Source organism: Lepisma saccharinum, chromosome 10 (genome assembly GCF_977018435.1).
Source record: "Lepisma saccharinum chromosome 10, izLepSacc3.1, whole genome shotgun sequence".
NCBI lineage: Eukaryota > Metazoa > Arthropoda > Insecta > Zygentoma > Lepismatidae > Lepisma > Lepisma saccharinum.
Genome location: NC_139238.1, coordinates 26,972,724 through 27,044,812, shown reverse-complemented (window position 1 = coordinate 27,044,812; position 72,089 = coordinate 26,972,724). Strand labels below are relative to the sequence as shown.

The window sequence follows — 72,089 nt, the reverse complement described above, 5'->3', positions numbered from 1 at the left end:
CAGAACCCAAATATAAATTAAGGTCTAATATCTATGAGTTGGATATATCTCTCCCCCTTCATTCGATAATACCCTTAAACACTTTCCTTTGTTCATCTAATGGACTAAATATGATGAATTTCAGGTGTAAAATATTTGCATATATTTTGGGAAAAGATAGATGTTGAATTTTATATTATTTCAAGGGGGAAAATTTACTCCCCACCAAAATCTCGATGGCGCAACCTGCGCTATAATCCCACCTCGTGAAGACTAACGAGGCTCTGGCGTCTGGACCTACGGCCAGTGTAATCCTCGTAGGACTGTGTGTGTGTTGTCCTATGTTTTGCCCTTATGTGAGCTGAGATCCCCTTTACAGCCTCGGCTGTTAACCCAGGTAAGAATATTTTAGTCCTCAGACACGTGTTTAATTTAGTTATGGTAAGGGGCGTGTAATATGAGGGTGCCTCAGTACTGACGACCTCATAATTTTCAATTGTATCAATGAACCACAATTTGTAAGTAAACGAAACAGAATCAATACACTTATCAAACTCTTCTGAACCAGCATGACGGACTCGCAGTCTTTGTTGGTTTCCAACCAGGTTACGCTACTCTACTCATTCCTAGCGTTCCAATTTCCTCACAACCTCTCGCTTACGCAGGCCGAAATCTGAGGAGAAAAGTTCTTACTCTTTTGCTAGGAGACTCGAACCTGCGCGCGTCCAGCGGCCCGACCCAAAGCCTGACGCCTTAGACCGCTCGGCCACAGTGCAGAACAACTTTAGTAATGACCTGCAGGTATATTCTACGAGATTGTCGAGGTTACAATTTATAGATGATTACAATGAAAATGGTGTAAGTAAAAGTTGTACATGATCTCAAATGGCTTGTGCAACGTGAGAACCGGAAACACCCCTATTTTCGATCGGCGATCAAAAAATCCTTTCCCGTGGCTTGCACTCGTGGAAGTCGAGGATTACGAAACTGGGGATCTGGGTTCGTGCAGCGTGTTGCACCAGAAGAGACAAAAACGGAAGCAAAAAGTGGGCAGAAACAAGTTTGGGAGGAGGAAGTGGCACGCGACTCCGTCTGCCGCTGTGGAAACTGGTCTTGCTACCAGCACAGTGATTTGAACGGAAATCGATTTTGTTTGGACACGTGTGGAAGCTTGTTTGCCTATGTTCGACAGATTTGATTCATTGATTGAGTTGGTGTTTTAAGTCCAATTTATGCACAGTAAGGCTAATTGGTGCTGGACCTACAGTTTAAAGTGGAATCCGAACCACTATGTGCTTCCACCGGGTATCGAACTCCTTGATTACAAGGCGACGGCGCTACCACTGCGCCCTCGGGGAGGCCTACGTTCGACAGATGTAATACCAATTAGGCTACATTTAGGGAAAGAGCCTCCTTACGTTGCGGAGTGGTTAGCACAGCGCGCTACGACTTCAGGGGTCCAGTGTTCGAGACCATGGAGTGGGTGTTCTTTGCGAGTGTCCCTTCATCAATATCATCGTATCATCACTCATCCTCATCGCCGCTATTAGCCAAAAGTGGATGAAAAGCGACGCTAAATAACAATAATGAAAGCAAGTTAAATTTATGGAAGAAGAGATGTGCGGGTGTCGCATTGGCATCGTTTTGTCCCGCAACAAGCGTCTGACTATTGCTGGTTGTCAAAACAGTTTTTATAAAAAACGGTATTTTTTAGTGACATCTATTAGAACCATTTTCTATTTGAGTTTTTAAAATCTTTTTTTTTTCTAATTTCTGTTCCTGGGGATTCGTTTTTCATACTATTCTTCGGTTTTCCATTTTCAATTTTTTTTCGGTTATTGAAAATCTACTCTCATAAATGTATTTAAGTTTAGAGATTTTTTAACCCAATTTTCTGTTACCGTTTTAAGAGTGGTATTTGGGTTTCGATTTTCAAGTACCGTTTTTCGATTTTGCTTTTTATACACTGTTTATAACTCTTGGTTTTTCAGTACCATTTTCAGTTTATGTTCAAACACAGTTATTTTAGTTTGTTTTCAAAAACGTTTTGTGATTTCAAGACGTGCTATTAATTTTGGTTTAAACACTATTTTCTTGGAAACAGAAAACCGGAAGTGTATCCAAGATAAATGTTTATAAGTACTTCTTTACTGAAATGGTCATAGATTCCTCGTTTGAATAACAATTTTCAACAAGATACGATAAATATTCAACACATCAATACTACTGATTAATTTTGAAGGATCTCTGACAGTTTGTGTGCTTCGCTATTACCAGCCTTAACAAAGACTCCCCAGTTGATTGAAATTTACTAGCGACATCTGCTGTTTGCGAGTTTGACCAGAAGTGAAAGCGGGCGCCTCCAAGCGGTGGATCCTCTGAACTTCTTGTAGAAACCGCAAGAGGTTTGCTGCCTGAACTCAAAGTCTGCCTAGGCATGGAAGCTAGGCTTTTGTACGCTAAATTTAGAACATCCACGTTTTGTTGCAAGTCTTTTCTAATTGCGCTTGTAAGTGTTAATGATATAAATACAGGGTAATTCAAATTGAATGGTGCAAAAGGAAACCATACCTGTGACTGCTGTAATGAAACAATTATCGATATAACATGAAAAGTCAACTCATCACTTACTTGGTACACAAACTACACGTTTCTACGGACATTCACAAGGGTCCTTCGTCAGGAAATGTTTATGAAGAACGGTTACCGATTAAGTTTGTTCTGTATTCTACACAAGCCTTTTATTTCGCTGATGCCGCCATTTTGAATGACGAGCTTCTTGTGTTTCAGTGTTGCCAGATGAAACCTGGAAAGGTAAAATTAGTTCCAATTCTCGCTTCCAGGGTAAGAAATGGCACTGTAAGCAGTCAAAACGTGGTATAGTTACAGGAAAAAAGCAGGAAAGATCAAACACATGAGAACAATGGCTCTGGCATGTTTATTAGGAACTATGGTTACAAGAACTGTGCAATATGGCCTCCCAATTCAGCAACATGCTGCATTCGTAACACGGCATGGTCGACGGTTGCTCGCAGCATGTCTGGTGAAATCTGAGCGACATGTCGTTGTATGCTAGCTTTCAGATCAGGCAGAGACCGGACATGTCCCTGATAGACACGATCTTTTAAATATCCCCACAACTAGAAGTCACATGGATTAAGGTCGGGGGATCTGGAAGGCCATGCATCTGGAAACTGCCTAGAGATGATGGGGTCATTAGTGAAGGTTTCTCGCAGCAAATCTTTCACGTGGCGAGCGACATGTGGTGTTGCCCCATCTTGCATGAAAATGGTGGTGTGTTCACAGTTCCGTTCTTGCAAGGCTGGAATCACGTGTTGCACGTGCATATGTCACTGTGCACCTAAGAGGCCCTCGAGGTGTCATCTCCTCAAAGAAAAAAGGACCAAGAATGAAGGAGCTAGTGAACCCACACCAAGCAGTCACGCAAAATGAGTGCAATGGTTCTTCCTGCACAACATGTGGACAAGTGGAACCCCATATGCGACAGTTCTGAGTATTCACTGCACCGTCCAGAGTAAAATTCGCCCCTTCAGTTGACAGAATATTCCCCGGCCACATATCTTGGGGTTTCAATTGGTGCACAGTTTAAATCTTGTAGGGATACCAGTGTAAAATACACTGCAAAACCTTGCGAACTGTTGACCAGGGGACAATTCACGTGCCACAGCTCTAGCACTGGTTGCAGAAGTTGATCCATGTGCTGCACGGTCAGCTACAGCTATAGCAACTTCATCCACAATTTCCACGGGGATGGGCTGCCTTCCTCTCCCTGGTGAAACACCCAATTCACCTGTTTCCTCGAATTTCTTCATTATCTTCTTCAGCCCATTAATTGACATGGGCCCTCTTCTCAGCCCTTTCTGTTGGCGATATTTCCGCAGTGCAGCGTTGCTATTGCTCCTTCTGGTAAAACAACTTCATTAGCAGTGCACGGTCTTTCTTCGCAATAGCCATTGGTTTTTATACGGAAAAATTCAAACTTTTAATGTTCGGCGAACATTCACATCACTAAAGGAGAAAAAGCAACAAGCGTCACCAACAACAACTAGGGAGCTCACACAATAATTAGACAATGTCACAGACTTTGACGTCAGAGTTACGGAAAATTCCACGTTTTGACTGCTTACAGTGCCATTTTTTACCCTGGTGACGAGAATTGGAACTATTTTTTTCATAATTCGTGAGCGTATTGCTTCATTAGCATATCTACGAAGTTTCAGACTGCTACTCTCATTACAGCCCGTGCTGTACCACTCTGAACACCGTCACTTATAACCACCTGGTATATATACAAGTGATGAAGGTGACAGTAAACAGTTACCACACGAAAAGAAATAGTTTGATATTTCGCGACATATGCCGCATTATCATCGATGATATGTCGCGAAATATCAAACTATTTATTTTCGTGTGGTAAGTGTTTACTGTCACCTCCATCACTTGTATTTATCCGCCCTTCTGGCACCTCTTCTCATCCTATTCTTGTATATATATATATATATATATATATATATATATATATATATATATATATCTATATATATATATATATATATATATATATATATACGAGAAGCATACATGAAACATAGTAACTCTTCATATATTTATTTATTAGAATTAATGATCATTGTGTGCAATTTGCTTGTAAGCAAATTTCGGGCAGAAAGTAACAGTAAAGTGAACTTATAGTTACTTTTAAGTACCAATACTGAAACTCGGTTACTTCTCAAAAGTACTTTTCGAACGCTCGTTATTTCCACATAAAATTACTGTAAGATCCAAAATAGAAAATCTTGAAATTTTACTATAATGTCTTATGTGAACAAACTTTAAGCAGGTGTTAATAAAATAAAAGCTTAATTCACAACATGACACAATTTAACTGGCCACACGGCTTAAAGAATCAAGGGGGTCCCGGGTTCGATACCCGGTGGAGGCACGTAATGGTTAAGATCCCACTTTAAACTGTAGGTCCAGTCCCGATTAGCCTTTCTGTGCATAAAGTGAACTTAAAACAACAACCCAACCAACCAACCAACGGTTCAAAGACTCGAACACGAGACCCTTTGATTACCGTACGATAAAAGTGATTGAACCAGTTTCACTTCACTCTTGTTGTTGTTGGGTGGAAATATTCTTTAATTCATTAATTACATTGGAAGTGGACCAGCGAGTGCATGGCAGAACAGCTGGTCGGAGAGTCTTTACTGCTCCATATGGACTCGTTTCAGAGCTGTTCAACTCCTTACATAATTGCCCTTAAGAGATTAACCGAAGGCGTTACAAATTGCATTTTTCTTTTCTTATTTTTCATTCTCCTTTCACTTCTGTGTTTGTTTGAATCGGATCTTATCATTCCGTTGCAGAATACTTAACACAACAAAGGGAGTACTTGTATTGGTGGCCTGTCTGTCCATCCGTGTCTGTACGTGTCTGGAAGCTTAGAAATGTATGTATAAAGACCATATGAAAGAGGGACAAAAAGTTTGTGCACATCGGAACCATACCTGTAGTTTAAAGTAAGATTCGAATATTGAACAATGTACAGTCGCCAGCAAGAAAAGTGGGACACCTAGATCCTGAAACACTCGCTTCCCAGCAAGGCGCTGTGTGTCTTGCCTAACTTTACGGCGGTAGTAGAAGCTGCCATGAAAAATTTTGCTATTAAAATCCACTTTTCGCCGTAGAGTTAGGCAACACACATAACACCTTGCAGGGGAGCGAGAATTTCAGGATCTAGGTGTACCATTTTTATTGACGGTGACTGTACCTTCAGCGAGTGACTATACTCTTGAGCTTCTGGATTATAAGGCGGTAGTGTTAGCCACTGAACTGCACCATCGAGGAGGTCCAGTATGAGGTAGGAGGAGAGATGGAGAATGGAAAGCACGGAGAAAAGAAAGAGAAAGAGAATGAAAGTGGATGGAGATAAAAATAAAATGAGAAATAGAGGCAAATGAACGAAGCGAAATTAAAGTAGAGAGAGAGAGAGAGAGACAAAGGAAAAGTTGAAGGGATAGAGAGGAAAAGGAAGAGAGAATCAAAGGCGAATGAACAGAGCGAAACTGGAAGGAGAAGAGAGAGAGATACAGAGGAATAGTGGAAAATATAGAGAAAAGAGAGTCAAAGAGAAAGGACAGAAAAATAAAAGTAGAAAGAGAGGCGAATGAACTGAGCGAAATGAAGAGAGGTAGAGAGAGAGAGAGAGAGAGAGAGAGAGAGAGAGAGAGAGAAATACAAATGAAAAGTGGAAAGATTAGAGAGAAGAAAGGACTGAAAGGAAAAGTGATAGAGAGAAAAAGGAAAGGAGGAACAAAGGCGAATGAACAGATAAAAACTGAAAGGAGTGAAATAAAAAGGAGAGAGAGAAAAAGAACAACAGCGAATTAATGCAACGAAAGATAAAACGAAAAGAGAAAGAGAACGGAAAGTGGAAAAGATAAGGGTGAAGAAAGTAGAGGGAAATGAAGGGGAAATACTACGTACAAGGCAAAAAAAACAGTCCAGAGAAAGGAACGAAATACGAAATAATGAAGAGAGAAATAGACGAAAGGAAGGATCAAAGGAGATAGATAGAAAGGGAAGATTGGGAAAAAGAGACACAGAGAGAGGGTGGGAACGGAAAAGACAGAAATAAAGAGACAGGAGCAAGAAAATAAGCAAGAAAAGAACTAAGAGAAAGGAAAAGAAAGAAGCCTACAATTTGAGTTGATTTATTTTATTTAACGTCGCCTTCCTTTCACTTTCCGACGCCAGGGGACCCGGATTCGATTTCAAGGCAATGGCATGGATGTTTGCGAGTGTCTATTCATCAATTTCATCATGTTATCTTCGCAAGTTGACCAAAAGTGGCACAAAAAGCAATGTAAAAGAAAGCAAATCAATCAATCAAATCCTTCCACTTTTGGCTAATCGCGATGATGAGGATGATTGATGAAACTAATGAAGGGGCAGTCACAAAGAACGCCGATACCGGGATTCGAGCTTGAAACCTTTGCCGTCGTAGCGCGCTATGCTAACCACTCCGCCACGAATGTCGGTAGTTACCTCAGGGGAATACTGGTTGGTTCTTAGAGTCCTGCATGGGACCACTTTCACTCGTTCGAATCTTTCACGCTCGAGCGTTTACAATGGAATATCATTTTAATGTGACAATAATCGTTGATATGTAAAATATCCGTCCTGGCAGTTTTAGCTCACAATCCTCTATTTCATTTTCATATTTCACTGTTTTGGTAAGATAGAATAAGTTACATCTTAGCATCGAAATGATGACTATATTCTTTAAGTTTCAATTTCACTGCATCTTTCACGTGTACTGCTGGGCTTCGAGCGTGTACCGCTCGTTTTGCCTGTTCCGTACGCTATCTAGCGTCGTCCGTGAGAACTATTGGGCTCTCGATCGAAACCCTCTCGATGCAGCACTGCAGTTGGTACTTTTAACGAGCCCTTACTCACACGTCAGTGCCCTATTCTCTTTCGTCACGATTAACCCAATGATACCCAACGACGGTAACTAAATAAACCAAGCACGAAATATTATACAAAAAATACTGAGAGCCTCGAATCATTTCATCCTCTTCTGAGAAGTGCTGCGTCAACACGAATCGAGAAAGTTGCAATGCAAATATTTATTATCAGTCTCGTAACAGTGAGTTCAATCACGGTTACGTACCAAATCTGCAGTTTTTATTTCTTCTTCACCGAAAGCTCGAGCGAAAGATAAATGGCCTGGAGAGCAAGAAGTGGCTCAGGGGGTTACGTGAGCGTTCATCAGAGGTGGCTGACGCATGGGAACCCGTGACGCCAAGGAAAGAAAATTGAATAAAACATGAGAGACGTGACATTTTCGTTTCTTTTATGAGTACGTTTCTCTGTAGTTTGTCTTGTCACGGTTTTTTCAGTCGGACTTGTCTGCATAAAGTCTTATTTGTTAAACACAGGAAACAGGAAACTAATTTTGCATGATAGTACACTATATTAGAGCGAGCACGTGCTGCTAGGGTGTACTGAACCTGTTGTCATTGTTACCAACTGACTTATCTTAGAGCTAAATTCTCAATTGACGCGAGTAGGCACCTTAAGCACATTAGCCTAGGGGCAGGGTTTGAAAAATTTCGGTCTCCAAAGCCAGAAAACAGCAGCGATGGGAGTCCATAAGCTGACCAGACCTCAATCAATGGAAGAGCCGCTCTGAGGCCAAGATTGTTGGTTGGAAAATTCCCCCTTGACTCCCCCCCAGGATTGCGCACTCTGCTTCATATACCTGCACGGCATGTTCCAATGTGCAGGGTTGAAACTTTACACTTTGCTTGAAAAATATGCCTACAGAAATATATTTCTATGATACGCGCCTGGTAACTAGTGCGAGTTGAGTTTGTGTGTGTGTGTCTATTATCTGTACCAGCTAACTGTAGACCAGGCGAACGAAAGCAAGTCTCTGCGCAAGTAGTGACGCTAGACGGCTCCACCAATGAACAGTGAGAGAAACGGGATTGCGTAATGGGCGACGGGAGTTTCCCGATTTCCTTCTTCGCTATGCAGTGTTGCAAACTTTTGAAAAAGATAATACCGAACGCACATGGCAAGCGGACCGTATTTTTGTCTCCAGGTCCGTACGATTGGTTTAAGAATTTCTTAGGGAAATATTAGGGATAGAACTGCAAGAGGAAATTTCAACAAGCCGTGCATTTAGCGTACGGACTAAGGTATGGACCGTAAGGTTGGCAACGCTGCTTTCACCACTCGATTTTACTCCTCCTCCTCTGCCATATGCTCAGCCCTGCTCTACAGTTAGCTGGGACAGAGTATACACGAAGGCGGTCGCTGTGTATTCCGAAGTTACTTCCTATTACGAACACAGAAACCGTTGTGAAAGAGACACTTACATTCTGAAAACTATGGTACTGTGTCCCCTCAGCCTCCAGATTTGTTTGAAGCGCAGGCGGCGCTTGACGTGACGTCACAGCTGGCCCGTGGCAAAGGTGACGCGAGGCACCCTCCCTGCACTGCAGTTGAAATCTCCGAGAACCGAGTTCCCAACCGGGAAACGACAAACTTGCAGGAACTTTCTCTCGGGGCAGAAACCAGGAAGGCGAAGGTAGCGACACTCTGCGGAAAAACTGAAATGGAATTCCTGCTGCTGCATATGCTCACCCAATCTTTCAGTGCGGGTTGTAGGCGAAGAAATTATTGGCTTTGTGAATAGGAAGTAATCACTTTACTCACACATGTAGAGTTACATAACAATAAGTCATTTCAGAGGATGAGCCCATGTGACTTCCAATATGGGCAAATATGGTTCCTCAAAATGGCGATCTGAAAACTAACTGATACAGGAGGCGTTGACTATTCACCTCTTGGATTTTGGCCACTTTGGTGAGCGGCTGTTGTGGATTCTCGTACTTTCATGAGTTTTTTTAGTTTGAAATTTGATGTCCACTTTATGCGCATTTATGCACAGATAAACAAATAGTCACTGTGCATACAGTTTAAATTGGGATCCAAACCACTATGTGCCTCTACTGGTTATCGAACCCGGGGCCCCTTGATTATAGCGTGACGACATTACCACTACGCCATCGAGGAGGCCAATCTACTATTACATGAAGAACCCTGCGACGCTTTGAATACAAATCTAAATTGTTAGAATTTTATTAATTTTAAAGAAATCACTATTATTTACAAAACACTGTATTTTACAATGAATATATCTCAGGAACAAATAGAGTTTGGAGGATGAAACTTGCCTTATTGTGAAAATAAAGATTCATTATTGCTATTATTTAATCAAAAGGGTATTTCTGGCACAAAATATAATTTGTTAATTTCGATACCAAATTTAGCTTACCACCTCCTATATTGGAATTCTGAATAAAGAAATGCCCCTTTCTAACTATCTCTTGAACAGAGGGGAACAGTTTGGTTCAACCCATTGCCCTTTCCTTCCAGTTTGAGTTTTTACTTTAAATCAACTTTTTGCACAAATAAGCTAATCGGGACTGGACCTATGGTTTAAAGTACGATCCGTATCACTATGTGCCTCCACTGGGTATCGAACTCGGAGCTCCTTTATTGCAAGGCCACGACGTTACCGCTACACTACCGAGGAGGCCCAAAATGTATACGTATATACAATCACACAAATATACATACATACAGCGCTTGAAGTGGATATTGTTATTTAGGGGAATGTTTGGAAGAGCCTTGGGGTTAGATAGTGGGATGCTGCTGTGGTTTAACAAAATGACAATGTGCTAGCTGGGAGAATGCTTTGCGAAAATTTTGTAAGCAGGAGGGGTATGGTACAAGCCCTGATTCGAACACCATTTTACTTCAAAGAAAGTTCCGAAACATCATTTTCCCTCTGAAAACCTAAGTCCACGTGGAGCCCAGTACATCCTCAACTCAAGCCTTTCCAACCAATAGCGTCCGTTTTAGGAACTGACTGTACTTGTTAAGTCCACGTGGAGTATGTGAGATGTTGCCAAATCAGTTTCGTTAGAGATTTCTTAACTTGAGGTTGCGGTTATCTTTTCTATGTTATATTAATGTGTTGTGCTATTATTCTTATGTACAATGTGGAGACCTTGGGAGTGTAACGACGCCGCGGTTCGTCGACTTCCTCTCGAAATTATTATTATGGATATTATTATTATTAGTAGTATTTATTATCTCCATAGGGTTACAATTAAGACATACTACATTTCATTTAGAACAATATTAATACAAATAATGACTTGATGCCCCATGAGGTAAAAAAATATACAAAAGCTACATCTAACGAAAAATTAGATGAATTTACATGAGTATACAGTATAAAGTGTTTTATAGTAGCAATGAGAGTTATACACATTTAGAAGAAAAGAAAATGTAAGGGTGTATGGGTTCCGGAATGAGTGTGTATGAAATTAATGTTCGAAGCACATGGATGAAAATTATAAAACATATGTGTGTGGTGGGAATGGTGGTGGTGGTGGGGGATAAGCATTGAAAATAATACAGGGTGTCCGGAATGGGACTGACGGTTTTTAAAAGTGTGTGGTTTTAATATGGTTAGAGATAGGGAAGAAACAAAACATGCATTTTGAAGGAAAACTCAAAAGGTTTTATTGGTATTACTTACAAGTCATTGTAACTCAGAATAACTCCACGTGAGCTCCATCTGTGACTCAGAGAATGTCCAGCCTGAATTCAATCTCTCTCCACGTCTTCTGTAACATCTGAGGTGTGACAGAAGCAACTGCATTCCGAATACGGGTCATCAGTTCATCAAAGTTACGAACCTTTTCACCGGAATACACAATGTCTTTCACATACCCCCACAGGAAAAAAGTCCAGAGGGGTTACATCAGGGGAGCGTGGTGCCCACCTAATTGGCCCATCACGGCCTATCCAATGTTCCGGAAATTTCGTATCAAGATACTCCCTCACTTGTAGGCTCCAATGTGGCGGTGCACCATCCAATGGGAAAATCACTTGAGGTTGCAAATGTTGTAATTGGGGAACTGCAAAGTTTTGAAGCATGTCTAGGAACACATTTCCTGTTATGGTTTGCTCAATGAAAAAGAAGGTGCCTATAATTTCATTAAGTGTTAAAGCGCACCAAACATTCAATTTTAGACTGTCTCGGGAATGTTCCACATACTCATGTGCATTCTCAGATCCCCATATCCTAACATTGTGTCTGTTAACACAGCCAGACAAGTGAAAAGTTGCTTCATCTGAGAGAAAAAAAATGTTCGATAGAAAATTATGGTCTTTATCAATCTTGTGTAGAATTTAATTGGCAAATTCTAATCTTTTTGGCTTGTCATTAGGCTTAATTTCTTGCAACAATTGCAACTTATACGCGCGCAAACGTAATCGTTTATGTACCACATCGCGTACAGTTGACCTTGGAATTCCCAGCTGCCTGCTCGCTGCGCGAATTGACTTCCTCGGGCTACGTGTGACACAATCTTTTTGACTCCACCCTTTCGTCTGACAGACGCAATTTACCACTACTGTGAGGTTTCACTACACTCCCTGTCGATAAAAATTGTTCCTTCCACGCCTGGATACTGCTGCGTGATAGAGGATCCTTGTGGTAAACACGTCGGAAGTTTCGTTGCACTTGAACAACACTTTTTATCTCTGCAAACCACCACACGCATTGCGCCTTTTCGAGTACCGTCGCAATTTTTCGTTTCGGCGACACTAGCGCCGTCACCGGTAGTCGTACAACTATGAAAATTTGCTCAACAAAAATTTTTGAGTTTTCCTTCAAAATGTATGTTTTCTTTCTTCCCTACCTCTGCCCATATTAAAACCACACACTTTTAAAAACCGTCAGTCCCATTCCTGACACCCTGTATTACTGGAGTTAGAATTTATAGGCACGTGATCGTAGAAGACGACAGAACTGCGCTTTGCTGGTACTGAGTTTGACCTTCGTCGGGAGTGAATTCCAGGTTACCGCTGCTAGGTACGAGAAGTACTTCTGGTCAAATCTGGTTTTGTTAGATTTGGGGATTACTAGGTCTCTATGTAAGGACGATCTGGTGTTTCGGGTACTGAACTCAGAGCGGAGCTTAATCCTATGAAGCAATGGAGATGATTTGTTATATATACTATGGAATACCTTATTCAGGTAGAAGTGACTGTGGGTATGTTGTAAATCTTGCGCAATTGTTCGGAATTATTTTCTTGGGGGTGCATGTGAATAGTTCTTAAGCAATTGTTTTGTATTGTTTCAAGTTTTTCAGATGAGTTAAGTTACCGCCAAAAATAAGACTAGCACCATACTCGAATACGGGACGAAAAAGGAAAAATAGAAATGTCTACTAAGATTTCTGTTGAGCAAACTGGCTTTCGAATCAGGACTTGAACTTTACCTTCCCTAGTTCACTTCTACTGACTGATAGATTTAGTTTATTTTACTTCGCTGTTCTGCCATTTTTGGCGAAGATGAGGATGAGTGATGACGGGACAGTCACAAAGAACACCCATGCTCAGGCCGGAATTCGAATCCGAACCCCTAGAGTTGTAGCCTTTGACAGTCGGTTTAAGAAGAGGGAGAACAAAGAAGGAATAAAGAAGAGAAGCATAAAACATGAGAGAAATAAAAAGCTCAAAGAGTTGCACATAAAACATAGAAAGAAAAATTATAGGCTTGCTCTCATCTAAACGTTTATAGGCTATGTGCACACGTAACCTTGAACATTTGATAACGATGCTATAAACATGCCATTTCGTATTAAGATGAACAAAACCACTCCATTAACTCTGTGCATAGAACAGTCTAAAGAACGGGAGGGAAACAATTGCAGCTGGCGAGAGGAGAAAGTGCTGTGACGCAAGCCCAATTCATTCGGCATCTCTTACGTCTCGTGTGTCCCAATATTCCATTTAGTGTTGGTAGCCTTTTCCCGTGGACGCTTGGTCAGTTGGGGTCTTGTCGGCGGTCGATATGGGGAAGATCATCTTTGCTGCTCACCTCTTGGTACTTCTTGGGGAACTCTGTCTACTATCGGCGCAGGAGGATATACGTGAGTACCCTGTATCTCTTCTCCACGAGTAGTTCTTGCTTATTCATCCTTTCCTGCTCGTGCATACTGTGTGAGAGCATGTGCTTGCTCTTACTAGGCTGATTGACTGATTGATTTTTGCTTTATTTTACTTCGCTTTTTGTGCCATTTTTGGCTAATTTGCGAAAATGGGGGATGAGTGATGACATGATGAAATTGATGAATGGACACTCACAAACATCCATGTCCTGGCCGGGATTCGAACCCGGGACCTCTGGCGTCGTAACAACTCCGGAATGGGAACCGGCTCGTTTTACTAGGGATGGGCAACATCGGAAATTTTATATCGCGATATATCGTCAAGAAAATATCGCCAAAGACGATACGATATTTTCCCGTATCGTGATATCGGCGATATATTGTCTCCACGATATATATCGCCAAAATATTGTGACGATATATCATCAACACGATATAGCTAAATATCGTGACGATATATCGTCTAGGGGTGTAAGGGGTGCTCCTTCCACGTAGTGCACCCAATAGTCAACCTCACTTCCACGTAGTACACCCTGGACTGCAGACTAACGAGGCTCTGGCGACTGGCCCCATGGCCAGTATAATTTTGTTTGTGTTGTCCTTATTTGTGCTGAGTGCTCCTTTACAGCCTCAGTTTTTAACGAAAGTCAGAAGATTTAAAAAAAATTATGATTTTAGTTATGCAACGTTAGAGTTGTTCTGTGTAACGATAAGGGGCTGGACCCCGTTTAATGTGATGGGTGTAAAATAGCCTTAGTGCTGACGCACCCAAAATTTTAAATTAAAAAATATATATATCGTCTAATTGATATCGCCTGGAATATATTTTTTTCAATATTGCGATAAGCCCAACATTAGGTTTTACTATAAGAATGCAGTAAGATTAGTAACGTGTCAAGGTTTGTTATATACGGGAAATACAAGTATATTTATTTATTTGGTTTATTTTACTTCGCTTTTCTGCCACTTTTCACTAATCACGAAGATGAGGATGAGTGATGAAATTGATGAAGGGACACTCACAAAGAACATCCATGTCCAGGCTGAGATTCGAACACGGAACCCCTAGCGGCATAGCGCGGTGTGCTAACCACTCCGCCACGGGAAGTACAGCTTTGCTTCACGGGATGTGAGGATCCCAACCAAAGAGAAATCTACAAGGTCTTACGGAAGCTATAATTTTTCATGAACGCTTAATTATATATTTTTATTATTGTATAGGGTGGAAGTGAAGTGCGGAGACTTCCTTGAAGTGCAGAACCTTTGGTCAGTTCCCCAGTTGATCCTCCCCAGGGCCGCCAGCTCTATGTTGTGTTTTTGTTTTCCTAATACTCTCGCTCATTTTGACAGAATCGAAACAAATGTAACCCCTATGTGAAATGTACAGTCACGAACATTTCTGGGTTGTAACAATTCTATTAACTTTCAATGCAATCGCTACAATATAAACGTGTTCATGACTGTACATCATACACTTATGCCCAATTTCTACACAGATAGGCTAATCGGAAGTGGACCTACAGTTTAATGTAAGCTTCTAAGCATTGTGGAATTGATCTCAACCTCGAATTGAAGCAGGACCAATAAGGGTAACACGCTTCAGGAAAATTTTAAAGGGGCGGAGGGTATGACTGTCAGGGGGAGTCCTACTATCTATTTCAGCAAAGAGATGAAGTTATCCCCTGTACAAAAGCACGGCACTGAAGTAGGGCTTGACACATTCTGCACCAAGCCATAGTGGTGATAGAGTCGCTGTCGTTAATATGCGGCTGAGCGATGCCCAGAGACCTTGACAGATTGACGTTGACACCTCAGGAATGGATATACAATAAGCTTAACCAATAGTGTTTTCTAAACTCAAACAAGTCAGCTTCTCTGTGTGTGGGGCAGAGATACTTCCGGTAATGGCACAAGGATTACAGGAAGACCCAGTTGAGTGAAAGGTGAGGTTTTAGAATGCGTAAGAAGAGGGAATGTATTATAGTGGAATGAGAGAAGTGGTAGACGAAGAGAGGAGGATGAATATGCTTTACTTGCATTAATATTGAACAACAACCCGTAGCTCGACAACCCTTGAAGAGCCTTGGCCTATCTCCAGTCTCCCTCCAACAATCCTACCTAAAGGTGTGGAGGTCTTCAACCGGTAATGGGGGTGACGTGTGGTCAGCACGTCGAATCCTCAGCGGTTAAAGAGATTTCCAAGACCGGTTTACGCTACACGGTGGACGACTCCATAAATATTGAAAGTGTGAAAATTACAATACCACAGTCTAGCTTCAGGAAATCAAAAAGCAATGAAAAGTTGAAAAGACTAGCGATGCTATTCCAAAATGAGACAGACGAAACGTTGTCTTTCCCAGGGCTCGAAATGAGAAGGAACGCAGGGATGCTATGCCTCCTGGTTAAAGAAAATTTGCATAAAACACCCCCAAGCTAATTCAAATTCAAATTCTTTATTTGCGTAGGCGAGGTTCAGCCTGAGGCTGTTCTGCCACTTAACCCGTGTAATCGATTACATTTAAATTTACATTTCTTATGTTATTACAGTATTAATACAGTGTACAATAAAATGTATGATTTAGTTACAAAATCTATTGCTAAAGTAATTGTAATAAATGTATGAATAAAATGATACAAAAATTGTGAAAAGACAACAACATAAATATTAAATAAAATTAATAAGAAATAAATCAAAAAAGAAAAAGATTTAGACAAAATACATAACATAAACATAAGTTTTATTTATTCTATCACTACCACGTCACAATAGTCGAGAAATGGGTATATAAGTGGTTCAACTAATCGCTGCTTGATTTATGAAGATAATAGTTTGTTAAATTTAAACAAGAATCTAAGTGTTCCAAATGATTTATTGATTTGGCGGCTAATATGCTCATCCCATGATAGACGAGTGTCAAATATTAGTCCAAGACTTTTAACTACTTGAGCTCTAGGTATGATATCATCATTTATTTTAATTGTTGTATTAGTGTGCTCGACCGAACCAATAGCATTTCGAGTTCCAATAAATGTATAACATGAAATATTAGCATTAATTTTAAGGCCATTTGCATCACACCATGTTTTTATCGCACCCAAATCATTACTTATGTATTCAATACTTATGGCAATTTCTGTTGGATTGAATGATTTGGTTAGTTGAGTGTCATCAGCATATGAATGTACGTTACAGTATTTGACGACTGAGGGTAGGTCTGCAATATAAATCGTAAACAATACCGGACCTAGTATAGATCCTTGTGGAACACCAGATGAAATATATAAATTATTAGATAATAAAGTAGGCGACAGTTTTACACGTTGATTTCGGGTGAAAAACTGTAATATTTCAGTTTACTGAGCAGTAATTTATGTTGTACCGTACCGGTATCAAATGCTTTGGACAGGTCCAATAATATTAATGCAGTGAGTAATTTCTTATCCATAGCCTGGAGTACGTCATTTCTGAGTTTCAGCAAAGCCGTAGCAGTCCTGTGTGCCGGCCGAAATCTTGACAGACTAGGGTAATTTGCCTTAGCATATCCCAACCTGTTTCATTGACTCCATACTGACCCAACCTATCTTGAAACTCGAACAAGCATTCTCCTAGCTAGATATTTCCACTTCGAGCTCTGGTCTATCCTCTTTCATTTGCCACACCTCGCAGGCTGTGAATCTGCGGAAGTTATATCTGGTAAACAAATTTCAGTTTTGCAAGTTGTGACCTTATCTAGCCACATCCCCCAAATTGGATGACCATTTTCATTGCACGAAATTTACTAAAAGGCTTTACCCTTCTTTGCCAATACCGAATTGACCAATGCTGTCGCTTTGCAAACATTCTGGGTTCGTTCCCAGTTTCAAGCACACAATCAACCTAACCTAACCTAACCTGGTCGGTGGTCCGGGGGGTCGTGGAGGGGGGAGCCAAGGCAGGCAACATCACAAGCTCTGCGCTCCCATTATGAATTACCCTTAAAGTCGATAATATTCCCTGGTGGGAATTTTTTTGTGTGTAAGGCGAAACAGGATAAGGCAAAATGGGATGTCCCGTTTCGCCTTAGAAAGTTCGTGTCACATAAATCACGCGAAATTCTATGCGATAAGGCAAGATGGGATAAGGCGAATCGGGATGACACGATTATTTTATCCATATAATCTCGTACTACTTGCTGTAATTAATATTTTGTCTTCATAACAGCACTATAAAATGGATTTTAGTAGGAGAAAATTATGAAACAGAATCATCTATTGATTTCTTGTTCGGTTCGAGCACTCACGCAATAGTCCAATGTTGTTATATTTTTAATCTGAAGAACTTAGTATTACTGAGAAATAAATTATCTTTTTCCAAATTTTCTAGAATGATTAGGTTTTTTCAGAAAAGTACAATGCGTTCGTTTTGGTTCTGGGATGAGATAGCGCGTGAACAGCTTTGAACAACTCTTATAACACAGGTTAGCAGTACTCGTTGTGCAATATAAATAGCTATAATTGTCTACATGCTAAAGATATGTACGTAAATAAGCGAGACGTTACGGGACGAAAATGCCGGCATCAGCGCCATGTCACGCCATATCTCGGCCCAGAGCCAAAAGGAACTCAATGTATAAGCAAAATAATGTATTAATAATGCATTTTAATGAACTGACTTATGAGACACCTTGTATAATTAAAAGTAAATTTAATCAATGTTGAACTGATGAAGAGTTATAAAGCATTTGCTCATTTATTGGCGTTACTATTGTGCTAGAATGCACGAATCATGGAGTTGCTTTTATACCGGGTGTTTCAGAAATAATTGAGGGGTGACAAAAATTTATTGCAAGTAAGCTATTGAGGTTAAGTTAATGAAACCAGTTTGTTAAGCTGTGGGTTCACATCCCTGCCGCTAGGCGACACTCAAATCCCCCACATCACTGACAGCGTTTTGTTCAATCTCTAGGTCCCCAAGATCACCGGACCTTACACCGTGCGACTTCTTTTTGTAAGATTTCATCAAAGACAGGGTATTCGTCTCACGGATGCCGCGTGATGTCGCAGCCGTAAGGGAGCGTATCGTCGCAGCGATAGACATTATCGACAGGCCCATGTTGATTTGTACCGTGTCACCCGTGGTACACACATTGATCATTTATAGGTGTTAAAAAAACTGTCTGCGTTCCTGGATCGTTCTGGACTGGTTTCATTAACCTAAGTTCAATAGTTTACTTGCAAGAAAATTCTGTAACCCCTCAGTTATTTCTGAAACACCCGGTATATAAGTAACGTACTTACTCCTCCTGGAACTGAGTTAAATTTTTAAATGAAAAACAACATTAGAGTTACTTTTGAGAACGTGGTAACTCCTACTCAGTTACTTTACAAATGCAATTCGATTAGTTAATGTCTTTCTGGCAGCTGAAATATGGATACAGGAATAACTCTTCGTCAGTTACAGTTACAGTAAAACCTCGTTAATCCGGACTAATGGGGGGGGGGTAATTTGGCGGTTTAACGAAAGTCCGGATTAACTGAAATAACCTAAAAGAACAGTAGAAAGTGCAACAAAACACATTTATTATGGTGTATTTAAAGGACATAGGCCTTAATACACAATACAGCACAGTAAAAAGTCTGCGGGAAACAGAATTTCATCAGTGGTTGACTGCCTTTTCTTTGGGAAGTTCTCTTGTTGACTTCTAGCCACATTTAAAACCTTGCATTCTGCTTTTTCTGGGGGAGGGGAGCCTTTTGCCTGTCTGGATTAAGCGATGTCCGGCTTATCGGGGTCCGGATTAACGAGATTTTACTGTACTTCATGGAAGTAGTAACTGAGTCACAGTTAAAGGTGCTCCGTTTAAAGGTAACTCTAGTGTTCTTTCTCATTTTGAAAGTTAACGCAGTTCAAGGAGCAATAATTACAGTTACTACGATGCTAATTACAGTTTCTTTGTTAAAAAAGCAACTTAATTTTTCAACAACTGCACCTAACGATTATTTTCCGGCAGTTGAAACATGGGCACAAAAATATGTGGCATAAGTTGGACGAAAGAAATTCCCTCCGAGGTAAATTTGCATAACCGCAAAATAAACAGTAATGTTTTATCTTCTTGTACACACCAGTTGAAAAAAGTGCTTCTGGATGTGTTTGCATTTCTTGTCCACGTAACGACTTTTACAGCTCTTAGTCTTGTTTTCATTTAGCAACACACACAGACAGTGGGAGCGCTGGGGGCACTGACAGTGCTGCCAACTGCATGAACTTTTGCCCATACTGCGTTATACATGTGCTGGTAACAGGGACGTCGGAACCGGGGGGGGGGGGGGGAGGGGGCAGAATAGTCTTTTTGCCACCCGGTCGAGTGCTAAAAATGAAACAATATTTTTATAAAACTTATCTTTCGTTTTGAAAAACATTGGGAAAATATTTTTGCGCTAGTTAGATGAACGTAGACTCAAGTTGTCGCTAGCAGCAAGAAGTACGTGACACACCTGCAGATTAGAATCGCAGCCGCGTCTCCGCAAATCAAGGTGGAATTTTCCCCGTTTCCACTTTTCCTTTGAATCTACCAGGTTTTGCACATACAGGTGATGTCGGCGCGAATCAATAAACCAAGTCTACCGCTATGGGAAGGGAGAGGGGGGAGGAGGGGGCAGAAAACAGCTTAATTTTATCTCTCTTCTTTTCCATCTGCAACTACATTGCAAGGGCTCCGAACAAGGGGGCAGTTCAAGGCAGTGTTGCCACATTAAGGGAAATTTCCCTTTTGCAGGGAAATTCGCAGCGAAATTTTAGCCAAAAGGGAAAAGTGAATTTTGATTAAACATACCACAATTTCAGGGAACTTTTAAGACATCTGACTACATTATTACAGTTTATGTGAAGTTCCAGTTTCATATCCAAATTTTCATTTCTTTCTGTTATTATTTCTGCTCCACAGCGTGCATCTACTTAGTATATTTCTGTTAAGTATATCGCTTTTCTGCACCTTCGGATAATAGTAACGATGAGGATTAACGATTAAATGGATTCCTGACCAGGATCCTGCGACATCTGGTCAGGAAGCGATGAAAGTGACATGTATGTGAACAGGGGCGGCCGCTCATAAGGACGATACGGACACCGCACTGCCGTGTGTAATCGCAAGTGAACATACATTACATTAACATTTATATACTGGCTTTTACGTTGTCTGAATTTCAAATATTCCGTTGCTTACAGATCGTTGGTTAGTCGGTTCTGTATTCATTCTTCCGCGACAATTGCGAAGTTTGCACGCCACCGTGCCGGGGAATACGGAACTTCGAGAGAAATCTGGCGGGGCGCCGTCCTCCCACTTTACAAGACGAAGAGCATTCTCAGGCGCGGCCGCGAGGGGTAAGAGGCGAGGGAACTGGTGGAATAACACGCGCGGGATCTGTGGCTGGGAGGACGGAGGGTTTGTCGTCCGAAACCCCCTCCCCCCTTAGGCGAAACTGGCCCTCTCTCCAGAGAATGGTAAACAATGAAGAGTTGCCAGAAGCAATGAAGTTAACAGAAGATAGAAAATTACCAACCGTTGAAAAAATCATTCTGTATTCCATAATCTTATTCACTTATGACAAGTGAGCAATTAATTACGCAATTTCCAATGAGGAAAGAAAATATCGGTAACTAAAAAAGTACAGACTCTTGCTTGATTTTTATTTACCGTCGCTTTCTGCTACTTTTCGGTAATCCGACGATGAGGATGAGTGATGATATAATGAAATTGATGGAGGGGCACTCACAAAGAACACCTATGCCCATGCCGGGATTCGAACCCAGGAGCCCTGGCTTTGTAATGCAGTATGCTAGCCACGGAAGTCGGCTACAGCTTCTTGTTACTGGCAAAATTAGGTTTAATTACATATTTTTTCTATGTAACTTTTTTACAAGTAATTTTCGCGTTCAATGCACGTAAATATTCGTCATTGTGCTTATCAAGCTGTGTAATTAATATTGCTTCTTCTGAATTTCCCCCTCTGTTAAGTTAAAAAAATGCTACAACTAAATCTGATAGAATTCTATTTCTTCTTCCATTTTTCGTAACCTTGGCATTACTGTTAAATAATTATTAATTTATCATAATATGTGCAAACGTGCAAAACATGATATTCGGTAAAGACGAATATATCAATTTCTTATCACGTTGGCTGTTATGTACGAAATTCACCATTTAAACTCGCATTACTAGTAGAGCAAATTTGTGAGCTGTCGCCCCTCCACTTTGGTTCACCACGAGCCTCCACTGTATGTGAACAATTTAACATTTTTTATTCACACGGACATTGACCAACGGAAATATTACTACTACTGCTTCCACCACCACTAATAATAATAATACTAATAATTACAGCTACTGCTACTACCACTACTAATACTTATTATTATTGTTGCATGATTTGCTTAGGTGAAGGGAAAAATTGGTCCAGAAAGGGAAATTTTGCCCCTTGGAAAGGGGAAATTGTGCCTTCATATTGTGGCAACACTGATTCAAGGTGGATAAAATTCGAGATGAATGCGAGACGACCTTTTAACAATAGCGATAACTCTAGGCTAGATCCTCCAAGGCATGTCGAGACCGAAAAGAGAACAGAAAAAGTGTTTACACTTGAAGACAAGAAAGACCCACTACAAGATAGGGATAAAACCGAGAATGAGGTAAACCTCTCCTTCGAGACAAGACAAAAGACTGGCAAATACCGTCTCGATAACAAAGGGGTCACAGTATTTGTTATTATTCAATCTAGCTGTGCAAATCGGAGATACTTGAATAAATCTCCTCGGAATAAGATCCACCCAAACATATACATACACAAGAACCTCACCCTGCCCCAATCCGCTCTTGTAGCAATTTTGGCAATAACTTCCCTGGTTCCCCTGGCCAACTCTTCTCCAGATGCATCGAGGATTCGGACCTTAGATCATCACCCAACCTGGGAATCAAACCCGGGTCTCCCGCGTGGCAGTCAGACTAGACCGACCAAACCACCGCGGCTCCGAGAAGTTCGCATTTCTTTCTGTGAAAATTATTTTTCAAAATATGAGAAAGATAAAACATAGGCTGTCGGCGGAAGACGCTCATCCTCAAGGGTTTCAGAGGGAAGGGGTTAGTCCATTTTGAAACATGTATGAATGAAAAAGTGAATATCGTGTCCAGTTTCTATTTATTTATTTATTGAGAATATTCCAGATACAGCACAAGTAAATTGTGTATATTTAGTAATTTTGATCAAAGTAAGAAATTAAATATGGATTTACCATTGTGAAAAATGGCAAATTTTTATTGATTGAGTGATGGAATTGGGTTCTATATTGTCGCTTTCTGCCACCTGTGGCTAATCGCGACGATGCGGATGGTTGGCGATATGATGAGATAGATGAAACTACAATCACAAACATATACGGACGGCACAACACGGGTTCTACAGAGGATTATACTGGCTGCAAGATCCAGACGCCAAGGCCTCGCTAGTATGCTAAATGCGGGGTTGACATTTCGGTGTCTACAGAAAAGGACATTCCTTACATCCACTTGCACACGAGTGCCCACGTGTTGCTGTGTTGTCAAAAATTTCAACAACGTTAAATATTACGTCTCTGCTTTCGCTGTACACAAACACTTGGCGCTGAATAATTGATTGATTTGGTGTTTTAAGTCCGCTTTACGCACAGTAAGGCAAATTGGGACTGGACCTACAGTCCATTGGCACTGAATAAAGGTGAAATCGATGTGTTGAAGAGTTGTGGTAGAGAACTGAAGTACAATAAATCAATCGTGCACAAGCGAAGGAGTAGCGAAAGGACAAAACAAGTGACTGTCGGCTGAAGTTTACTGGGGTTCTTCTCATCTGGGTTGAGCTATACGGTAGACATGGAAAATTGTTCAGGTGTCTCGATAGGCTAGCGCGTTGAGTGGGCATCTTACAATTCGCCACCAAAAGTTCCGAGTTTGAGCCTGGGCATGTGTTCTATGTGTGTGTGCGTCCCTTCATCACTTTCATCATATCATCAATCATCCCCATCGTGACGTTTAGCCAAAAGTGACAAAAATGTGACTTAAAATGAACAAAGTACAAAATATAGTAACATCACTTAAAAATGGTTGGCAATACTGACATCATTCTCGCAACTTACAGGAGAGACCGTCTTAAGTGTTTTTTGCAAATTCCAAGTTGCCAATTATTGCAGTAGCATTTTCACCGACGCAGTAAAGTTTATGTAACGGCCTTGAGAGGTCGAGAAGCGAAAGTTTATTTCTTCTTGTCTTTTACTGCCATGTTTACCAGCTACTACACTGGCGCACCCGAAGGGGGCGGGGAGGGCTACATGCCTCTTGTCAATATTACATCATGCTTATTACAAAAAGCATACTCGATAAGAGAGGTCCTTGTCATACAAGTAGCACAAAGTTAATCAAATTGTTCCCATAACATGCTCACGTATAGAGCAAGGCTAACACAGCATCTGTATCCCATGGACTGAAATTACTAGATGAAATTGACGAACGGGTAAACCCAGAGAAAAAATCTATGCCCAAGGTGGTGCTAAAGTGAGGCATCCCGGGATACCGGGATTACAAACTTGATAGTTCCGAATATTAGGGATTACTGCCATCTATATTCATCAATGCTTAGCATAAAGTATATTACTTTTTCTAATGTTATTTTCTTCAAAATGTGTATTTTGTCTTCATCATTTCCCTTGCTAGAACTCCACTACAACTAAAGCAGCATTAACCTCACGAACACAGGGTAACATTACAATAAAATCATGTAATAATAAAACTATGTTAGCTCACATTCCTCCCTCCCCATTGTTACTAGAAATAAACTAATACGATTATTTTCGTTTTCCAGTTATTGTTCCCTAGAATTTACACTGCTGGACAAAATAAACCGGACACTTGCATTTTTTGTGATAACGCATAATTTCTGATTCGAAGGCTAACTAAATGTTGCAGAAATTATTGGAAATAAGAGAACCTGAATATATTCAACAGAAAACAAATTAAAATTAACGACTTAGTGGCGTGCATAGGATTTTCAAAGGGGAGGATACTTTTTCAATTTTTTAGTAATTGCAATTCAAATGCTTTTGTCCAGCAGTATATTTTGTAATTCCTTTTAAAAGGGGAAGAACGCACAATGATGTACCTGGAATAAGAATAATAGGGTAATAGAACATTCTCCATCTTGCCTCGATAATTATTTCTCTCCTTAAAATATTGTCTCATTATTATAGCCAAAAATCGAATTATATCTAGTGTAAATTGAAAACTTTCCTGGGGTGGGGTCAAGCCCCCTGAACCCTACCTTGGATACGTGCTATTATCAATAACAGGGTTATAGAACATTCTCTGTCTTGCCTCGATAATTATTTCTCTCCTTAAATTATCGTCACTTTATTTTATTTCACACCTCAAAAACCTCATTTTATCTAAAGTCGTTTTCACGTTCAGAAGACACAATGGGCTCTTATGGACAATGCTTTTCTTATGGGAAATACGAGCGCGCTGTTGTGAAATTTCTCGATTTACAAATTTAGCTTACGTAAAATCGGTACCTGCAGTTTTGCAGGAAATTTTGTAGAGAATACGATGGTGAACACAAAAAACTGGTAACTTGCTTACATAATTTTAGATAAATTAAAAACGCAAATTTTCTGTGAAAACAAAATTTTTACATTGTTTTCATTCCTAACGTTGAAACATGCCGTAAAATTTAAGTATTCATTATGAAAAAAATTGACACTGTTTTTTAATTGTCATAGGTGATGGTGGTGCTCAGAATTTATCAATACTTTAAAGCATATTCGAATTAAAAAATATTCAAATAAAGTATGTGGAGATTTTTTATATTCGTGCAGTAGAAAATGTCGTCGCTGGCCATTTTTTGTTCTGTAATTCCAAGTAAAAACTTCCAGCGACAAAGTTTTGGAGAAAATAATGAAATTATTTTTTATAACCACTCAAAGGTTCCCAGAAATATTACTTCCATGCATTTGGAGTTTCTTTTTAACCCGAACCGCGCGCGAAGTAAGGAGACGTTGTCTGGCCATCTTGAGCCGACTCACCTCAGCATTCCGGCCAATCACCACCAAGTTTTGGAGTTGTTATTTTATTTCCATTCAGTGAAAATATTAACTTCATGCAGTTTGTTATAATAGAATTGCAATTACTTAAATTTAATAATTGACAATTATTTCCAACGTTGCTGTTGTGAGCAACATTAGTGCTGTCGCAAATACACGTTGTTTTTGTTTACATTACTGTCGACATTAATACTGAAATGAAGATCACCTTTCAGTTTCCAACGTACACAAATAAATTCATAGACAATAATGAATTTATATATACGTATATGTAACACATTACCATATCTCAATGTTATTCTATGAAATAATTACAGAGAAAGGCGAATGAATATTAAATGTGCCTGTGTATTAAATTAAATCTAATGGGAAAATTACATGCTAATGAACTGTAATGTTCACAGTATAATATTAATATTAATAATTACATATAATTATCATTATATGCACAAAATATGTAACACCTTCATTGTGAAGGAAGCTCATCATTTCCCGGCGACATGAGCTAGCGCTGTATTGGCAACACTGTGCGGTTTCTCCATAAGCGCCGTTGTCTCTTCTGAACGTGAAAACGACTCTAGTATAAACAGAAATTTTTCGGGGGGGCCTCGAGCCCCCTAAGCCCCCCTTTAGATACGTGCCTGGGCAGCTTAGTTTAAAATTGGCGACCGTACTCTAGGACTATACGTGGAGATGGTACGGACGGAGGAGATGAATTCGAATGACAGCATAGCAACTGCAATAAAGTGTTCTCATGGTTTAGGCTACAGCATAATGTATTACCTCTTAAATTTCCCAAAAGTGTGCGCACAGTGGCGCCAAACGTTAGCCGGCAAACTCATAGCTTCCCAAAGTGTCGGCGATTAGGGGGTCGAGGGGGTAGTTCCTTATCTCAAATTGATACATGTGCCCTTCTCCATCATCCCTCAAGGTTTGTAACATCAGCCCGGAAACACCCTGTATACTAAAGGAAAGTAAACTGCCCATACTCCTATCCAGATTTGGCATCTTGCTCCCCTAGTTTTGGAACCCGATTGCAGCCACTGCGATCCGAAAAGTGTTTACCTAATTCTGCCCCACCCTGTGACATATGTAAAAAGTATAATGTTAAACAATCTATATATGCGTGTGAATTTTAATTCCACCCTTTGTTTTTCTCTTTGCAGTAAGTGAGATAAAACGATGCTCCAGGAACGAACCAGATTACGATGACTGCTTGAAGGAGTCGGTGAAGGGTCTCCTGTCAGCCCTCTTCGACGGTACGTTGTTAAACTTGAAAACTTTTTTTCCCTGAACGGAATCAAAACTCTACTTTCAGTTTTCTTACCAGTATTTATCTTCTTCAAAAGCTTTCATTTGCCAATGCTCTCAGCTAAACCACAACTGAATGAACATTGTAGACAGGTAAAAGATTCTAAAAAGTATGACGTTGAAAGAGACAGTTATATATATATTTGGTGTGGAGTGTTTGTTGAATTCACTTCCGTTGTGTCCGTTTCGATTGATTTTCTTTCTCGTAGCATTTCCTTATGTTGGTTTACTTGCAGTGACTACTACAGGGTGCATCAAAAGTAACGTCATTTTAGAGTCGCTTGTAATCTTTACTCTTTTGTGATAATTACAGGTGTTTAGGTACAGTTAGAAAAAATACAGTTCAACAATACCGGGTGAACACTGAACATAATTGTGTAATATGTACATCGTGTACATATTAATAATAATACTGATTGTTTTAGGTTAAATGTTCAAAAGTCTTTCCTCTCTTGCGAGACACTCACGTGTCCTACCAACTACAATCAATCAAGCCTAACGACATAATTCTTGATTAATGTCAGACATTTCGTCCCAAATTGCGTCTTCCAGATCATCAATGGTTCGGGGTTTAGGCTTGGTGTACAAGATCTTTAAGGACACATGGCACAAATTGAAGTAAGACGGTGTTAGATCCGGTGATCAAGGTGGCCACTCAACTATATGGGGCATATTTCCTCGGGAAACCGTGAAATCGAAAATTACTAACTCAATACTACAGTTGCAATTAAAACATCTCGACAATTGTTATTCACTTGTAAGACAAGGACATCACTTCTGCTCGACCCTGTATGATTTTTTTGATTTGATTTGATTTATTTTACTTACTTTGTGCCACTTTTTGGCTAATTTGCGAAGATGGGGATGAGTGATCATATGATGAAATTGATGAATGGACACTCACAAACATCCATACCAGGCCAGGATTCGAACCTGGGACCCCTGGTGTCGTAGCGCGATGTGCTAATCACTCCGCCATGGGGGCCGGCCGGAACCTGTATGTGTGTGTGTGTGTACATATGCATATATATTAGGGTGGTCTAAACATTATTCTTTTTTTTCGAATATAATTTCGTACAGTTGCTAATTTTGTTCCTTTCGCATGAACAGAGTTTACTGCAAAAATTCAACCAAATTGAAAAAAAATTAGAGGTCGCTCAACCGACATGATGTTTTGCTATAAGGATGCAGTGGCGGCGATTAGCGGGGCGAGGGGGGCAGTTGTCCTCCCACTTTTCGCCAATTTTGGCTCCGCAATATGCTAAATCTTATCTACAAAGGGAAATACACTATCTTTGCCCCCTAAATTTTGCACCTTGCCCCCCCGGTTTTGGGACCCAATCTCCGCCACTGTAAGGATGTATATGTAACGTATATGGGATATATGGAACGTTTACAGCATTCAATAATTAATTAATAAATTGCACTGTGAAATTAAATGTTTTCACAAAAATACAACAATTTTTTACAGAATTTAAATTTATTACAAAAATAAAGTAGGTGAATTTGAATATTCAGTCGGTGTTCATTTCAAAACCACCTTGTATAAAATCCTAATCCAAGCGTCTCAAACATGACTTCCATGGTGCCCGACGACCCGAATTAGGCTCTCCATTTCACTTTTTTCTTCTTGTTATTGACTCATTAAAGTAGTATATAAGAGCCACTAAGCGTTCAACAGTATCGTTGACAACCTTCAGTGACAACGATTACTTTCACTTAGAATTTGTGCGAGTCACTTCGGTTCTTCGGTTCACATTCGAACCTGAAATAAACATTAGCTGGAAGCTTGTTCGTGCACTCCAGTACAGCAAGCCCAGCAATGCTGGCTCACAGCCTTACGGTTACAAAATTACTTCTTAACTTTGAGTTCTTTATTATTTCCCTCTTACCTCAACAGAATAAACCTGCAAGCTTCCAAGGTTCGTCCTTTTCCGATATGGGACCATCCATACCCTTCATAATTTCTGAGACTAACTACATTTGTAATACCAAAAATAATAGCCTGAAAAGGCATTGAGCACCGTTCAGCTTGAAGTGTAATCGACATATTCTCTCGCTTCGTTAATGTGACTTTCAGAGCACCCTGTATGAGGAAAAACTAATATCAGGAAACATTTGCTTCTTTTATCGCCTATAAAAATTACTTTTTTCCTTGATATATTCTTCTCCAAACTTTGAGAAGAGTAAAAAATTGACAATCATGGATATTAAAATTTGCTTTCTAATTAGAGCCGAGATATGTAATTACATATTCAATTCCTTTCTAGCATGCGCGTGCACTCCGGTACAGCAAGGCCAGCAGTACTGATACACAGCATAGCTGTTACAAAATTACTTCTTTAACTTTTGATTTTCCATTATTTTTTCCGTGTTGCCTAAACAGAATCAACCTGCAAGCCTCCAAGGTTCGTTCTTTTCCGACATGGCACCACCAGCACCCTCTCGTGGCGTGTTGACAAAACATCCGAGACACATCGCTCTGGCCAGCTTGTAGTCAGTGCCAGCAAGAGTCAGTCCCAAGAGAAATAGGCTACCTTGAATCAGCCAATGGAGGACTGTCTTATATGGCGGGAAACTGTGTTCCAATCGGTAAGGGATGAAAGAAAGTCGGGGTGCCATCGATTAAGTCGAGTGATGTTCTCAGTGTTGCGAACTGCACGATTAAGTGTCCATGCCAGCAAGTTACGATTTCAACATTTCTAAATAAACTATAAAGTTCCAAAGCACAGAAGAAGCACAAAAATATGATTGCTGAACTACGTATGACATATGCTATGTGATGATAAATGTTTCAGAGCGTTAGGTCTATTAAGAATCGAACACGTCCGTAGACACATCCGCCAAATAGAGTTGGTAACACTCGCTGGGCAAGGTCCCGTTTCATCCAAGCGCTTTGAAGGTTAAAAGCTACTGTTTTTCGGGTGTGCGAATTTCCATTTATTTTGTTTGTTTTTCCGCACATCTCTCTGTCTCTCTCCCTCCATGTGTTGTGAAATCTGAAGAGTGTAAAGTGGACGTCAAACTCCAGGTATGCCTGAATTGTGTCAGCATAGAAGGGCTTTAAATGCAACCAACTTTCAAACTACTGGAAGTTCCAGTGGTTGTGTGGAAACTGAGAGCTTCAAAAACTTTAGTATTGGCATTGTTTACAATTTTTCTACGGAAAGAGCTATGTGGTGCCAAAGTAGATTTTTGAATATTGCAATGTATGAAAGTCGTGAAAATTGTTTCAATCATTTGCGTTCGTCTGTTCCAGTAAATACTTTTGACAACAGAGCAAATGAAGTTCGAATAAATGAGCAACTGCGCCAGGACATTCATCTTTCCCCTTAGAGACGTTAAGGAAACAGTACCAGGTAGAGTGCTCATTTAGTTTTCTTAACCTTTCGGAATCTGCTTCCCCAACGAAAAATGTCACCGCACGCCACTGACTGGAAGCAAAGATAAGATGCAAAGAGACTGAATTAATCAAATGAAACAGACCATTAATTTCTAAGCTTTGGGAATCTGCCAGTTTTATTCATCACAAGCCTAAAACAAGTTATCATTTCTTGCTTTTCCTTGGAAGATATCTTCCCTCTATACAGTTCAGCTCCAAGATACCACAAATAGACCTCCAACTTGTTCTTTTGTGGACAAGGTGCATGCAAGCTAAATACAACAAATGTCTTGCAATACATTGTTCCAACAGAATGCAGACACCTCTTATCGTTCATCTCTTTGATGCTGTTGTATCGACACTCATGCACACGATGTCATGAAGCACCTCCCAAAAGAGCAGCTAATTCCTGAATGTTTTTTCCTTGTACCTATCCTGTTCCAGTGGTACCTTTACAGAACCTAGTATATTGCCAACTCCACAACCTGTAACCGGTAACAGGTACAGGCCGGTACGCACTGGAAGTCTATCCACAATTGCTTTCAGATTCGTTTGATTTGTTCGATATCTCCTCAACGTACTATCCCAGTGCAAGACTAAGGGAAGTGTTTAAGTGTTACAAACTTTCTCACGCACACGTTTTGTCAATGATTTCTAGATGGGCAGCTTGCTTGTGCTTCACTGTGTAACCTTACAGTGTTCGGCTGTCAAGATTCTGGCCATCAGCTATGGCACAAATAGCTGCTGTGAGCATCGTGAACTTCTGTCCAAAAGGTTGAAAATTGCACATTTAATACATAGCCGCCAATTTCTTTAGATATTTGGGGGGAGGCCCAAAACTAAGCAAAGCATGAAGACCGATTTCTTCTCGTTTTTTAAAAAGCAATAGTATAGACGTAAGAATATACACACTTAAATTAACCTTTGAAAAATTGTAATTACAATTACTAGCGCACGAACATATCAAGCTTGTACATCGAACTTGAAGAGCTGGACAAAAAATCATATGTATTCTGATCATATAATTGTGTAACTTAATACTTTTACTTAACATGTAACTGGTAGCGTCGTCGGCTTGTAATCAAGGGCTCCCGGGTTCGATACCCGGTGGAGGCACATAGTGGTTCGGATCCCACTTTAAACTGTAGGTCCAGTCCCGATTAGCCTTACTGTGCATAAAGTGGACTTAAAACACCACATCATCAATCAATCATTTACATGTAACTTTTGATTCAAAATTTGACTATCATATTCAAGTGGCCGCGGTGGCTCAGTCGGTAACGCGTCTGACTACCATGCTCAAGGTCCCGGGTTCGATCCCCGGCCGGTTCAAATCCGGGAACTTTTCTAACGGTGGAAGCGGCCCCGGCGCCCACCCAGCGTCGAATAAATTGGGTACCTGGGGGAAACCCTGGGGGGTAAAGGCGGTCAGGGGCGTGATGCTGATCACATCACCCCCACTCACGACCGGATCAAGAAAGTGTGGGGCGTTACCCCCACACCCCCTATACGCCTTCATGGCGTGGTGCTATGCACAGGGGAACACTTTACCTTTACTATCATATTCTGTAAATATACTTTACTTTCTCTCACAATTCTTTATGACAGTTTAATATCTTCACGCACATGCACGCAAAGATATTTTATTAACGTTGGTTACGCATTGTGTAAATATATAACATTAGTCACAGTAATGCAGTATGAAGTAGGATACATCCTGATTAAATAAAACAGTGGCACATTGCAAAACAGAACATTTTCAACTTCTATTCGACAAGTGGAGTGGTCCCTTTAGTGTCAATATTATCCATTTTTTATCATATGTACTTGACACAGTGCCACAGAGCCAAGACGCTTTTTGGTCGTAAATATTTCTTGAGGCGATGCAAAGGACAAACTACTTTCAGCCTCGCAAGAAGAAAATGAAGCACATTAGACTTTCGGCTGTTCTGAAAGAGTTGTCATAACTATGCACCATGGGTTCTGATCGGAACATTGAATACCTATAGCTTATTGTTTATAGATTTTTTACGAACTTACTAATGTGGATAATATCATAATAAATTAAAAACTGATATAAGTTTCGTTATTCATTTTACCGTCTAAGTTCAATAATAGTTCAATTTAGATAATTTATGTTTCACCAGATTATCCTATTGGTATTTCCAACAAAGTACTTTTAGTTTTCTGAGATAGTGCAAGGATTGGGCCACTTTAATGCCGTTTGCAGACGCAAAACCATGTCCCTTGTCACCCGGGACATTGCAGCTATACTATCCATCCCAGGCACGTACATAGAACTACAATTTTGGGATGGGTCCTAGCCAAGTGTAAAGTTTACAAGTAATAATAATGATGATAATAAAGCTTAATTAATAGATTGATAAGATCAATGTGTCTAATAAGCCAAATAAGTTTTATAAAACAGTCTGTAAATCAAGTTACGACTTACATTTTTGGATATCTTCTTGAAATAGTCACTGTTCCAGCTTTTCCTTTCTCCTTTCTCAAGCCTGAGCTCAACAACATCCACCCACCACAATTCACTGATATATACTGAACAATGATGATCAATTCGTTATCTCATTCCTTTCTTCTGTCTCTTTTGAATGGAAGTGAGAGCCAGAATATTCCAAATGTTGGCACCTCAGAAATTCATAAGGTGCGGTAAGCGATACATCAACAACAGAGGCAGACAATGGAAGTTAAACGTAGCTTTTATTCTTGTGGAAAACAAAGGCACCTATGTATTTTTTTGATGAACTGACTCACTCAAGAACACGAGGACTACATTATTCGCATCCTTCTTCCTCTATTCTCGCAACATAATCATAATGTACCATGTGCTTTCCTTAATTAACTCTGTATTTGGAAAAGGAAATACTGAGATAGAGTCAAATGCTCATTTCAGAGCAGAATCCTGCGTAATTTCCCATAGGCCTTAAATAATGAATGACATTTCCATTATTTGTTACAAAAAGAAATCGCATCGAAAGTTATACGTTAGGCTCTTTATAGGGGACTGGGAGGCCCTGGCCCCCCGGTTTCGGCGCCCCTGGCTGTTTAAACACCATGAAACGGTGCTTCTAATTTATATCACATGTTAATTTGATACCTAAGCTACCTCCCAGTAAATGGACTCTTCCTTCCAACGCTACGCGCATGCGCAGTGACGAGAGGAATAGAGTATCGTTGGAGTTGGCAGTCTGAAGTTGTGCAGTTGTGTAGTCAGAACCATACTAATGTGAAATTTATAGTGATTCTCGTGTAAGACTGTGATGGTGTTATTTTAGCGCATACCGTACCTCAAGGACATACCGTCAATGTGCAGTATTACTGTTCATTTTTAGAACATAGCCTGCGACTTGCGTTACGAAAGAAGAGGTTACAATTTCTCCTGAATTCTCTCATCATTTTGCAGGACAATGCTCAGGAGCATGTAGCGCAACCTGTGGCTGATTTGTTAACTCGATGGAGCTGGCAGGTGCGCTAGCATCCCCCATACTCCCTGGACGTAAGCCCCTGAACTTTGATTTCATCAATGAACTGTTCCAGAGATTCTTCAAACAATAGACCGCTCTATTCAAGCCATGAACAGAACAGGCACTGCTACATAATTATTACCACTTCCACAGCGCTGGCACGTTTCAAAAGTTTCATTTGTAAATATATAGTTGCCACTATTAAACTTCCAAACCACGTAAAATCGAAGATTGGAAGAAAGTCAAAGGAACACATCAACTCCAGCCCCCCCTCATTCCCCGCACTTGTACAAGAAATGAACACACAAATTTAAAACAACGAATTGAGTGGTAGGTGAATACCATAACATGTGCATTGTTATTCTAAACTGTTCGCCAACAAGTTTTCTCCAGGCCGAATATTAGGAGGAATATACGAATGTGAAGATGGACTTCTATTGGATAATTATATTACTAAATTACATGGAATCGGGCTTTGTCAAAGGTCCAGAAATTTTAAATAAATTAAATTCCGATCCGGTGTTTTGGACCGTAAAGAACTCTTTTTTATCTGTAAAGTATTTCAATTCGGTCCAGGAACCTTTTTCCGGGTGAATTTAAATTTGGTCCAGGGAACCTTTTCCGGATCAATTTAAATACAGTCAAGGAACCTTTTTCAATGTAACAATACGCAACTTGGACCTGCAGCGGAACCTAATAGAATCCATTAGAATTTATGAGTTCCTGGACATTTAACAGTCCTACCTGGAATTTATAACGTTGGAAAGGAAAAATGCATAAAACCACATCTTTTTACGCGTAGACAGGAATTGAATAAATAGATAAAAATAAAGTTCCTGTCCAGCCATTCAAGTTACTTGCTCACGACCCACAAAGTTATACTGTTTAAAATGACGCTAGATGGCAGTGAAAGAAGTTATCTTGCCAATATGTCTTCAGTTATCAGGAATATGAAATTATCAGCCATAAAGCGTGAGTGCATAAATAATAAAATAGTCCAACAAACTAGACGGGGCTAGTAATTTTCTGTGGGGGAGTGGTGGTCGAATGCGTTACGAAGACAGGGTGTTGAGTTCTAACCCTAAGTAGGGCATGACTGCGTCATAGTAATTTATTCGTCATTCATCCTCCTAGTTCCGATTGCGCTAGATAAATAGAAAATATGTATTTATGTATATACGAAATTCTTTCTTTTGTTTCTAAATAAGTAACGAATTGTGAATACATTAAAGTAGGTAGTATAAATAAAATAATCCAATGAACAAGAGCTATGTAGATAGTCACATACATTGAATAAATAGATACAAATAAAGTTCCTGTCCAGCCATTCAAGTTACTTGCTCACGACCCACAAAGTTATACTGTTTAAAATGACGCTAGATGGCAGTGAAAGAAGTTATCTTGCCAATATGTCTTCACTTATCAGGAATATGAAATATGTAATACTTTTTACATATTTTAAATTAAACCTGGTAAGAAACTTAAAATCGTTATACAAAAGGGAAAAAATTAGGCAGCCCCTACCTAAGTTTTAATGTTTGATTTGTAGGAACACACATCAAATAATTTACGTAATCCTGATACTTAAGAATCTACTTAATTTCATTACGAAATCAATCTTTGCTGAGAATTTCTGATATCTTGTCTCTTCACACAAACATAAATATCTCTTTCAAGGTATACCAAGGTTAAACATTAGCACTCTGGACCCTATAATAGAGCCCGAATCAACTATTAACTATCGCAGAGGACCTATTCAACTCACCATACAGAAGAGGAACTCGTACTTCTACGGTCTCAGGAATATCGAAATTAAAAATGTCAAGTAAGTTGAAATATAATATCTTTGTCTTCTACTTGTAAATATATTATTTCTATTTACAAAATGCACCATGATGGCAACTTCAACTAAATTATGGTAAATATATTATAATGGTATTTGCGATAGGTTTTTTTTTTACTTACAGTTTCATACATAGCGTAACAAAGCGTAGAAAAGTTCAAAATTAAGAAATAGCATACGGCCATTTATAGGGAATTACTGGAAGGATTCAAGTTTCAGTAGTCCGAGAATAGTAAAATTTAAATTCTTGTAATATTAATAATGACTATTGATTATGGATTCTTTTCATTAAAAGTTGCAAATATTTGCATTATTATTGTCTGCAAACAGTTTCGAATTAATATTTCTAAATATTTTACTGCATACATAGTGCACTAATTATATTTACAATTACATTATTTATAATTATGTACATACATTTAGATTTCTAGGGCCTCCCCGATGGCGCAGTGATAGCGTTGTCGCCTTGTAATCAAGGGGTCCCGAGTTCGATACCCGGTGGAGGCACATAGTGGTTCGGATTCCACTTTAAACTGTAGGTCCAGTCCCGATTAGCCTTACTGTGCATAAAGTGGACTTAAAATAAATCAACCAACCACCCATTTAGATTTCTGCTTTCAAAATTTTAAAATTATATCTGTGCGTTCATACTATTTTTTGAAAATTATACGAGTAATTGCTATTTTTCAGTTTTTCTTACATAATGAATTGCGATACAGTTATTCTGAAGATATGAATGTAATAAAATTATATTAACTATCGTAGCTATATGAAGAGTACATGGGCATTTACTCTGTATGTGAACCACCTCTAAACTATGTTATATTTTCAAAATGATTTTAAATGTTATAATGATTTGATCAAATGCTAATGCGATTGTTCAATTAATGCAATACATTTATTAACAAATGGATGGGGTTTGGACCCATTAAACCCTCCCTTTACGTACGACCATGTCATGTTGATCTGTACAACTAGAGAATAGGGTGCGTTGTGCAAATCAATCTCCTAGTAGAATTAAGGGGAAAGCAGATAATTTAGTAGGTGTTCAGATAGAACCTTTTCAAGACAACAAAATTTATCAAATCTAAAGTTTGGGAAAATCAAAAGCTAAAAGTGCTATAAGGCAGCCATTGTTTGGATATGTTGCTTTTAGCATTACAAATTTCCATTACATATTGCATTATTAGTTTCCTTCCAGAAATGTTACTATCATATATGAACTTATGCTTTAGTAACTAACTAACTAACTCTCTAGCCTTCTTAAACCCGAAGGTTCATGGCTGCAGCAACACAGGCCTTCCATCTGTCTCTATCTTGAGCAAGATCTATATATACTCTTTTCCATCCCTACAAATTTCCTTTAGATCCATCTCGACGTTGTCCCTCCATCTTCGTCTTGGTCTTCCTACAGGTCTCTTACCATCAGGTTTCGCAACAAGAATCCTGTAAACTCCTCTTTCCTCTCCCATTCGTGCCACATGGCCTGCCCACATAAGTCTTCTTGATTTAATCATTCTAATAATATCTGGACATGGATACAAATTATGTAGTTCTAAATTATGTAACCTTCTCCACTCACCTGTCTCCTCATCCCTTTTAGGTCCAAATATTTCCCTAAGGATCTTGTTTTCAAATACTCTCAATTTATGTTCCTCTTTCAATGTAAGGAACCAAGTTTCACACCCATATAATACTACAGGCAAAATTACTGTTTTGTATATTTTAACTTTTAGTTTCTTAGATATTAAACGAGAAGACAAAAGGTTACGAAGAGAGAAGTAACAACCATTTCCTGAATTAAGCCTACTTTTTATTTCCTCTTTAATATAATTTTCACAACTTAATATTACTCCTAAGTATTTGAATTTGGAAACTGGTTCAAACGAGTTGTTATAAATAATTAGATTTTGATTATTACTTAACACTTGGTTTCGGCCTGTAAGCATATATTGAGTTTTCTCTTTGTTAACTTCCAAACCTATCTCTTTAGCAGTTTTGAAAAATATTTTAGCATTATCTTAATTGTATTTATATCATCCCGTAATAAGTCTACATCATCTGCATATGCTAACAACTGAGTCACACCATTTAATTTTAGTCCTTCGTTAGTTTCTTTTACCTTCCTAACAGCATATTCTAAGGCAAAATTAAAGAGCAATGGAGATAATGCATCTCCTTGTTTTAACCCATCATGAATTGTAAATTTGTCAGACACATTAATACCCACAATTTTACTTTCTGTTTCACTGGTGCATGCTTTTATCATACTAACAAGCTTCTTAGGTATTCCAAACTCGACTAATATATTATATAATTTATCTCTTTTGACCGAATCATATGCTTTTTTGAAATCAATGAATAGCTGATGGACATTTTGATTATATTCCAACTTTTTTTCAAGTGTCTGTCTAATGTGAAAAATTTTATCTGTAGTTGATCTGTTACGTTTAAATCCACATTGATAATCACCTTTAATTTCATTAGCATATGGGGTTAGTCTTGTTAAAAGAATGTTAGATAATATTTTATATGTTGTTGAGAGTAGAGAAATTCCACGGTAATTGTTGCATTTCATTTTATCACCTTTTTTAAACACAGGAACAATTATGTATTCTTTCTACTGTTGAGGGATTTCTTCTTTATTCCATATTAAACAAATTAATTTATGAATTTGACATATTAACGAATTTCCACCATATTTAATTAACTCAGCTGGTATTAAATCAATGCCAGGTGCTTTGATATTCTTTAGTCTTTTAATAGCATCTTTAACTTCAGTCAAGTTAGGTTCTGGAACTAAAGGTTCTGCTGTGTGCGCTTCATTTTATTTTTATTTATTATTATGCTTTAGTACATAATATATTTGTAAATTTACATTTCATAGCATGTTCTCTTTCACTAATAATTACTTTTAAATCGCTATATAGGAAGACATTAAATGTGCATTTTAAATTGATAAAAGTTCATTAGGACAATGCACACAATGACTTCGTATTGTTACATTCAGACTTATATCATTGTTGCTCATTTAACAATTACATTTCCTGTCTTATTTTACATTCTCGTAACTTTAAAACAACATTACGCTATGACATTTCTATAGTTGTCGTAACTATACCAGTATATTTATCAACACGAGGTTAGATTTTGTTAACAACAGATACATTTGCTGATGCTAGAACTGTATTAAGTGTAAAAGTGGTGGTTGATATTTTAGCTTTGTTGTCGTTTCTCAGGGTAGAGCTAGACGACAGCCTGAACCTTCATGTGGAAGTCGGCATGAGACTCCCAAGGGCTTATCTAGCCGGAGAGTACAAAGTGAACGGGGCCGCTGTCCTTGTGCCCATATACGGAAAGGGCCGCCTGAACATGACAATGAGTAAGTGTTCTATTTTGTATGTATATCTCGTAAGAAACAAAAATTTAGGATTTATTTTCTTATATCTGTTTGTGCAGTGTTGATTGTAAGATTAAATGATCTCCTTTAACAACAAATTCTCAATTTCATGAACACAAATAAAATAGAGCCTAGGCTTGCCCACAACTAACAAGTTTCAAAATGTTAATCTGTTTCACACTGAAAGTTACAGTGCTAATGAGACATCTTCTTTCGTAAGGATGTTCAGGTCTTTGTAAGAGAAATTGTTATTGATAGAGACAAAATGACAGCTACAAAGCATATATTTGTATGGAAATTATAATAATTATGTAGCCCTTTACTTCTGGTCTGTTTCGTCGCCTTGTAATTAAGGGGTCCCGGGTTCGATACCTGATGGAGGCACATAGTGGTTCGGATCCCACTTTAAACTGTAGGTCCAGTCCCGATTAGCCTTACTGTGTATAAAGTGGACTTAAAACACCAAATCAATCGATCAATCAATCAATCAAACTTTTGGTTGGTTTATGTTCTCTCTCTCTCTCTCTCTCTCTCTCTCTCTCTCCCACTTCTTCCTGATTTGCTTCACTAATTCCTTCGCGAACCTTTCTCAAATACTATTTCTTGGTGTTAATTTTTAATTTTCCCTTTTACCTTTCTTGTATCTTCGTACTTCACTTCTTTATATAATTGTGCACACTTATTCGTTCATATCACAATACTGCAAACATGAACACTCACAGGGTGCATAAAGAGGGAGGCACATCACCCTCAGGAATACTTATATTTCCTTCTCATGCCATTCGTATCATTTTTCCACCTTTCTTTGTTTATTATCTTTTTCTAAGGCTTTAACATTTCTTTCTAAGTCTTAGGATCTACTTTTTCTTGTTCATTCCCTCCGGTGTCGATTGTTTCATTTATTACTTTATCTTCTTCTTTCTATCTTTTATTCTTTTTCTCTTCGCCTTTCTCCTTCTCCATCTCTCTCTCTCTCTCTCTCTCTCGACCTACTTCTTACTCTTAGGTCTTCTCACTCTGTTGTATTTGCTATCCGTTTATATTTCTCGCTTGCTTCTCTTTCTTTCTGATGCTCTTTTCCTCCTATGTCTCTACATTCATTCCTGTTTCTCTCTCTCTCCTGGCATTCTTCCCCGTTTGCATCGGTTTGTTTCTATCAGTCTTTTCATCATACGTTTCTAATTTCATTAATGTTTCTCTTCATTCTCTCTCGACCTTCTTTCTTCTCGTCCTTCTTTTTGCTATGTTGTCTTCCTGTCCCAGATTGTATCTCTAGACCTTCTTTCTTCTCTTCCTTCTTCTTACTCCTTTGTCTTCCTGTCCCAGATTGTATCTCTTGTTTACTTAAGTTCCTTGTGTCAGTCTCTAGGTTTCTTTCCGTTTCTGAAGTGTGAGAGGTGATCATTTTTCATGACAGCAAAAGTCAATCTCTTTTCCACGTAGTACACCCTGAACTGCATTTTTGCCGACTAATGAAGCTCTGGCGTCTGGTCACAATCAATATGGTTGTATCATGTTTCGACCCACTTTTCATTCATTACATGCACATCCATATTCTTCTGTGTCCATTACATCACAAGTTAACAACCTCGATGGTCAGAACTTCACCACTCAAGTTTCGGGTTTGAGTGACTGCTCACCATTTCATGCTTACTCATACTCATTGTTGCCATTACCCCAATGCAACGTAAGAAGTACGAAAAAAGGACACCATCAGATAGAAATCGTGCCTTCACCGAATATCCTCCTCAAAAGTTGTTTCAGGAAGCGATACTAGCTCGGCCTATTTCACTGAACTTTTTCATCAGTGCCAGGCTGATGCAAGGGATTGACGTTTAACAAGTAACTGGTGTTCAATTTCAGAAGTTTCAACAAATGCCTGTCTGCTGCTTTAAAAGTTGACTTCATTAGTTTGCACGCACCACGTGACCATACACAGCACTGTACACCGCTCCAGAACGTAGCCCAAACGTTGCAGACACCAAATACGCTACTTGACACCAAATCAACGAAATAGACGAGTCGGTGTTGCACCGTGTAACCAAGTACACGTGAGTTTGAAGGAAGTTAAAAAGGGCAGCGAACCAGACAGAGCTACTGCATATTTTCCAGTATGTACAGCCAACGGCAAATTACATTAGAGAAAAAAGATTTTTCCGACGGAAAATAAGTTGACAATACTACGAACACTGAGGCATTCTTGATAAGGCGCTTGAGGAGAGTCGAGCAAACTTTCCTGAAAAGCACAACTCCAGTATCGAAGGTCATGCTAAAGGTGGATTGGCAAATTTCGGGAGCGTGCTGTCTGTCTGCACAGTTCTCCCCCAAACGCCTGTTTGAAGATGAATCTTCTGCAAGCATTTTATTTTTCAAATGTAGTACTGATATTGTAGTCATTTTACAATTATTTTTATTTGATCTTATTTTGCTTTGCTTTTATGTACTTTTATAATATATCGCAACTATGAGGATTGATGATAATCAGATTAAATTGATGAAGGGACACTTAAAGAAGAAATTTCCAGACCAGGATTCGAACCCGGAATCTAGAGCGGATAAGTTGGGGAAGACTGTCAATAACTCCCGGCCATGAACTGGCTTATAACATTTGTAATTCCTCAGGAGTATTTTTTGTTCGGTTCATGCCTAATACAGCCTTCCTGATGGCGCAGTGGTAGCGTCGTTGCCTTGTAATCAAGGGGTCCTGGGTTCGATACCCGGTGGAGGCACATAGTGGTTCGGATCGCACTTTCAACTGTAGGTCCAGTCCCAATTAGCCTTGCTGTGCATAAAGTGGACTTAAAACACCAAATCAACCAATCATGCCTAATACCTGCTTTCGGACAATTCATTTATAAGTGAAAGTGACATTAATCCACACTTCGTTCGGTGGGGACAAGCCACGTATTGTTTGAGAGGCGGGACACATCTCGTTCATATACCAGATACAATCATGGCCTATACTTGAATTGATTGATTGAATTGCTTTGTTTTACTTCGTTTCTTGTGCCACTTTTGGCTCAATTGCGAAGATGAGGATGAGTGATGATATGATGAAATTGATGAATGGACACTCACAAACATTCATGCCCGGGCCAGGATTCGAACCCTGGACCTCTGACGTCGTACCGCGATGTGCTAACCACTCTGCCACGGTGGCCGGCACGTGCTAAAACACTACTTTCGGAGATCATTTCGACATGGCAATTTTGATATACAAGTGTCATTTTCTCTACTTACATTCATTATGCCCAAATTTTATCCTAATAGATAAACTCGCAACAACGCAAAATGTTTCAATTGACTCGAATTCACAATGACTAATATATACTTGACCTACATTTTTTAAATGCAAAATCTGGACGAAGAAAATGTGCCTCAACACGAAATGAAAATGCAATTTTCATTAAATACACTAAAAATGCTGACCAAAGCAGAGTTTATTATATATTATGAATAACACTACACACGTAATCCTCTAACAGGGTTTTCTTCGGAATAAGATTCACGAGGGTTTAATAGGATTAAGTATCATTCACTACAAAGCAATAGCTATAAACATGAGATAAACCTGAAATGAGGAGTTAGTATTCAGCATAAGAGAAGTGCAGCAGTTAAAACGAAATACATATGTAAGGAAGAGGTATGTAAGTGTAAGTTTCTATGTGAAAATTGACTGAGTGGTAGCACTAGACGCTTTTACGTCAGTGGCCCCAGGTTCGAATAACGGCCTGATCATTGGTGTTATTTTTGAATGTTCTATTTATCATATGTTCACTCATCTTCATCGTTGCGATTTCCCAAAAGTGGCAGAAAAGCGATGCTAAATAACAAAAATAAAAATATATGTCAACTTAAAAGGTGAATTAAGAGCTGATAATAAGATATATTTCATGAGCGATGTTCGATAGAAGTTCTGTTAAGATGTCAAATCTGTAGCAAGCAAATAGCGAAGTTGTGTGAAGGATTGAAGATAAGCTTCTATCACATTTAATATAAACTCACACGAAGAGCTAGAGCTCTGTGTGAGCTGGAGCAATGCAAAGCACAGAAAGCACTTAATCATTGAGAGAAACAATGAATTTCAAGGCTGCAAATTTCTGCAAATGCCAGAGTTTGAACACTAAAATAATAATTCTGATGTGACGAATAGTATCATGTTGTAAGCCAGTAGAGATTTGAGGTGCTTTGCGTATTGTTGCTTTTCGAAATCATTTTCGTTGTTATCATTCTTGATAAAGGCAGTATTTTACAGTAAGTTCTTAATTAGTTTGAGTTTTTCTTTCAAGTCCATTTTATGCACAGATAGGCCAATCGGAACTGGGCCTACAGTATAAAGTGGGATCCAAGCCTTCATATGTCTCTACCGGGTATAGAACCCAGGGCCCCTTGATTGGTTATCACTACGTCATGGTGAAGGTCCTCCGTAATGGGTTACATCTGCATCGATTAACATAAATTCATTTTAAACATATTTCGGTCACAAAATAGAGTTCATTATCGCCATAGACTGGAAATCGCTCTTCTCTTGTTACTATTCATTAGAAAAATAATAATTATTTCCTTTCACTCTCACGGTCTATCGTTGCTATTGAGTGACGAAACAACGCTTCAAACTCAGAAGTCGACACCGAAGTTAGGTTTTTGTTATTTCACGCCATTGTTTTACCAGTCTCCGTTAATTTCGATGATAAAGATTAAAGATGTGACAGATGGAGGTGGGATGAAGACCAGGATCTGAACTCAGCTATTCGACTTTGAAGCGCGTTACGCTAACCAATTTGCTACAGGGTTGGTTTTTAGAACATCAAATCACTCCATTCGTCATTCGAATTCCAGAGGTAGCATAGCAACGTTAAATAACGAAAACAGAAAAGAACATATACATTTGTCAGCAAATCCACACCAAACCTCTTCTGACATTCGTTTTGCAGAATGGCCTTGAGGATAAAAGATCGCACACTCCCTGGTTCAGCTCGAGACAATTCAGGTGCCTTTTTTGATTGATTAATTTGGTGTTTAAGTCCACTTTATGCACAGTAAGGCTAACTGGGACTGGACCTACAGTTTAAAGTGGGTTCCGAACCACTATGTGCCTCCACCGGGAATCGAACCCGGGACCCCTTGATTAAAAGGCGACGACGCTACCACTGCGCCATCAAGGAGGCCTACGTCTATGTCATGCAAAGAAAATGCATGGAACTTTATAGAGCATTATATCATAACCGTAGTCGTGCTGCATCCCTTGATACTTGCAAGATAGTTGCACATTGCTCCTTTCACTGTTGCATAAGCTCCTATGTAATACATTTCATGCTTAAACGTCCATGCAACGATAAACAGGGAACGCCCCTACAGAGAGGAACCGGTGCTAATAGGATAACAACGTGAGGGAAGGAAAAGGAAAAGAAAGATTAGATGCAGGAAGCAAGACGATTCGTCAGGAGACCGGGTTTGATGCAGAAATTGCGAAGTTCTTGTCAAGCGAGTGGGGCCAGAGACTTTATAGGTCAGCGTAAGGCAATATAGCTTTTGTTATATTCCGGGTTTGGATGTTGTAAACGTCATCTTTTTTCGAAACCTTGAACACGATTCTGAACATCCTGCTAGTCCGTGTATGCTTCTGAATTGTTTCTATTTGGTGTATTTTGTATTAGTTGGCGTTAAAAGGTTGAACACTGAATTTGCTCTGCTTCCGAAACCTTCAAAAAATTGTCAGTGGTAATAACTGATTGGGCCTTGAACCGGTGTGAATATTCAGAGTATTTTAGCCAGGGTTGTTAAAGGTGCAGGAACTCATAAATTCTAATGGGTTCTGTTGAGATCCGCTGCAGGAGCGGAACATTTTTTCTAGCACAATTTGAATTCGGTCCAAGTTGCGTATTGTTTCATTGAAAAAGGTTCCTGGACCGTATTTAAATTGATCTGGAAAAAAGGTTCCTGGACCGAATTGAAATACAAGGTGGTTATAATTAAAGTGACGGTGTTCAGAGTGGTAAAGCACGGGCTGTAATGAGAGTAGCAGTCTGAAACTTCGTAGATATGCTAATGAAGCAATGCGCTTGCGAATTATGCCAAAAAAAAAAATAGTTCCAATTCTCGCCACCAGGGTAAAAAACGGCGCTGTAAGCAGTCAAAACGTGGAATTTTCCATAACTCTGACGTCAAAGTCGGTGAAATTGCCTAACCATTGTGTGAGCTCCCTGGTTGTTGTTGGTGACGCTTGTTGCTTTTTCCTTTAGTAATGTTCATGTAATTCGAATAGTGAAATTGTAGCGATATTTTATTACAAAGAGTATTGTTTTCTGCAATTTATAGTGTTTTTCCTGTAACTATACCAAGTTTTGACTGCTTACAGCGCCATTTTTTACCCTGGTGGCGAGAATTGGAACTATTTTTTTTTTTTTCATAATTCGCGACCGCATTGCTTCATTAGCATATCTACGAAGTTTCAGACTGCTACTCTCATTACAGCCCGTGCTGTACCACTCTGAACACAGTCACTTTAATTATAACCACCTGGTAGTTTACAAATAAAAAGGTTCTTTACAGTTCAGAACCCATTTACGCTTGCTGATTTTCTCTCCTGGACCGAAATTTAATTTTTTTAAAATTCCAGGACCTTTTAAGAACCCTGATTTCAGCTCTTCTTAACAGTTTTTCTTATTGTCAAGTTTTTCTTGTCTGGTGAGATCGACGTGTCCCGCCCATGGTTTGAGTCTCCTGGGGAAAGCGTAAGAACTATATCCTGAGATTTCGGCCTGTGTATGGAACAGGTGGTCAACCACCATCGTGAGGAAATTGGGGAGCTACGAGCGAGTAGCGTAACCCAGTCATGGAAACCTGGGTTCGTCGTGCAGACAGAACGTCACCCCGTAGCCGGTTGGGTGATCGCCCACCTCTGCTGAGGCATGTTGGAGTGAGGCAGGCAGTCGGTAGATAGGTTCTGGCCCTCAAGGGCTGTTGCACAATGGGTTATTATCAGGCATATGAGATCGACACAGTGTTGTATCCTCAGGGAGTCGAAAGAGGTACTAACCAAAATATTCACACTCACAGAAGAAACTGTTCGTTGGTCCGGTAAAAGCTTTATAGCTACCTCCAAATAAAATCACACTCGAAGATTAAATTTTTCTTGATTGGTGTATTCCAACAAAATCATAATTTTACATGAAGATGAAGATATTTACAACAGATTATTAAGTCCTTCACAATTACATGTGGAAGTACATTTCTAACAGACAACAGCGACAAGACAAGTCACTGAAGCTGGAGTCGAAACAGTTACTTCAGACGAAAGTCGCTTATGTGGTAACTCCACAGTGCGTAGCTAGAAAGTGGATGTTGAACTGTGTACCATTACCTTATTACGTTCTTTTTATACAACCTTACACATGCGTGTCCTGACCCAGTAAACTTTATTTATTGTGTACGAATTTTGTATCTACCATGGTGTCCAGAGAACTACGTGACAGAATGTTCGAACTCTTGCACATTTCGTTTGTTTTTGGAAAACTAGTCAATACTATAATTATACTGGATTTGTGATAAAAGCTTTGTCACTTTGTTATGCTATTTTGTACAATGATCTATTTACATGGTTACATCAACATACTCATTTACATTGTCTCGACTAACAGTTGTTTAGTACTCTTATTATCATGACTGACAACTCACTATGTGTAATTTTGAAAGATAAAATCAATTGTCTTTGCCGACAAGGCAACTGGCCGTTTCATAACTTGTACAAACACTTCATAGGTCAGTTCTGATAAACTACACAGCGATGACCCAAAACCAAGCTTCGAAAGAATATATTTTTAATACAACCTAAATCACTTCACAATAATTATTCTAAAATAAATCCCTTTATATAATTAATATGACAGCTGTACCATCCACTTTCCTGTTTCTCACAAAAAAGGGAGGAGGAAAAATATATTGCATTATACATAACAACAGAACAGGTGGATTTGCGAAGTCCAAAAATGGGCCCATGGAGAGATTAAGTAACCAATGAAAAGGAATATTGTTGGTTTACCCAGGATACCTCGTGACGTTCCCTTAGAGAGATTTGAGACCGAAGCGACAAGCGTCACTTGGTAACGAACCAATCAACAACAACGTTTCGCACAGGAGCGTCATGACAGGTTGCGCAAGTTTGCCTCACTTGGTAAAATCCTCAAGCGTCGCTTGCAGGTTCGGTGTGAAATCTTCGTGATGCTTGATGCCTGTCGCTTCGGTCTGATAGTTCCTTTAGGAGTACGATTTCTGCGTCACTTTTGCACGGTAGAATCGTCAGACACGGCAAATTATGGGTTCAATGACCCTTCTTTAGACGTGATGTAAAAATAACACAGATAACGTACCTAGAACTCAAGATTTGTTGAAACTTTATCACTATTATTGTACTAATCTCAATTTAAATGTTTGTGAATTGTGTTTCTTCATAACCTGAATTTCGAGGTATCTTCCTTGCTGTAAGAAGCCACCTGTTGCTCTTGGATACTGAGACAATAGGTAATATACCTGTCTGGAGACTAGAATCTTCTAGCAGAATGTCCCAGTTTCGAATCCCGCTCTTGTCATGGGCGTTCTTTATGAGTGCCCCTTCATAAATTTCATCATATCATCACCCATCCTCAATTTCCCGATTTGCCAAAAGTGGCAGAAAAGCGAAGTAAAAATAAACCAAATCACTCAATCAATCAATTTCGAGTAGAGTCGAATTACTTTCGGAACATCTCCAGCGGACTACGCGAGTCTGTCTAGCGAGCCTACTGGGCGTGTGGAGCCTGAGCAGGGGGCTTAGCGATAGGTTCTGGGTTGAGATGACGTCAGCGGCTCGCTTCGTTGATTGGCTGCTTCGAGAGTTGTGACTCGCTCCGAAGCTTCTAATGCATACCAGCCAAAGATGTTATGGAAATAATCTCCCTCTAGAATTCATTGTCTTTAAAAAGCCGAAAGAAACCAGAAACAGGTTTAGCTTCCGGTGCAGATGCACTTGGTTCCTAGACGATCCATTGTCGGCATAACAAAGGTGTTTCACTAAGATGACTTGGTGGTTCCATTCATGGACGTCGGCAGCATTTTTCCAGGGACGGGAAAGAAAACTATTTTTTCCCAGTGTGGATAAACAAGGAATAGCCCCGCTCCCAAACAGTGTTGCCACATTAAAAACACTCCTTCAGTTTGATGTTAACATGTTCCTGAGACGCTCTTATAATAATTAACATAAATTGCTGGGAATGCAATGAAATTATATAGGTGAAAAAGGCTATATATTTTTAGATTACATTAACCTTGGCTAAACTTCTGGACATTAATGGTTCCATTATTCTTTCGGATTATTGTCCGAGCCACAGTTATTGTTGAGTATCTATTTTATCTACTTTTGTAAAATGTAAAAGTGTTGCCAATAAATTAATTGATAGGATTAACTGAAATTAACTCGAAGAATTGTAGGTTGCTGTATCTCAGGAGCTAATAGTCCGATTTGGATAAAACTTGAGGATTTTGGAAGATAGAATCTCGTTCCTTCTGTTGCGTATTATGAATATTCTTCAACGTAACTTGAATAACGATGAACTGAATATGACAATAGAAAATGAACTAATCGTAATAGTCAGAAAATAAACAAGGTTAGCGCTACACCGAAGTCACTTTTTCTTCATGTCTAGGTAATCTGTGGACCAAGGCTCCGCATAACGGCAGAGAAGGGAAGAAAGCGAGTGAGCGGAAAAAACTGCAAACGCGTTTCCCCCTCCATGCACTCACTTCCCTTCTCGCGCGTTTATTGGTCGAGCCCTCTCGAGTCCTTCTTGCGCAAAGGATTTATGTTCGTTCGCTTGGTCCAGAGATTTTCGAGACAGAGTGTAGATATTATTTCACTTGTTGCTTACGGTTGTTACAAGCACATAAACACAATTTTTGTTGTGAAAAAGCCAAATATATTTATTTTTTAAACTTTTTCACACACGTTGCACTGTGTTACTGTTAGACTGAGATTGTTTCCGTAACCTATGTGGCTGTTTGAGCTTCGAAGCGAGTCATAGCTCCCGAAGCATCCAACCTGCAAGCGAGACGCTGGCTTCATCTCAAAGCATCACCTATTGCGAACTGCCTTGCTCACGCTGTACGATCTCGCTAGGCTCGCTAGCTAGACTGGAGATGTTCGGAAAGTAATGTGACTCTACATGCATAAGTGAAATCAGGACGTTTGTTTGAATTGGATTTCTTTTTCAGTTGACGTGACGGGAACCATGTCGGCGGACGGCAAGCCAGTGAAGAGGGACGGCAAGACCTATATCCAGTTCAAGAGCTTTCGGATATCCCCTGCTATGAAGAGCACGAGGCTCACCCTGAGCGGCATATATGGGAACAACAACTTCCTAAGTAAGTGGACCTTTGGTTAAGTTGTGTACACAAATATGCATAGATAAGTCAACATTTTGCCTCGGGAGATCTCTGGGGCTAGCGAACAAGAACAAGTATCTGCCCAAGTGGCTCTTCCAAGAATCGATCTTAATTACTGATTTTCCATGTATGAAAGTAATTATCTTTGCTGTATTTAATGGATCTTAGTAAATAAGCAAGCAAACTGCATGGAAATGTTGATTGATTATGGCGGGTTCTGATACCAAAATTATGATTTGGCGGATTTTGTTTCAAAATTTAACTGTCTACAATATGAGTGCTTACTATTGGTTTCTGTTATTCTAAAATATGAAAGGGTAAACAAACATAATCTGGCTACACGTTTACAATTAAGTTTATTACCTAAATAATGAGTCCCTTATCTGATCTGTAATTATTTTTTTTTAAAAAATTATATATATTTATGTAATTATTATATTTATAGTTAACAGACATGGACTTATACAGTGCGTTTGTTTTGGCTCTTAGCCGAGATAGCGCGTGAACAACTCTTATAAGACAGGTTAGTAGACGTTACGGGACGAAAATGCCGGCAACTGCGCCATGTCACGCCAAATCGAACGCACTGTATTATTCCATTTGTAATGAACACTCAAGATACTTATAGATTATATTAAGAAATATTTTAATGAATCTCACAGTAATTTTAGGATTGTAAATCAAAATTTGGATTTGCTCATATTTATTTTTTATTGTCTAATTTCAGATGGAGCTGCAGTGGCTTTCGTCAATCAGTTTTGGGATTTCTTTTACAGAGAATTGTTGTCTGAAATTCAAGAAGATATTGACATATTGTTGACTGATTACGCTAATACAGTAGCGCTTAAAGCACCAATCGATACCTTTATTTCTAGAAAATAAAAACTAATTATTACACTCAAAGTTGTGACAAATTCCTATTTTGTAAATATTTGTGATGAAAATGTTTATTGTAAAAATGATAATTTGAATGATTCAGTATTTTCTAGTGATGTCTGTGTCCTGTGGCGTTTGTAAGATGTATTAATAGTTAATAAATTTTTATATGTAATCCAATGTATTGTTGAACTGCGTGCAGTTTGAATTTCACGTAGACGGATACCTGTTGAATATATTGTTGAGTTGAGTTGGTGTTTTAAGTCCACTTTATGCACAGTAAGGCTAATCGGGACTGGACCTACGGTTTAAAGTGGGATCCGAACCACTTGTGCCTCCACCGGGTATCGAACCCGGGACCCCTTGATTACAAGGTGACGACGCTAGCACTGCGCCATCGGGGAGGCCTGTTGAATATGTTGTCAGCTCTAATGAACACACTGTTCATAGACACTTATAAGCTGAGTATGATGTCTGGCTATATTGAATACGCTGTTAATGGACATTTTCGTGTCTTGTCTTCTACTAAACACATTGTTGAATATGAGTTCTGTCTATACTAAACACGCTGTTGAAGACACCTGTATGCTGAATATGTTATCAGTCTCTAGTGAACAGGCTGTTGAAGGACATCTGTTTTTTAAATATATTTTCAGTCTCTAAGGAACACGCTGTTGAAGAACTGTTGTATGTTGAATATCTTGGCAGTCTCTAACTAGCACGCTGTTGAAGGGCACTTGCATGTTGAATATATTTTCAGTCTATAATGAACACACTGTTGATGGGCACTTGTATGATGAATATGTTGTCGGTCTAATGAACACGCTGTTGACGGCCACCTGTATGATGAATATGTTGTCAGTCTCTAATGAACACGCTGTTGACTGGCACCTGTCCAAAGACATTCTTCGCAAACTCCCTGAAGATGTCACTGAGATTTTCTCCGATTTCTTCCTTGATTTCGTTGAGGATGAAAAGTGAATTCTCGTTCAAGATAGCATTCAAGTTGTCAGCTGAAATAGTTAAAACAATGAGCATAGAATAGTACGTTGAACTGAGTAGTTTTCTAGTATATAATTTTAATTGGGCGTTAGCTATTGTATAATTGTTTTCAATTGTAATACTATATTTCGAGAGAACACGATGTCTTCACGTTTACAATTGATCCCGTTGAGAATTTTTTTAAACTCGGCTGCGTATTGGACACAGCCGTCTCACCCATGGTCACTTGCTGCAAGGGCTGAACTCTCCAATGTGTCATGTCGTTTTAAGTGTTCGGCATATTCTTCTTGATTGTGTCTGCTTTCCTCAGGCAGACTTTTCATCTTCCCAAATGTATGTAATCCCTGTCGGGAGATGGCGACAGTGTTATAACAAAATGTTTTTAGCTTTTTAGGAAGAGCTGGTATCTAACAGTTTGGACCATAGATATTAACAATAGAACCTGAACTCAGCAACGTTGGCTAGAAACTGCAACGCGGTGTGAGCCAAAAATAAAGAAGAAGAAGTATTCTACTGTCTGTGAGGAAGTTCATAGTTTATTCTTTATTTCTAATGTGTTGAGTTTGTTTTGGCAAGTCTCTTTGCAACCTTGCGCTTTTAATTTTTCTAAAGAGTCTTCTTACATCCCTTACTTTCCTGCTAGAAGGTAAAGACCCAGATTCAGAACTGCAGTTTCTTTTCCTTAACTTGTTATTCAACTCGTATGTGACTGTTACGGCGATCCTTTTGATTTCACATATTCCTTAGTGTTTATTTTATTTGCTCGTACAAATTTAATTGTTATTTATTCATTATTAAAACTTACATTTGTTTTGTAATCAATTACATCACCTCTCACTCGTTTAATAATATAATCCATATTCAGCCACTTGTGCTGCCATCTTTCATTAATACTTTAACTATTTACAGTGCATTTCGTCCATTTAGGCACTTGAAGAATTTTATTTAAGAAGTTTAGATAAGGGGATATTTCCACGTATACATTGAAGGATACAAAATGACCACATGTGCAGACGCACTCAAAAATTTTAAATCAATCAATCGATAAATTTTAGTTATCCAAATTCGTAGGTTGATTTCAAGTATTCTGCATACTTAACCTCAAAAATCGTAAACAACAGTATTTCATACAAAGAATAAATTAAATTAAACCAAAAGTAAAAGATAAGACCAATACTTACATAATTCTTTACTTTTAGTAAAAATATCACTATAATGGAAGTGAGCTTTCTTTGCATCGAATATTACTGAAAATGATTCTATTTGCCAAAACACTCCGTCTGCTTTGGATTCAGATTTTCCTTGTAGCTCAAACTTTGCCTCAACATCAGCTGAAAATACACAAACGTATATTGAAAATTATCCGTAGAAATGGAATTGAATATCATATTACAAATATTATATTTAATATAGCATTCTATTTTAATATTGAATGTTTGCTTAATCAAAATTTTAGTTGAGAAAGGGTAGGAAGAGGGGGTTGAATTTGTAAAATAATACTTACATTAGTTGAAACTTTGTCCAAAATATGAATGATTAACCATATTTTTTATTATTTTTTTAGTAAGGTTGGAGCTACGTTTTTCATTCTACAGACATCAAAATGTCATACTATATAATTATGCTATTAATTTATAAATACACATAAAATATATCAAAGTACCCAGTACAATTGATTGATTGAGTTGGTGCTTTAAGTCGACTTTATGCACAGTAAAGGCTATAGTTCTTGTACAGTCTTACGGCGGGCGGCCTACATGCTGCCAAGGGAAGTGGGGAGCGGGGAACACGTAGCAGACCAACCAGACAACAGCGGTGGCGCCGAGAGTTACGACGCCGCGGGAGGATGTGCTGCGCGCACCTCGTTCTACAGGCTGCTGTGATTCTTATCGCGCTGGATTGGTGGCTTCCACGATCCCTACTTTACTTGCCAGGATGTAGGGCGCCCGCCACAAGACTTGAGAAGAGCTACGATCGGGACTGCTCCTACAGTTTAAAGTGGGATCCGAACCACTAAGTGCCTCCTACGGGTATGGAACCCGGGACCTTATCCAGTACAAACTAATAAATAAAAGAAATAGAAGAATAATAATAAATAGAAGAAGAGAAGAATGTATAAACAATTTCGTAACTAGCGTATGGGAGGGAAGCAATAAGGTGAATGAGACACTATATCATTATTCTAAGGTTGACCTTCAATGTTGTTTAAATTTGGTCAAATTTCTTTAATTTCTGCAGTTTTCACCAAGTTCATTTACTTGGCATCAACCAAGATGAAATAATCCTTATCTCGTTACATTTCGATACACGGATAATATTAATATCATTAGATCGCAGATTAGTATAATGTACTTTATTGTCTTTCAAATAAAGTTTCCTTGAAAGTTTGTTTATTAAACAAAATCAAATAAATATACTGAATGTCAAAAATTGATACCATCAAATATCATTACCAAAGTACACTATTGTCACACCCATAGAATCACATAACGTGAAATATGATTAATATAAGACTGTCTCCATCTAGAGTCACAATTGGTAAAATTTCTCTTGCCATGCAATTATTTGCTCTTACAATTACAGGTCAAGGTAAACCTTACGATAATGATTGTGGGGCGGTGTATAATATTATGGGATTATGGAAAGTAACAATTGAAAGTACACTTACTTAAAGTATTGTTGCAGTATCCTTCAGCCTGAATTGGCAAGAGAAACATTCTTCCGTTACTTTTGTACTTGGAGCTCAGAACAATGCTTGGAACGTTAAGGAATATTTCCATTTTGTTGTTCTTAAGATCAGCTCTGTATATGAAGAATATAAAATAAAATGATTTAGTAGTAATACAAGTAGTAATATTAGTTCCCAAAGATCATGTAAAACAAGAAATCAACAACGAGTTTGAGTTAAAGCTCTGTGTTTAAGAAGTATCTTCCAAATATGTTATATCGCTACAGATTCACATGTGTGTGTGAAAAAAAGAGAAAAATATTATTAAAGAATTAGTAGAAATAAACTTGAATTTATATTAAAGGACAAATTTATAAATAACTTTTTACGATATTTCGAAAACATTTTAAGAATTTCGGCTTTTGAAGCTTACTGACCATGTCCATAATAGGATATAGGCCTACAAGTTGTAGTATTATAATATTAAAATGAATATACGTATATATAGCCTATATCTTTATGTAAGATTATCACATAAAAAAATCTGTCATAGATAAATAACTTCTTAAAGAATTTGAATTTACTAATTTCATTTTTTTCAATTTTTAATTGAAATTAACACTAACCTGACACTCTGTATCATGTAATTTCCAAAACCATAGAATGTTGCATTTTCAAATACAATCCTTACAGTCACAGGCCCTGTTGCTTGATTCAGGACTAATTTTGGAATTTGCAAAGGATCAATGACTGGAATTTTAAATTCAGGTATTCCATCTGTAAATATTTAGAAATGTTATGTTAATGGCTACATGCATTACCCTAATAACAAGCACTTCAAATTAATCACTTCATTGTTGTTAATAACAACAATATTACGTATGTACGAGGGTTGTAAAAAAGGCAGTGGCAACACTGTTGTGACGTCACGTGATCAAGAGAGGGCGTTGCTGTTGCCTGTACGTTTAGAATGAAGGCATATAGTTGTTCAACGCACTCACTGTCGCTAGTGCAGTGCATGCAAGCGGACGAATACAGAGCTGTGAAATTGGACCACTCGAAAACGATGTATTCGAAGAGAGCAGCGTGCATGGGTTAAGATTGAAGTGATCATGGCACAAACGCGACGGAATGTCATGCGGGTCTATTTTCTCGCGTTACAGCGTTAATGGTCGCGCGTTTCGATAAGAAATGAAACACCAGTTCAGTGAATGTCGCCACACGTCGTCCCCCCAGTGCAAGACAACTACGCTAAGAACCCGGGAGTGTGAAAATGATGCTGATAGTGACGTATGATGTGGAAGGTATTATATTCATCACTCAGTTCCTCCGGGGCAGACTGCGAATTCCGAATACTACCACAGGTTGTCGGAACATCATCTACAATACCCACTGTCAAAATGCTGCCTGTGTAAGGGAATAGGTACGGTGGTTGGTACAGGAACATCCTCCATATTTCCCCGACATTAGACCCTGCAACTTCTTTATCTTTTCCAGTGTCAAGGAACTACTGAGAAGACAGCGTTTCCCCACTTGAAACGTCATAGGCCACTCCTTCATGGACAAAAATACAAACCACTGCTACTGTGTTCAGTGTCTTCCAACAATGTGGCGCAGAGGGTCATAAATATGGCCAGGAATTACATTGAGAGAATGTGAAAGTCTGTAGATTATGCAATAAATGGATTGTCATGTATGGATGTGTTGCCACTATTTCTTCCCAACCCTCATGTACATATAAATAATAGAACTTTATGATAAAGACGGCAATATTTCACGTCCCATGTCGTCAACATATTAAAAAACCTTGTTTTTACCATCCTTGACGAGTTATTATACATAACCTTGAAACGAAGGGAAAACTTTGAAACCAAGGGAACACAATTCATTTTACAAAGTATATAAGTATATAATTCTCATCTTTATGCGGTAAATTTGCAAATAACGGGATTTACTTGACATTTAAGCATTTTTTGCTATTATTCTTCTGTTTTCTTTTTCAAAGGTTAAAATTGCTATAATCTAGTTTAATCTTTGTTTTCAATTCAGCTCATTGTGATAGATAATGTTGCTAAAAGTTGGTTTAAAGTTGCTAATGCCATCTAGCGGAGAAATATAATACAATCTAATTGACAAAAACAGTTGAAATTGACGTTGCTCTTACCTGTTCGGAGTTGGTCCCTCAGACCTTGTAACGCAGACTTCAAACATTCGTTCAGATTGAGGTCGTTTCTTCTGCATCTCTTCATGTAGTCAGCTAGAAGACGCAAATAAATAATAGTGAATAATAAAAAAATTACTAAAAAGTGTAAATATAGTCTTGACACAAGTTGAAGAGGGCAAAATCGATAAACTGATAAAATAAATATAAAAAATTTGAAATCCAAAGAAAACAAAATTTTCACCTGCTTAAAGGTAGGAACAAATTAGCATTTGTGAAGTGAAATGCATGTCATTCAATCCGTAAATGTTGTTTTTTGAGTATTTTATCAACGTTCTCCGCACTGTAACCTTAATTAACTTTTTGAAAGAAACTGAGTTCCTCATTAATAAAGGTAACCCAGTTTCCATTACTTGTGCTTGAAAAGTAACTACAAAGTAACATGTACACTAACTTTCTGCTATAAACTTTCTTGAAAACAAATTACACAAATAACTGATCATAAATTCTAATGAAATAAATTTTTGAAGACTTGCATGTGTTTTATTTATACTTATGACTAGGGGCATGCATATTTCGTTTTTGACGAAAAAACGAAATGTGAAAAAACACATTGTAGTGTTAATTTTTCATGTTTTTAAAAGGTGTGAGATGCATTTTGTGACCATGTTTTGTCACGAAATAATGCGAAATGAACTGCAAAAAGCGAAATTAACTCTTAAACACGAAATTTACCGTTTATATACCGACGTGACACTTTCTGAAGTCTGAAGTATCCTGTGAGTTATGCAATTCACGGAAAATTGATTAATTCTGCTGTAAATATTTGAGAAGCAAAAATAAACCCCTTTACACAGGAATAAACTTAATACTCTGGTAACTTCATAAATGTGCTATTAGAAGGGATAAGTTTATTTTGTGTAATAAGTGCAGTTTTTAAATCAAACTTAGGATTATATTCGCAATTTTAAAACCAAAATGTCATTTTATATAGCACTTTTCATGTGATTATTCACCGCTATAACACCGACATTTCATTTTATTTACCGCTTTTGAACCCGAAATCAACTCTGTTTTTGTACCGAAATATTGCTTTTTTAATTACCAAAAATATGTGCCTCTACTTATGACACATAAATATGTCTTCATCTATCTTCTATATAAAAATGGATGTATGTGTGTGTGTTTGTTCCGGCATAACTCTCGTACGCCTGTAGAAATTTCAACCAAACTTGGTACACTTATCACTTGCAACCTGGAAAGAAATAATGTGGGGGTAAGCCACCCCTAACACCCCTAGGGGTGGGGGTGGGAAGGGGACAAAATAGTATACTGTTGCGTGGCATTTTCCGTGTGTCAGATCCTGCAAGGTATGCTTCCCTCTATACAGCACGGCGAATTTGGTTGCCTACATAGAAGGTGCGAAATTGCTATGACAAATGCCGTTCAACTCCAAGTTCATCACCTATCGGCATGGGGGGTGAGAGGGGGTGAAAAATGACCTACAATCATGACCGTAACTTGGCACTTAACTTGGGGAGGGGCAGAATTAATAAGTTTTCCATCCAATAAAAACAGCGTCCATACCGGGTTCGATACCCGGAGGAGGCACATAGTGGTTCGGATCCCACTTTAAACTGTAGGTCCAGTCCCAATTAGCCTTCCTGTGCATAAAGTGGACTTAAAACATGAAATAAATCAATCAAAAATAGCGCCCAGAACTATTTTTCTGAATAGCTTACATTTGCACAATCATAAAAAAATACACTTCAATTCTTTGCTACTCAGATCCCAAGAGGTTAACAAAAGTATCGATAACTTTTTAATTTAATAGCTTAAAAATTTTGGGGAGCAAGCGGCCCCACTTGCCCCCGCCAAGTTACGCCTATACCTACCTTAGTGACGAATGCATAGTTTACGGAGCCGCTAAGCTGATTGGTGACATTCACGATGAAATCAAATATAGGTACAATTCATTATTTTGCTGTCTAATAGATGATTAGGATAATTAAATACCCGTGCTACGCCGGGTAATAAGCTAGTATGTTTTTATTATTACGAAAAATAAAACAATATGGAAAAAAGAGTGCCAGATTTAATGAATGATTTTAATTCGAAATGTCGGTACTTTGCATGTTGTGGCAGGCATCAATTCCACTTGAAGCTGTTTTCTTCTTTTCCATTCCAAGTTCAACAAGATCCCCTCTCTAGACATTGACTTCTTTCTTACTCGACTATCACCTTCTAGACGATTGCATAAATCCAGCAAAAAAAAAAAACCTGCAGCTTTCGCTTGTGATTAGAAAAGACATATTTCAGAATAGATAGATGTTTTAAATTTAGCATACAACGAAACCCAAACCATTCCAAAGGAAGGGTCACGACGCATGCTGTAATTGGTAGAGAGACTTTGCAAATGAAGCCAGAACAGCTGTGGCTCTTTCTTCGTCAGTGGTGGTTCTGTGACGTCCTGATCGTCATCTGTCGTCGACTGATCTGTCTCCAGGAACTTTTGGAGTAATTGTGCAACTGTCACGTGCGATACTGAATCTTGTTAGGGGTGTCCTTGATTATAATAATTTGTAATGGGACGTGAACTGCTCTCCTCAGACAGCAGTACCATCTCGATGTGTTCCTCACGCGTTAGGGGTATTCTGACTCTGTTTTATCATACCTGGGAAATGATACATTTGTGACAATCAGCAGTCATAACATTTTCCTGATTTTAGATAGGCCGAAAAAAACCTTCACCATTGGATTTCTCGTGAAATTCTAGCCTGATTTCATATATCGCATAACCCCCTTCGCATTAAAAAAATGAATTGAATTCAATATGGCGGCAACCAATATGGCGGACGTCCGCTTGGAACACACGAATATGGTTCCCCTTTGCCTAACCTGTTTCTATCATGACCATTTGTACCCAGCTTAACTCCATTACATTATTTTACTTCGCTTTTCTGCCACTTGTGGCTAACTGCGAAGATGAGAATGAGTGATGACATGATGAAATTGATGAAATGACACAAACAACACACACGGAGGTCGACTTAAGGTACTTTTGAATCACCCTGTATGTTCAACAACAATGAAAAACCTTGGATTTCAAAAGCACCGGACTATACGGCATAACCTGGGGAAAATCGGAACTGGCGAAATTGAGATCAATGTAACAAAAAACTACAGCATGTGGAAAAATTGGATATACATTATTATGAATAAGGTATTTATGCAGTAATAACAATAATGTTAGGAAAAAATAGTTACACATTATTAAACTTACACTAAAGATATGGTCAAGTGTCTTCAATTTCAGAACAAAACCACTTAGCTGAACAATTATCAGATGGAAACTTTTATTTTTTGGTTCTAATATATGTTCTAATGTGGATAAAGAGTAGTGACATGGGTAAGTGTAAGACAAGGGTTGAAACATAATCTGCGCTATATAAAAGGAAGAATTGAATAGATAAACAAATGAATAATTAAACAGAAAAAAACTTTCACGAAATGTCGTAAACCTTCTCCCTCAAGGTGTGCACTTCTGTCGTCTGTCTCAAAACGGCATTTATGTAACTAGTGCTGCCATCTTTAATTTGTTTCTGTAAATTTTCACATGTGTTTCTTTTCGCTTTTATTATTGAATATTTTAGTTAAATGACTGTTTTGTTCTGAATTTGTTTGAATAAATAAATAAAATTTAATGTTACGCTACTTGGAAAGCAAGTGCGGTAACTTGTGCGTCAGTAATGCAACCTCTTCATGATGACATGTCGTAACCACTAATCTGATTGTGTGCGAAAACGCATATAATTTTGTACGCATCAAGTTGCAAGACGTTTCATTATGTTGTACTTTGCATATCGTTATCGCGTATCAGCGTTGCCACACGAGAAATAATATACATTGGCGTTGGGAAATTTGAGTAGAATTTTAGGTGAAACGAGGGGGCAGAAGAATTTTGTGGAAACGTACTGGAAGTGAGTTTGCAGTGAATTTAGAAGATACAAGGCTCAACGTTCATTCTTTCTCAGCATAATTTATTCCCAGCCCATGCAGTCAATAAGTGCTATTTGGAAAGCCTATCTATACGACCCGACCAAGAAGAGAAACACCCTCTGACGCTATCGTCGAATTTTCAACCGCAAACGAGATATGGGGGAGATACAATTAGCTGTTTATCTTATAAACTATTTTAGACCTTAGAAACCTTTTCCGCATACTGAACATTCATGTGGAGCATGATTTGCTTGTTTAATGTTTAAAAAATATCCGCATAAACAATGTTAATACTGACTGGCATTCGGCCACAAGCATAGTTGATACGAGAAGATAAAAAAAAATTAATGACTCTTCACTTAAGTTCGCGAGTTTTCCGATAGGTTTCTTCTCTTGGTTGAGCTGTGTCAAACTAAGAACTTCGCAATTGTCGTTTTGTTTTTTAAGTTCTGGTTATCTGTGATAATTAGGGCTGATGAAGACCTATAAATTGCCAAAAAAAGACCTATAAAAAGAACTAAAAATGTCAAAAAAGGACCTAAAAACTGGAAAAAAAACGTATAAATGTGATCCAAATTAATTAATAACTTCAGTTCTAATTACATATTTAATGAATATGCGCGGCACCTCCTTATCTGACTTGATATCTTTGCAGGCGCGGTCTGTCTGGTCGTATACACAGTGCTGAATGCTTCAAAACAAGAGAAAGTTGCCACAGAGCGATCTTCCAGACAAGATAAGGTCAAAGGACCTTGTACCATACCTGCTTCAGTCGTCCAAAAATGTTTTTCTCTCGTTTCAGGGATGGTTCAAATATATATATATATATATATATATATACTCTATGTGATCAAAAGTATCCGGACACCCACCTGAAAATAAAGTACAAGTTTGGGCAACCCTCCATCGGGAACATTGCCAGTCAATACAGTGTTGGCCCACCCTTAGCCTTGATGACAGCGTTCACTCTCACAGGCATACTTTCAATCAGGTGCCGGAAGGTTTCCTGAGGAATGGCAGCCCATTCCTCGCAGAGCGCCAAATGAGAAGAGGTATTTATGTGGATCGGTGTGGTCTAGCACGAAGTCGGCATTCCAAAACATCCCAGAAATGTTCTATGGGTTTCAAATCAGGACTTTGCGCAGGCCACTCTATTAGTGGGACGTTGTTGTCGTCAAACCACTCCCCCACAAGCCCTGCAGTATGGACGGGTGCTCGGTCATGTTGAAAAACACAACGGTCATCCCCGAACTGGTCTTCGACGGTAGGCAGCATGAAAGCTGTTAAAATCTCAACGTAAGCTTGGGCCGTGACATTGCCATGTAAAGCAACAAGGGGGCCAAGCCCCCTCCAGGAGAAACATGACCACACTGTAACCCCGCCACCTCCGAATTTCACTGTCGGCACTATACAGGCTGGTAGAGGTCGTTCACCAGGCATTGACCACATCCACACCCTGCCATCGGATAGCTACATTGTGTACTGTGATTCATCACTCCACACAACGGTTTTACACTGTTCTATGGTCCAGTTTCGACGCTCCTTGCACCAGACGAGGCGGCGTTTGGTAATTGTCTGTGTGATCTTTGACTTATGGGCAGCTGCTCGGCCATGGAAACCAAGTTGCCGCACCTTGCGCCAAACAGTAATGGTGCTTGGAGTAGATCCTGATGCAGTTCGGAATTCCTGTGTGATGGTGGCGATGGATGATTGACGATAATGCTGTACGACCCTCTTCAACACTCGATGGTCTTGGAGGTCAATGTGGGAGGTTGGGCAGCACGCTTTTGGGTTGTACAAATCCCTTCACTATAACATTCGAAAGAGTGGACAGAGGGATGTTTAGGAGGATGGAAATCTCACACACAGACTTCCTACACAAGTGGCACCCAACCAACTGACCACGTTGGAAGTCTGCGAATTCCTCAGACCACCCCCCCATACTGCTGTCTCACACTGTCTGCAGACTACGCTGACTATGTGTTCCACGTGGTAGATGGAAGTACTGTGTCGCCCTCTATGATAAACGCGGTGTGTCCGGATACTTTTGATCACATAGAGAGTATATATATATATATATATATATATATATATATATATATATATATATATATATATACAGGGTCCGGCAGAATGAATAGTAGGATATAAAGAGGACAGAACGTCGAAACAAATCGAATAATTTATTGAAACACACATTGAAAACAAAGAATAATAGATGCCATTACATACCATATATGCCATTTTACTTGGTTTTGAAGATAACGCCCGACAGATGGTCGCCATCACGTTCAACGCATTCTTCCAGGCGGCGAACAAAAGCTCGCATCACCTGCTCCAGCATGTCTAATGGGATCGCCTCCACAGCTGTACGTATCCTTGCCTTCAGTTCAGCCACGGTGTGAGGACGTGTAGCGTACACTTGACTTTTCAGGTAGCCCCACAAGAAGAAGTCAGGGGCAGTCAAATCGGGCGACCGTGATGGCCAATGAATGTCCCCAAATCGGGAAATCAATCGACGAGGAAAATGACGCCGCAAGACAGTCATGGACCGGCGGGCCGTGTGGGCTGTTGCCCCGTCCTGTTGGAACCATATGTCTCTGTTCATCCTTGGAAGGAGAAGGTCATGTAACATTTGGACATAGCGATCGCTATTAACCGTTACCGCACGTCCATGAAGATCCTCAAAAAAATATGGAACGATGATGCCAAACGATGCCACACCGCACCACACCGTCACACGTTTACTGTGCAGGGGTTGCTCATGCAGCCAACGTGGATTAAATGGCGCCCAGTATCTGTAATTCTGTTTATTGACACCACCGTGCAGATCAAAATGAGCCTCATCCGACATCAGTATGTTGTTTCACATCTGCGGCTCGGCTGTTAAAAGTTCCAAGCAACGCAACGCAAAGGTTCGTCGGGCATGTTTATCTTGTTCGGTTAGTTTGTGTGCGACCTGCATTTTGTAGGGGTGGAAGTGGAGGTCTTCATGGATGATGCGCCGCAGGGAACGATCTGACATTCCTAGCGCCAAGGCATGTCTGGCAGCAGAACGCCGAGGACTTCGGATCAGTGCTTGACGGGCCTCCTCCACTCGGCCCTGGGTCCGTTGTGTCTTTGGTTGCCCCGGGCTTTTCTTTTTTGCACACGATGCATTAGTCCTGAATTGTTGCGCCCACCGTACAATCGTCCTATGATCCGGGACGTTCTGATGTCGGCCCACCTGGAAATGGCGACGAAAGAGCCGCTGCACGGTGATTGGAGACTCGTTATTTTTTAAATACGCCTCAACGGCGAATGCTCGATGTTCCGAACTCCACAAGGCCATACTTACAAATGGCAGTCCTTCCTCAATGCAGCGCGCACAACATCGTTGCGCAGGCGCAACAGCGACGCCGTACTACGTGACTCAAATCGGGCTATTCATTCCGCCGGACCCTGTATATATATATATATATATTATTTCCTTACTACAGAGACGATGTTTAAGAGGTAATGAACTGATGATGATCCGAATTGAGAATGGGCAGTAACAATGTAGTTGAAAGAAGGTGAAGTTGCAAAAAAAGCAGTTAAGACCTAATAATAGGCTAAGAAAGGACCAATAAGCCAAAAAAAGCCGTTAAGACCTAAAAAAGGACAAATAAAACCCACCTTTTTCTGGTCTACAATGACCCAAAATGAACATATATTATGTTGGGCCTCGTCTTCGGACACTAAGGAAAAAAAAGGATTTCTCCTCAACTTCCGGGCCCATGTCATAATAAAAATACTTAAATCGTCAATATGTTATTTTCAAAGCGCTATAATGACGCTATTAGACAAATAATGAGAATTAGAAAATAAAGATGGAAGCTACATACAGGAATTTTTGTTTACGAATATTAAACTTCATGATATTCTCGAACAAGATCAACACCAAGAGTCTCGGACTCAAATCTCGCTTCATCTCGGTCTTGTCTCGTTTCGATGAGCCTAGAAATGTATGCTCTGTTCCTCGTCTCGATCTATGTCGAAATTTGACACAAGATGGAGACCATTCCTGTTTAATTTTAAGAAATAAAGCAACATTATATCTTGATAGATAATTTGCAACATTTCAAATCAAAAATGTACCAAAACGTTCTGCGAATTAAAAGCTTTATGTATATTTTGTGAGATATCATTTGCGGTGAAATCCATATCAATCCGGGACCCTCCCAAGGAAATTATGCTGTTTTTTTCGTATATTACCAGAACATGCAAAGTATAAAAAACAAACTTTCTGACTGTGACAAATCACTTAAGCGAGCTACTGCAATATGACTGCTTAGTTTTCACCGAAACGTAAGTGAACGACACGGTGATGGATAGTGAATTTCCATTTTTAAAGCATTTCAATGTATTTAGAAATGACCGTGCAAGTCGTCGTGGTGAAGGAGTGATGATCTGCGTTAATGTTAAATGGAATTGTAAAATACGAAGAGACCCAATCAAGGACTGTGAATTTATTTGGATAGAACTCAATTTTCAAAAAGAAACAAAAAAACTGCTAATTGGATCGTATTATCGTCCACATAAGAACTCTCCTATTTCCATCTTCGAAGCCTGCAGGGATTCGGTATTAGCAGCAATGACAAGAGGTGATATTATGTTATTTGGTGATTTCAACCTGTCCATCAATTGGGAAAGCCCAAATACGGGAACTGTAAACTGCCAAAATGATCAGTGGTTTATTGATACGTTCATTCACGGAATAGGGTTAAACCAGTTCAACTTGCATAAAACACGTGGTGACAGCAACCTTGATTATGTACTGGCAACCCTGCCTAATATGCAGGTAACTACAGGAAAAAATCTTCTAACCTCCGACCATGACTCACTCGACGTCACAACGCACCTGCCTACCATGAAGAAAGACAAGGAATCCGTCAAGCAGAACCCCCCCCCCCACCACCACCACCACCTATGGCGAAAAGCTCCATGGAATGTCATCCAGCATACGCTCAACGCCTACCCTTGGTTTTTGTTGATGGAAGAGGAAGTAAATGAAGCCCTTGAGAACTTTGTTCAAATTCTGCATGCCACGATTAAAGACTTCGTGCCTACTGCGAGACCGAGATCTACGAAATACCCCGTCCGGTTGGACAGAGAAGTTCTCTTTGTGTTAAAAAGTAAGAAACAGGCTTGGTACCTATGGAAGCAGCACCCAAATGTTCACACTCACAGTACCTATTGTGACATCAGACGTCATTCAAAATACCTACTCAGAACAAAATAACCGAATGTACTGCAAACCCTAAGAGATTCTTCACATTACTAAATTCAAGAAAACAAAGTCCACATATACCTAAAGAAATTGTTCATAATACTGATATTGCTAGTGGAGAAGAGCGAGCCGAACTTTTCAATGTTTTTTTTCATCAGAACTTCTCACCTCCCTCAGTTTCCGACCCTCTCCCCACTTAAATGCTGTCTGTCCTCACACACTATCTTCAATCAAAACATCCCCCGAGGAAGTAAAATACCTTCTCCCTAGGTCCAGGTGAAATCCCCACAATATTCCTACGTAAAACTGCCGACTCCTTGGCTATTCCTCTGTCTGCCTTACTCAACAAATGTTGAGGGTGTGTTTCCGAAAAACTTCAAACGGGCCAACATTGTTCGAATTCACAAAACTGGAGATAAAAAATGTGTAAAATCCTATAGACCAATCTCACTTCTATCGCCACTATCAATTATTTGTGAAAAAATCATCAGAAACAGGTTACTTCAGTTTACGTAACCCCTATATCAACACAGCACAAAATGGTTTTCTTCCAGGCAGCTCTTGCCTAACAAATATTTCCGTCTTACTTTCGCATGCTGCCAGAGCTATTGATAATAACTCCCAACTTGACACTATATATTTGGACATTTCGAAAGCTTTTGACAAAATTAATCATAAATTTCTTCTTCATAAATTGTCATCCAGATTTAACATCCATGGCAAATTTCTATCTTTACTCCAGGACTACCTCCATGAGCGTGAACAACGTGTTGTTCTTTCAGGTACCTCTTCTAACTTTCTTCCCGTTTTGTCTGGAGTTCCTCAGGGGAGTGTCTTAGGGCCGCTCCTATTCCTTCTGTACATGGACGACCTCCCTGAAAAACTGTCCTCCCTCCCTATCAATATACTTTTTTTTGGGGATGACTGTAACTCTTTAAGGAGATCTCATCGCATCATGACATGATGATTCTTCAAAATGCTCTCACAGAACTTGTTAAGTGGTGTCGTCAGTGAAATTTAGAAATGCTCTTTCCTTACTTATTCCCTAAAAAGAACAAAGTGGTCTCTACTTATTCTATTGAAAACAATCCAATCCAAAATGTTTCCACCCAAAAGGACCTAGGTATTATCGTGGATGAAAAACTCACTTTTAATTATCATATTATAGGTACCACTAAAAAAGCCATGTTCCTTCTCGGTCTTCTATACAGATTTAGCGAAATTCAAAACCCATCATCTCTTGCTTTATTCTTTAAATCTTTCCCCTCGCCCATCCTTGAATACTGTTCCCCAATTTTGGCAATGGCCTCAAAAACCTATCTCACCAGAATAGATTCTGTTCTCAGTTTCTTTCTTGCAATTGTTCGCCATGGAATACCTTCCTTTCGACATGTATCCAGATCAGACACCATGGCTGCTCTGAATATTCACACTCCATCCATTCGTCGTGATCTAGCTGACATGAAATTTTTATACAAGATAATAAATGGCAAAATCAGAACAGATCTCCTAATCAGTGAATTCACACTTAGGGTACCCCAAAAGCTAACGCGCAACCTGCAACTCTTCCACAACCCAACCACTAGGCTATCCCTTCTACAACGCTCCTTGTTTTACAGGCTCCCAGATATCTACAACAAACTTCCCCTGAATGTAGATATTTTCCTTCCAGAACGAAATTTTTGTATATTACTGACGAAGAACATGTAAATGTATCCCATCTTGTTATTGTTTTTATCTTTTGTTATTTTTTGTTTCTACTTTATGATGTTTCAGTGTAAAATGGCCAAATAAGACTGTATCTGAAACTCTGAGTAAATAAATAAATACATAAATAAAATAAATGGAGACTAAATATCTACATCTACAAGGACATTGTCGAGAAATATCTTACTCTCACATATCAGGTCTTAATTGACACATTGGTTCTGAGGGGGGATTCTGAATTAAACTTTGGAGGACAGTATCCAACTCTAAATCTTAGATTATGGGGGGTAGTTTAGTTAGCTTGCGGAAATTCTGGAGTGGGAGACTGAGAATTATTTTTTTTGGAGGGGGCAATATCCACTCTTCAGTATCAACAGTAAGTCTAAAATTGGTATGGAAATTTTGGTGGTGGAATGAGTACTAAGATATGAATCTCTTGATAAAGTGTTAAATTTTAGATTGTCAAGGGATTCTTGTAGTGGAGAGAGAGTTCGAACATGAAATTTTATAGACTGTATTTAGCCATATGGTAAACCTCAAACGTGCCAAAAGAGACGCTGGAAAAGACTACATATCTCTGGATCCTAAGAAAGTGTTGACCCCCATTAAATTAATATTCTTGCAAGCCTGCAAAGAAATGGATGTACAAATTTTCTTGCTCGCTTCGTTCGCAAAGATGTTTGCGAGAATGCGTGTTTGGCGCTTTAATGAGGTGAGTTTTTGTACTATAGCTGCATTACAAGACATTCTCGATATTCATTATTAACATCACTTCTTGAAATATAATGCTTAGTGTTGGTATACTGCTTAATTTAAAGCAGGTGCATCATTTCTGACAAGAAGCTAAGAAAAAGTTATTTACGGTAGACACGCTGTCGTAGATTTTGGGGGGGGATGCACCATTGGCCTTGGGAGGGATGGGCCCCCCTGCCCGGAACCGCTGGTGCAGTAGCGTGCTGTGCTAACCACTCCGTCACGGAGGTTGGTCCTTCTCGTTCAGTCTCGATACCATTCTTATCGACAATATAATCACCAACTTTTGTAGAGGCCTATACAGGGTTCCAGGACCAGTGATGTGCGTCTACGCGTAAACAACGATAGTTTACATTCTACACGTAGACTATTTAATACACGTAGATTACGTAATCTATGTAAACAACATGGCGAAAGGTGATAACTTAGCAAAGGGCGCCGTGGAATTAAAAGAAAATTATGCTGCATATCAGTTGCTGATGTGTGAGGAAAACTTTTCATACGCTCCCTTCCAAATTCGAACAATTTCTCACCTAGGAAAAAAGCCTAACATAGAAAATATTATAGTGTTTTATGGAAGACAGACTAATTTTGCCTCACGACTGCCATCTGTTGTTCTTTTTTGCATACTATTTATCTTCTTCCATATTTGATAAGAAGAGAAGAGAAATTGTTTTGTAACTAGGATTATTTTCATTTCCTTAGGAACCAATATAGTTGAAAATGTCACTTTCCTTTCATGAAACCCTTGAAAATTAATTTTAATGCACTTTAGATTGTCTACGTAGTCTATGTAAACCACAACCCAATGTAGATCACGCATGTAGACGTAAACTTATAGTCTACAGCACATCACTGTGCAGGACCAAATTCAGCCCATCGGGGCGCCAGGGTCTTTCCATCGTTGCAATTACCAAAAGTGGCGGAAAGAACGTAAAATGAAACACTCAATCAACCGGGCCACTTCTGACTATGGTGGCGATGAGATGCATACGCCTTACACCCTTGACATGTAAAAATGGTAATTCTCACCATTATTTCCAATAATACTCATTATATCTTACGTCTAGACTGATAGTGATTTTAAACTTGAAATGTCAATTTTGTACTTTTAATTCATAGATGGCAGCACAAAGTAGTTACTTTTCCTGTCGGGAAAAACATATAAAAATTATGGTTATATTCATAATTTTGCACACTTTAGTACATGTAATTGAAGTATAAAATATTCGAGATAAGTGTGATGTATTTTTACAACATATTGATAATAACTTACAGTTTTAATTGAACTCTTCTAGATAAGAATCCTCACAATACTGTTATAAAATAAGATAAGTTAGGAGTGCGGTAATTGGTTCAAAAAATTATGCCCGTTGTAAGCATGTCAGTTTATCGTATGATGTAATTTTGAGCCTTGTTCGTAAGATTTATTATTTGAAGGGAGGGGTAGCATTTTCTTCAAAGCACCATACTACAGAACGCCCTTCTCTTTATTGGTGTTCGTAGTCTTGACCTGGTAGGATATCATTCTACCAACATGGAAGAACATTTCCGTTTCATGAGATGAACAATTTGCAGCAATTGTACAGTTTGGCATTGTTCGCTACTATGATCCAACCTTATAGATGGATTGCATTCTGTGAGGTCCCGAAATCCAGCACTGTGCAGTCTGACATCAGAAAATGAAGGTGGTAATGAGTTGTGCGATAAATGAGATCACGATGACCGAGTTCTAACTTAGCAATTTTAGGGATATTTTCTTAAAAGTTGTTTTCTGTGATTTTCAGGCTCTAAATTACAGCAGCTTAACAACTATGTCCAACAAAATAAAGAGAGAACAAACGTTTCATCAGAGATTTGGAATCATGCTGACTGCAGGAAGGTGCCTTGAAGGACAGCAGATTAAATTAGTTCAGTTTGGTTTGGGCCGCGGTGGTTTAGTTGATAGGGCGTCTGACTGCCACGCGAGAGACCACAGTTCGATTCCCGGAGTGAGTGATCTAAGTTCGGAATTTTTCCGGCCTTTTCCGCGTATAAAGCGGCTCTGGACGTCACCCAGCCTTAAATCAATGGGTACCTGCGGGGTAAAGGCGGTTGATCACCTTCAAAATAGCGAGATCGAGAATGTGCGGGACCCTACCCCCACACCCTAAATGTACTTTTATGACGACACGGTGTTATATGCACGTGGAACTTTAACGTTCCAGTTTGACGTCTGTACATCGTGATGAAAAACGTGCAAAAAGTCAATCAATAAGGAAGCAAGGCGAATCCACTTTCTATTTGAATAGTGGACTCAAGTTTGAACTATTGAACAATGCCAAAGTATTTTCAATTAATTTTCAATATCTAAATTAATGTTAACAATAATAAAAAGTAAAATATTAGTTTCTACTACTGCGAGGCAGGGTGAAATAGTACTCTGCCCCAGCGAGAAAATCCTACGGGCATCATTGTCTACAAAATACTGGTACCGACAGTTCCCAAACCGTGGGGGGGGGGGGGAAGATAGTTTAACCTATTTCTCTTTGTAGGTAAGGTTTAGCATAGTACAGGGGCAAAAGGTGGCGCCACTGGGTACCGGTATGATTCCTATGGAAGGCTATATGATTAAAATACAGACTTACGTAGTTCCTTCGCTGTTGTCTCTGCTCCCAAAACCACTAGCACCAAAGGAATGACGACAACCAGTCCAGTAGCCATTATTGCAATATCAACACAGCCCAACAAACAGCTCGAGCAAAATGGCGGGAAGATTATCTCCTTCGCGTCTGCCAACACAGAAGGCGACTAGCGTCATATTATATACGTATTGTTGCCACATGACATAATCTCCCACGATGTTGCACGAGAGGGCACTTGGAAGGTAACAATCATGGTATTGTTACGTGATTCTGTTAACATGTTTCTCTTACGAGGGAACTACTGGAAATCTGTGTTCTATTTCTTGTCCAGGAAATGGCGGATGGATCACGCAGTCGGTGTTAAGATGGGAGAGGCCTTAAGAACGTCCTTGAAGAAACACGTGGGAGGGAGTGAGAAACCTTGGAAATGTTTGAAGTTACACGTTCAAGGGTGAAGCAGAAAGGAAGGTACTTGTAACTGTACACTAGCGTACCCAGGATTTTCGTTTCAGGGGTTGTTGGCTATACTTAACATGAGGGTTGTTAGAGGTCCAGGAACCTATAAATTCTAATGGGTTCTATTGGGTTCCGATGCAGGGCCGGAAACTTTTTCCTCGCACAATTTAAATTCATACAAGTTGCGTATTGTTTCATTGAAAAAAGGTTCCTGGACCGTATTTAAATTCAGCCGGAAAAAAGGTCCCTGGACCGAATTGAAATACTTTACACATAAAAAGGTTCTAACCTTATTGGGATTGTTAGTAAGATTTACATGTAGGCTAGTAGTGATAGACAAGGGCGACCGCAGAGGGGGGTGGTATGGGGAGCACTGCCCCCTGCGATAGCTATCTGGAAAAGGTTAATGTAATTCGAATACTGAAATTGTACCAATATTTTATTACAAATAATATTTTTGTGCGATTTACAGACTGTCAGCAGTGATGTGCCATAGACTATAAGTTTACGTCTACGTGCGTTGTCTACGCGTAGATTACATTGGGTTGTAGTTCACATAGACTACGTAGACAATCTAAAGTGCATTACAATTAATTTTCAAGGGTTTCATGAAAGGAAAGTGACATTTTCAACTATATGGGTTTCTAAAGAAATGAAAATAATCCCATTTACAACAAAATTTATCTTCTCTTCTATTATCAACTATGGAAGAAGATAAATAGTATGCAAAAAAGACAACAGATGGCAGTCGTGAGGCAAGAGCGGTCTTTTCCCCATAAAACACTAGAATATTTCCTATATTAGGTTTTTTCCTAGGTGAGAAATTGTTCGAATTTTGAAGAAAGAGTATGAAAAGTTCTCTTCACACATCAGCAACTGATACGCACTATAATTTTGTTTTACTTCCAGGACGCCCTTTGCTAAGTTATCACCTTTCGCCATGTTGTTTACATAGATTACGTGATCTACGTGTATAAAATAGTCTACGTGTAGAATGTAGACTATCGTTGTTTACGCGTAGACGCACATCACTGGCTTCCAGTTACATCAATTAACTGCCTAGTCCAACAAAAATAACGACAGAACGTTTTCACAAGACATATTACAATCA

At 39.1% G+C, this 72,089-nt stretch overlaps 2 protein-coding genes across 2 annotated transcripts; one reads left to right on the top strand and one right to left on the bottom strand.

Moving 5' to 3' along the window:
- Nucleotides 1–13,355: 13,355 nt before the first annotated feature.
- On the top strand, nucleotides 13,356–50,532 carry LOC145994263 (protein takeout-like). The gene is made up of 6 exons (XM_083130367.1): nucleotides 13,356–13,532; nucleotides 26,814–26,906; nucleotides 35,500–35,647; nucleotides 38,905–39,047; nucleotides 49,311–49,460; nucleotides 50,209–50,532. Exons 1-6 carry the CDS (start codon nucleotides 13,454–13,456, stop codon nucleotides 50,361–50,363), a joined length of 768 nt encoding a protein of 255 aa, XP_082986493.1. The 5' UTR covers nucleotides 13,356–13,453; the 3' UTR covers nucleotides 50,364–50,532.
- LOC145994264 (protein takeout-like) lies at nucleotides 50,518–70,688 on the bottom strand. The gene is made up of 6 exons (XM_083130368.1): nucleotides 70,526–70,688; nucleotides 56,192–56,284; nucleotides 54,654–54,804; nucleotides 54,028–54,161; nucleotides 52,541–52,690; nucleotides 50,518–51,370 (listed from the first exon to the last, which is right to left on the bottom strand). The coding sequence occupies exons 1-6, from the start codon at nucleotides 70,599–70,601 to the stop codon at nucleotides 51,216–51,218; spliced, it is 759 nt and encodes a 252-aa protein (XP_082986494.1). The 5' UTR covers nucleotides 70,602–70,688; the 3' UTR covers nucleotides 50,518–51,215.
- Nucleotides 70,689–72,089: the final 1,401 nt, after the last annotated feature.

Excerpts from the sequence above, each read along its gene's own strand:
- LOC145994264 (XM_083130368.1), bottom strand. The coding sequence starts at position 70,601 with ATGGCTACTGGACTGGTTGTCGTCATTCCTTTGGTGCTAGTGGTTTTG. Across the intron at positions 54,805-56,191 it reads GAGGGACCAACTCCGAACAG|ATGGAATACCTGAATTTAAA; the intron begins GTAAGAGCAACG and ends AAATATTTACAG. Across the intron at positions 52,691-54,027 it reads ATACTGCAACAATACTTTAA|CTGATGTTGAGGCAAAGTTT; the intron begins GTAAGTGTACTT and ends GTGTATTTTCAG.
- LOC145994263 (XM_083130367.1), top strand. The coding sequence starts at position 13,454 with ATGGGGAAGATCATCTTTGCTGCTCACCTCTTGGTACTTCTTGGGGAA. Across the intron at positions 13,533-26,813 it reads ATCGGCGCAGGAGGATATAC|TAAGTGAGATAAAACGATGC; the intron begins GTGAGTACCCTG and ends TTCTCTTTGCAG. Across the intron at positions 26,907-35,499 it reads CCTGTCAGCCCTCTTCGACG|GTATACCAAGGTTAAACATT; the intron begins GTACGTTGTTAA and ends ATCTCTTTCAAG.